This window comes from Ambystoma mexicanum, chromosome 11 (genome assembly GCF_040938575.1).
Source record: "Ambystoma mexicanum isolate Mex_15411 chromosome 11, UKY_AmexF1_1, whole genome shotgun sequence".
Classification (NCBI taxonomy): domain Eukaryota; kingdom Metazoa; phylum Chordata; class Amphibia; order Caudata; family Ambystomatidae; genus Ambystoma; species Ambystoma mexicanum.
The window spans coordinates 672601026-672673114 of record NC_090934.1 but is presented as its reverse complement, the minus strand read 5'-3'; positions in this window follow the sequence as shown (position 1 = coordinate 672673114).

Here is a 72089-nt window from a genome sequence, read left to right as displayed (position 1 = left end):
GGCGTCATCTCTTACAGGGAGCTGCTCATAGCTTCTTGATTCGCACTGATCACAGAAATCTCAGGGTACTCCAGCAGATGGAATGCACCAATGCCCGTCATGCCCGATGGGCCTATTTCTTTCTACAGTATGACTTTACGATAACTTACATTCCTGGGACGGAGAACAGGAAGGCTGATGCCTTATCCCGAAGTAAGGGGGAAGTATCAGGATTATATCAAGGACATGACTTTGTTCTCCCCAAGCTCAGGATTTTGGCTTCCACGACCACCTTTCTCAAAGAGCTTATACCCTTGTATCAGAGTTGCCCAGAACTCGCGCACATTACCACCAAAGAGAAGGATGGATTGTATTACCATGAGGAGGCGCTCTATGTACCCACCCAGAAGCTTCAAAGAATGGTTCTTTCCTGGTGCCATGACTCGCCCTTGACAGGTCATCCTGGCATCAGAAAGACATACGACTTAATAAGTAGGGGCTTCTGGTGGCCAAGACTAAGAAAGGACGTGAGTCAATACGTATCTACCTGCTCTGTTTGTGCTGCAAACAAGTATCAGACGGGTAGGCCAATAGGGTTGTTGCAACAATCTCCTCTAGCAAATCGTCCCTGGGAACATATTTCCATGGATTACATTGTGGATCTTCCGGTGTCTTCTGGTATGACTGTAATTATGGTCACTTGTGACTCCTACAGCAAGTTGGCACACTTTTCAGCCTTTCAGCGACTGCCTTCAGCTTCTGAGACAGCAGCCGTCTTTCTCCGTGACATAGTCCGCCTGCATGGTTTGCCTAGGACTATAGTCTCTGATCGTGGTTCCCAATTCACCTCGAGATTCTGGGCCGCTCTCTGTCAGGTCTTGGGAATCCATAGGGCTCTCTCCTCGGGTTATCACCCCCAAAGCAACGGCCAAACGGAAAGACTTAATGCCAGCTTGGAACAGTACCTTAGGTGCTTCTGTAGTCCACAGCAAGAAAGGTGGTTTGAATTTCTCCCCCAGGCAGAGTTTGCTTATAATAATGCAATTCACACCACCATACAGATGAGTCCGTTCTTTTGTACATACGGTTTCAACCCACAATATCTACCCTGGGTTAACACACGATCGACCAAGGTTCCGGCCTTAGATGAGGCTCTCAGAGATCTGCACGAGGTACAGGAGACAGCCAAGAAAGCTCATCTAGCCAGCCAGGATGCCCAGAAGAAGTGGGCAGACAGGAGCAGACGCTCAAACCCCGACTGGAAGGTGGGACAATTGGTATGGCTGTCAACCAGATTTCTTCCCAGATGGGTTCACAAGGGGAAGTTTTCTTCTCGATTTCTAGGACCCTTTCCCATTGTTCAACAGATCAATCCGGTGGCTTTCAAACTTAAACTCCCGGATTCCCTCAAGAGGATTCATCCTGTCTTTCACACTTCTCTTCTCAAGGTCTACAAGGAAGACCCATTTCAGAGGCCTGTTCATAAGGGACGCCCTAAGGTTGATCCTGCCCCGGACGAGTACGAGGTGGCTCGTTTGATCGATTCCAGATATCGTAAGGGCAGGTTACAGTACCTGGTACATTGGAAGGGCTATCCTAAGGAGGAGAGAACCTGGGAGCCTGACTACCACATACATGCTCCTCATCTTGTAAAGAGGTTCCATCGTTTTCAGCCAGGCAAACCGGGGGGACCCCCAAGGAAGAGGGGGTATACTGTCAGGAATCGAGGGTGGAAGCTGTGGGATCGATGGACGCTCTAGTCCTCACCCAAGATGGCTGCCTTCACTATAAATTTAGGCCCCGCCTCCAGCTCGGCGCGTTGTATCTGTGTATTGCTTACACGTCTACCAGCGCTCCGAGTAGCTCGTTACTTATTTCCGAGTATTCCTCCTAGCTCTCGTTTTCGGCGTGAGCTTGTTATTTTCTCCTGTGTCCTTCTACCCTTTCTGTCCGCTCTGTGTTCTAGTTTTATGTAGTTTTCTCGTAACCTACTATCTGTGTTCAGCCTTTCTCGCTCGCAATCCTTTCGCGTTCCGCTTCTGACTTACCTTCTGTTTACTTTTCTCCACTTACGAATCCCTTCGCACTCAGCTCCTCGCTCTGCCTTTCTGAATCCTCTTTTCTCCGCTCGCGATCCCTTTCGCGTTCCGCTTCTGACTTACCTTCTGTTTACTTTTCTCCACTTACGAATCCCTTCGCACTCAGCTCCTCGCTCTGCCTTTCTGAATCCTTTTTCTCCGCTCGCGATCCCTTTCGAGTTCCGCTTCTGACTTACCTTCTGTTTACTTTTCTCCACTTGCGAATCCCTTCGCACTCAGCTCCTCACTCTGCCTTTCTGAATCCTTTTTCTCCGCTTGCGATCCCTTTCGCGTTCCGCTGCTGACTTACCTTCTGTTTACTTTTCTCCACTTGCGAATCCCTTCGCACTCAGCTCTTCGCTCTGCCTTCCGGTACATTAAACTGCTTGCGGCCTCTATCTGCTTCGGTGTCCGAAGCATCCGACACTCCCGGCATTCTGAAGTGTCCTGACTTTGAAGAAAGCTCTCACCTTTCAATCCATCATAACTGAACCTTCTTCATCTCCGCCTGGGAGAACCTGCCTTATACCTGGCCTGGAACCACTCCTCACCTAGCCTGCAGATCTTCGTTTAAGGGTTTTTTCTGCCGTTCCGGCTTTTTCCCTTGGGCACCGAGGCTGGCCCACTGGGAGCCCCCCACGGCAGGTATCCACTTCTGCCACGGTGGCCTCCGGAGGGGCCAGACCTTACTTGCACGATAAGAAGGTTAGATCACCTAAGGATCTTATCTCTAACAAGAAGAAGGAACGACCCCGGATCCGGACTACGGTAAAGGACTCAATATCAGAAGTTTCAGGTGAGGAGAAGGGGGAGGTGGAGCCGAAGTCTGACATCAGGAAAGACTATTCATCTCCAAATTGCCAAGTGTTTTACACCTGATCTCTTTTCCATGAAACCATCTAACCACATGCGATAAAAGAATTTGAGTCTAGCATATAAGGAAGTTTCGAGAGCCACATATATAATACAGCTCAGACATTACGAGAAACACATATTATGTTTCAAAAACTACTATTCTGAACGCATTACTAATTATGTGCTACTGTGTAGAAAGTAATGTTTTCTATTTTTAAGGAGCTTTTCTCACTGGAAACATCTAATAACGGTATTCTCCCATCACAGGAATAGAGTAGTCAACCGGAAAGATTTTCATGGGCATAATTAGGGGAACTTATCATTTAATCAAAGGTCAGTGCCCTCACTGGCAACATCACCCCCCCCATACACACCCTACCCAATCCAACCCTACAAGGGGTCATAGAGTGCTTGGATCCCTTGTCATCCATTTTCCCTGATGACGTTGCCCTCTGACTTTCAACTATTTGCGGTACAAGAAATAAACTGTGTCATATTTATGGTTGTTCTTAACAAGTATAACATAACAATGCAACACCCCTATTCCCTCTCACACGCCATTATAAGGCTTAACTGTTATTCCTCTGTTTCCTTCAATGAAGTTTGATAAAACCTCTTTGTGAGTTCATCTCCTTGGTATGGTTTAATAATGTTTACTTCATTAATAACCCCAAACATTTTCATCAAAGTGTTCCATTTGCCCAGAACATTTTAGTTTGTATTAACGCTCTTCTTCCGGGAGACAGTTGAAAAAGGGAATTTGTTGCAGATTTACCAATTGCTCAAAACCATGCTTCTTAAACATAAAACACATCCAAACATATGAAGGATTACCGGAAGTTGTGCCAAATGCATTTCCACTTGAACGGCTCAGCATTTGTCATGACCCCATTACGCCAGATTCGACAACGCAGTTGCCAGAAGGAACAGATGTTCACAACCATAAAGGTTAGCCACATTCTAATTGAACATAAACAAGCGACTTTGGAATCACGAACTTCCTCAAAACATCAAAATAACTATTAAAGGTCTTGCACTCACGTGATAAAAAAGACTAAACCATTTTAATTATTATACTAAAGGTATGCAACCCTTAAGACGTTTTAAATGTGTGCAGCAGGAACAATAGTGTAGTCTAGACCCAATGAATACTGGGTAACTTAGCTCTATTTTAGGCAGGCGATGCAGGGATGTGTACACAATCTGTGGTTTGGTACTGTTCTGCCTGCATCAAAATCAGTTCAACATTATGTAAAATAAAGAGCTTGTTCGTGGTTAGTACGAATATAACACAGATCTACAAACATGCATCCTCAAGGTACCAGGACTTACATTTGAAAGGATTTGACGTATTTGCTGTAATGCACATGACTTAAACATCACCATGTTATGCTGCCAGATCACAACAAAAGACCATAGCGCTCTGATTTTGTGTGAGTTATGACATGCACATGTAGTTCACTGTTGGGTGGGGCCAGGCCTGATTTGCATATGGTCTTTCCCCATTCTGTAATGGCTTAGCAGGCTAAGGAACAATGGCTTGGAGGGTTGCCCAGAGCTGCACCTGACGTTAAGATTAAGATTAATTCAAAACCTTCCAACCATCACCTTTTGCTTTGTCTCTGCATTGCCAAATGCTGACAGAAATTAATTCCACCAATGAAAGAGTGATCCAATGTGTAGATCAATACTTATTCATTAAAAACGGATATTGTATGGAAGCTGTTACTGTCAATTTCAACTGACACGTACTATCATAGGTTTTGTGAACTTATTTATTGCAGTTCTGATAACCTAAACACTGTATTACAAGTATAAACACATATATGATCAAGTCGTAGCTGCTCATTATTTGGCCCTACAGGTGTGTTGGACTTCAGATCCCATTATCCCCTGGCAAAAAAGCCAGTGGAGGAGGTTTATGCGGGCTGTAGTCGAAAACATCCAGAGGGGTATATAATGAGTAACCATGATCTAAATGTTCATTCATGAGGCCAGAGCTCAAGCTTGTATATTGTTTTTTTTAACAACCTCCTCTTGCATAAACATGAGTTGTGAAATATTGTGATTGGCCAGAAGAAAATGGCATGCCACAGATGATTAAGAATTCTTGCATCTTATGTTGGCTAAGGCTCGATGGTTTGATCTCTGACTTATCTGGACATTTGTCCAACAGACCAATGAAGTGAAGACATTCTTAAATATTATTGGCCAATATCAGCTACTGATATTGATTTACAGACACTTTTTATACTCAAACATGTGAGAAGAGTTGGTGAAAGCTACTATGATTACCCAATTGTATAATTTAAGATCAATCAGAACGAATACCAAAGAAAGAGAACCACCTGTTTCTTATCCTGTATTATTTGAAACGATGTAATGAAAGGGGGGATTATAACACATGTATAGGCAACAGTACTGCCACTAACATTGTATGCAACATGCTTATCAGACTATGCTGTATATGCTGGAAAATGTCTGTGTGATCAAGTTTGAGTTGGAGAGACTATCAGAGGAATCCCAGGTCAAATCATTGAGCATAAGTCACACATCAGACGCAAGGGAACGTGGCTAAAGACAGCACAGGACTTCAACATGTGCCCCACTTCCCTCATTCTCATAATGCCGGATTGGGACGGGCTGGCCTCTCCATTTGTAAAGCATTCGAGGTAGGACATTCATTATAATGTAGTTGAGACAGTTAGAATTTTTCCCATATTTCGAAATTGTTCCCAACTTGCCCAAGCCTGTTGTCAAAGTTTCAACTAATGTGCCTCATCGAACCGTAAACAAATACAAACCACGGTAATGTAAAATGTTCCTTTTCCCGTCATATTGGCACATTCTCTATGTGCCCAGCCCAGCCATCTGGTGACAATGGAAGAATTTCTGACTTGTTCTCATTGTTTCTTTACCCAAAAAATTATCCAAAACATTGCATTGTCAAAATATGCAGTAGTGATGGTGGTGTCTAAATCATAAGAAAAGATAAGAGTATCATTTGTAAACATAGTTCTCTCATATTATCCTTTGATTTTCACATTCTGACAGATGCCTGTTGAGAGAGGTTCCGGTTAAGGCAAAACAGGAGAGGGGACAATGGGTAGCCCTGTTGTGGGTCTCTCTCGCGCATGTAAAACACCCAACTGTCTCTGTTAACTATTTCACATGTCTCATGTGACTGATTATACAGATGTGACCGTTTTTATAAACACAGTACTAGTGCGTAGAAGCATATGAAATGTATTAGATGTAGGTACAGATAGGATTTTAGTTGTACAATGGTAAAGGCTGATTTCTATCTTAGTTGGCACTTATTAGATTTGATTCAAGTTAAAGTGAACATTTTGCCAGGATGTGCCACAGGCTAATATTCACAGTGGTTGGATAGTTTTTATAGTGGTAGGGCTTTGGGTTTGAGAGGTTGCTCCACTCCCCCAGCCAGCCACACCTACCTTTTTTGTTGCTGCTGGTTGCCAGCTGGCCACTGGCTTCCCCTGCTGACACCTGCAGACACGATATGGAGCCACCTCTGTAGGAGTTGCCCTTTTCCTTGGGCCCTTAGCCACAGGGGCTGCACGGGCAGAGGGATGCCCTGGGAAGGTTAGTTATGACCAAAGCAACACAGTGGATTGCTCCAATCAGATCAGGAGGGTGGGCGGGCTGGGCAGCAGGAGGGATATGGAATCAGGAAGAGGATGCGGGGTGGGAGAAGCAAGGAAGATGGGAGTACAGAGGGCCTGGAACACAGTTCTTTTTTTTATAGAAGTACACAAATTAAAGGCAAAAGGAGCAACGTTCTTCAAACGCACTCACCTTGCTTCAGCAAAGCAAAAGATGAAGATGATTATGTTCAAGACTTAAAGACAAGTGAAAGAGAACACACCAGAAATCATGTGATAAGAAATGAACAGCCTGGCATGAAGTGAGCTGGAATCAGATGAGAGGTAAACAGGAAACTCAACTGTCAAGGGAAGACTGATGAAAAAAGTTCAAAGTTTCAAGGAAAGAGATCAGATGCGAATCTGGGGAACAGTACTTTCTCCAAATGGCTGGGAAGAGGGCATAGTCATATATAGAGCTGTGGCAGTAACTGGTCATCACAAGCCAGTTATTGAAGGAGTGGAAAATGGATGCAAACCTCTGTGACAGAGGCTTGCGAAACTTCTGACGTCGGTCTAAGACAAAGGAGGTCCATTGCAGATAGTGCCTTTGGCTAGTGCAGAGCTATGCTTCAGAAAAAATGGCACAAGAAGAGTTGGAGAGAATCAACAGTGCAGATGAATCTTTGATATACCAGGAATGAAAGATGGGACAGTGGTGATCATGGATCACTATTCGGCCTGTTGATCCAGAGCTTACATGAAGCTTCCCAAAGATTGGAGAGGACTATGTTCTATAGTAATTGTTCATGTTCCAGCGTTGATAATTCCTAAAAGTGACTTGAACATTGGTGAATTTCCAAAAGCAGATGCTCACCTGAGGAAGAAGAGATCCGCTGAGCTCTTGAATCGAATGAGGAGAGAGAACTATTTCTCAGCTAAACCTATAGAAGCTTTTGATGCCATTCCATATGTACATAGATTGTACCGTCAGACTTTAGCAATATTCACGACAATCTTTATGCCCAGGATCCAGGTGGTGACAAATGCCAAATGGTTACAGATAACCAGATGGGACGTCCTGCAGACAATCAACACCACCATAAAGGGATTCAATGCTATCAAGGAGGAGCTGAGAGCCATACAACCAATGACTATTCAGAATAGATATGTCTTGGATATGATTACAGCTATGGATGGAGGTGTTTGTGTCAAAATCGGAGAATCAGGATGCCTGAAAGGAGTCATATAGATTTGGATCCTAAAGAAGCATTTCATCAGATGAGGATATCTTCATGTGAAGAGTGATGAGAGAGTGGTCGATAAATCGGCCAGAGGGGGGAGTGTAGAGGAAGAGCCAAAAGCCCTTGCTAGAAGCTCTGCCCCCATGGTGCCTATATGTTGGGAACCAGAAATTGTGACACTTGCAGTACCAGTGAGGATGCATGTACTGCAAAAGTTCTTGAAACAAAGTATCCATTAAGAAAACCCTATATGCATTTATGAAGATATGATGGTCTTCTGGACAGAGTCCAGGAAGAAGTGTGAACATGAACAAGAAAGAGGATGGGTGACGTCATGCGAAGCAGAACTGATGCACTCTGAAAAGATATGTAAGATCTGAAGAGGAGGTGTCAAAGATGAGCAACATTTCAGGCTCGAGATGAAGATGCTCATGCAAAGAAACGTTGACGAAAATGCAAAGTCATTTTACATTTGTAAAGATGCAAGTAACGCACGTAGACGAAGAGATTGTGAGGCTGGCTACATAGTGAATAGATTGCGGCAATGCACCAATGTATATACATAGGAATGTATAGAACTTGGATATTCCATGATGCACTTTATCAAGGCTTGAAACCCATGAATAGAAAGGGTTTCAGTGTGGCGCAGTTGGAAAACAGTTAATGGTGAAGGAGAAATTCAGAAAGGCTTGGCTGGCCCAGCACCAAGAGTCGAGGCCACCGTGAGCCTGGTTGTCCATCAAGTAGTTCCATGAACGTGACAAAGAAACAAACTTCTGTTTGAAGTGGAATGAAAAAACACTGAAGGCATCAAGAGTTCCTCATTTAATAATATTAAATGCAGCAAAGAGCTTGAAAACGTGGTCTCCAGTCACATGGTCAGATGAGAATAGCTCTGGGTCGAGCTACACCAAAACCAGAAGATAAAACCATGCCACACTCCCTTTAATTCTCGGGCACAGAGAGCTTCTGCAAGGCCAAGTTCAAAGCCTTAATTGAATGGCAGACTGCAAGACGGATGATGGATGTCTGACTAATTGGGCGGGAAGCTATGGTCAAGACCAGCCCACAGGCACCGGGGGTACCAGCCTGCGTGCTGCTAGCGTGTGGAATATTCCAGATGGGTACAAGCGTGCCAACCAATTATTGAGGCCCATGTATTAAAGAGCCCTATAGTTTGTGTAACCAATGGATTGTCGTGTATTTTATGACAATGAAGATGAGTTGCACTAGAGGAGGGCTTAATTGTCCCCCTGATGTTAGAGGTCCAATCACTACCCCGTTAGTAAGGAACGTATACTTAGATGTTCCCTGTAAGCCTACCACTTTCCCAAGTATGTTTTTGTAGTTTGCCACGTAGTGTGACATCAATGTTGACGTTTTGAATATAAAAGTTGTGTTTTTTACGAAATTCACTGAGAGAAATCGAGCGAATGTCCGTTGATGTCCGTTGTAACTCCCTGTTTTAGATAATCGCAAATAAAACAGTACTTTGTTTTGCCAACTTTCTGAGTCGGTTTGATTATTGATGTATGAGTAAGTTCTGCATCCCCATCCATCTCTAAGTATTGCTACATCGTCTTAAAGTGTCTAGGTCTATGGGTACACAGCATACTGTTGGTGGCCAAGTATCTATTGGAACTTTCCATGTGTTACAGAATTTAGCAAAAACAGTGCTCATAAATTGCACAATTTCAAACCAGTATTAAAAGACTGAAAATCCTGTGCCAGAATTTGTACATATGCATGCAGGTTCCCCCCAGATCTCTGAATATCGTCCGTTGTGTGTACATAGCCAAAAGGGATCAACACTATTAGTTGTTTTTCCATCCCTCTCCTCAATGTTCTCTTCCTGTATTCACTGACCACATTGTTTTGTACAGTGATCTGTTACTTAGTAATTAGGTTTAAACTATATTGACCCTATACATATCAAAATATATGTACAAATCAGTGCTCACTTTTTTCACTTAATTACGTCATTCATACTCTTGTTTTGTGAAACATATGCTGAAAAAGAACTCTCAAATCATATTTTTTGAGTCCTGGCATTGATAATTCCTGTTTATTTGCTCACGAGTTTGTAGCCACTAGGTATTTAGCCCAAGGACTGGATCAATCTGGAGATACAGGTATTGTGACCAATTAAGAGTACAACATGATGAACTACATGGTAGACCACATTGAATAACATTCCTATTTGGAATAGAGCCAATTGATATACTTGAATGAAGAAACTGACGGGTATAACATACCACTATGCCGTTTTGGAAAGAGTGACATCACTTGGAAATAGAATTTCAAACCAAGTGAAATTTGACGTAACAAAGTGACAGAATACAGGAGCCAATAACGTAAATAACTTATGACAATCAATATCGGTAGGGCAACGGACTGTCTAAAAGAAGTTGCCTTGAGGATGACCAGAGAGGTCGAAACACGTGTCGGCTGTGATAGAAAATAACATTAAAATTGGATGGCAAATGTGATGATTTAGGCGTCTGTAATATGAACACGATTTCAGGAAATATAAGATCATTGTGATAGCGCTGTATGTCAGCATTCTATTTGACGTTTTTCTAATTTTGGAAGAGTGAGGGGTGCTCCCCTGTGCTGATACTACTGCAGGTAACATATTACACGGCCTGCGGTAGCAGCCGTGTAGTTATGGTTAAGTTGCTCATCTCATAGGGAGAACACTTTTTGGGCGGCTTATAACTTCGCTCCCTCTGGGTAAATCCTCACCAAACTTTGCAAAAAAAGTATATGGCCCGCTCTGAATTTTTATGGCAAGTTTGGTGAGGTTTCGCCAAGGGAGGGGCAAAGTTATAGGGGGTCCCAAATCTTTCTTTTTCCCCTAGAGTGAATGGAAAAAAACTTTGCTCACGCCTAAAGCCCAAACCGCTGTACGGATTTTCATAAAATTTGCGGCAGGAGCAGCAGCTTCACCCCAAAGGCGTGCTTTTGTAAATTCGGTGGAAATCTGTCTAGTAGTAGTAGTTTTTTTTAAAACAGGCAAACTGTAGGTCCAAAAAAATGTGTCCTATCTGTGTCCACTCCACGGACTCACTTCCCTGTTCGCTCCGCAGACAGGACTCCGATTGGCTAGGAAGGTACCGTGATGTTCATGGACATATGACGTGTTTGCTGATTGGCTGGAGAGAAGCGTGAGGTGCATCACATTTTCCTGATGCGCCCGACCATGTTGGATCTGCAGATATCCGCGGAGAGCACAGTGGCGACCAGGGCTGAACCCCAATTTTGGGGAGTGTGCTGGGGGGCAAGAGGGGCTGGAGAGGGTGGGGGAGTGAAAGATGGGTCAAATGATGTATTTGTTTAGGTGGAAGAAAGTCGTTCTGTGATTGCGGTAGTTCGCAGACAGAGGCTCAGGCGGACAGCTTATGTGGTGACTGCAAGCAGGATTCATTAGGGTGGGGGAGTGGAATGAAGATGATATGAGGAAGGTTATAGAAGTGGAGAGGGCTTCAGGCGGCTGGATTTTGTGTATAGATTGTTTGGTGCAAGGGTGTGTTATGTTGTGTTCATTGTGACTAGCTTTTACAGTCTTGGGTACATGGGTGGAGGTGATGCACTGAAGAGTCTAGTGGTGTGGCCAGTCATTACAGTACTGTAATGGTATGTGTGAAAAAGTGTGGCAGGCCTCAGTTGGCTGGCCTATTGGTGTGAAGAGTCTGCTGACTAGTTTCACGTACTTGAATGCTATGTGTACTATAATAGACAGGGCTTCAAGTGGATGCCTTATGTGTTTGTGTTGTGGCCACTGGGCAGATTGTTGGGTACTTTACTATGTTATGATGTATTGCTTTTGGGTAGTTAGTGGAGTATTGGGTGGAGAGGGCATGTATGGAAGAGTTTGTGCATTGGCTGCAAGTACTGTAATAGTATTTCAAGTGAAGTGGGCTTGAGGTGGCTATGTTATGTTTTTGGGTTGTGGTAAGTGGGCAGGTGTTTGCATGCATGGCTGTGTTATGCTGTAGCATAACACAGCCATGCATGCAAACATTTTGACAATGGCATGTGGATTGTATAGGGGGCTTGTACTGAAGAGTTTGTCCACTGGCTGCAAGTAGTGTAATAGTATTTGTACAAAAGTGGACAGGGTGTGTGGCAGTTGGTTTGTTGGACTGTGTTCAGAATGTTGGGTGTAAGATATTCTATGCCTGGCTAAAACTATTGCAGTATAATACAGCTATGCAATGAACTTTGTGATATAGGTATTGGGGTTGTACTAATATGTGTACATAATGAAATATGTACATTAAAAAGAAGTATGACACCAATCATTGTATACTTACGGTTTGCATTGTTGAGGCTGTATGCAGTTCTTTGCATGGTATGTGGACATGTAGCAGAAATTGTCTTTTCATTCTGTGTGATAAAATAAAGGATCACATGTTAGGATAGGTACTTTGTAATGTGTTATTGCATTGCATAGCAGACATGTGTACATTGTGGACCCTCATAGTTAGTAGTTCACAAGTACAATGCTTGAAACCAGTGTACTGTGCAATGTGCTCAGTTTCTGTGTTCGTTCACATAATCATTGGGTCTGTGGGAAAAAAAAATCGATGCAGGATTAAAGAAACCCTTTCTATGTTTATTTGTTGTTACATGGCACAGTCTTTTTCGGTGGTCTATAGTAGTAGGAGGAATTGAAAAGGTGTATGGTTTTTGCTTTGGAAGTGGTGGTACCATTGTTGCAGTTAGATACCAGTTGGCGTATTCTAATTGTTTACTATTTATTGTCTTTTAGCAGTATGTATTTATGCATTTGATTGTTGATCTTTGGTAAGTACTGTGGTATTGCACAGTAATGTTGCAGAATTTTGGGGGCAGTTAGACACCTTTTGGCGTATTCTAACTGTTGATAGTTTCGAAGTTGTTAAAGGTATGTTTATACGTAATAAGTGTTGCAGGGTTTCCTCAGAAAAACCTATATTGCAGTATTATGGTTGCAGTCAGATACCAGTTGGCGTATTCTAACTGTTTACACTTTCTCACTTCTGCAGGGTATGTTTTCAAGCACGTTTTTCTTTGTTGGTGGATGTACATTTTCACTGTTATGAAGTGTCTTTGCAGCAGTATATGTGTAGTTGCAGTAGATGTGTATTAGTTGCATTGGTTTGGGCATTGTTAGATAGCTGTTGCCTTATTCTACCAGTTTGTGGTTTTGAAGGTTATTGAGGACAGTTTGTAGATGCTCATACTCAGATTACTGAATACATTTTGGTTTCAAGAATACTAAGTAACCGTTTGCAAGATTTGCTGGTAATCTCTGTTTCAGAGTAATGGAATTATCATTGTATTCAAACCATCCACATTTCTTTTTTAACGTACGCAGTATACTGACCTGCATTGGTTGTGGCTCCTGTGTGGTAGATTATGCCTACTGTTGTGAAGGTTTTCTTGCCAAGTGATACTTGTCCATGTGTGTAGCCAGTCAGCTTGCAGTTGTTTTTGGTACCATCTGCATTGTAACGGAAAAGCATTACTATTACATATTGGCTATGTGACTGTATCTGTAAGGTGGAAAGATTATCGGAAATTGCAAGTAGTACATAATATGCCATGGTTTGCATTTTGTACGAGCTGCTGAAATGGAATGGATTCACAGTTAGGTATAGATAGATACACAAAGCGCTCGTTAGGGACTTGTTCGTGCATTACAGAGCGTGCATGTATGTTTCCACATGTATGAAATCTGGAAGATGTCATTTATAGTTATGTTTTTATTTTCAAGTACTTGTAGTAAGTACATTAGAAATTCTTGTGGATCTTCTTGTGTGTTTATAGTGAATCTCACCATTCCTGCACAGTAGTCCAATTCCTCTCTTATTCCAGAAACACTGTAAATGTTGTCAGGATTGTTTGTTGCATTTCTGTGAAGGACTAACATTTACAAACACAATTGGTCTGTGCCGTTTAAGTAAATGTTTTCAACAATTGGTGGCAATTGGAATACAATATTGATTGCTACATTTGCATAGCAAATCTACACCAGTTATATTGGAAAATTTGAATGGACCAGACAGTTCTGTGTCTGAGTCATTTGATGGAAGTGCAAGTACTTTCTTTGAAGAGGTAGTTGGCTTTGCTTGTGCAGTTGGGTATGCATTTTTTTCCAGTAGATCCTTCTATGGTTTTGGTAATTGATGAAGTAGCAGCTGCTTTTAATTTCTTTGGAGGTACTGTTGTGAGATCATGTATAAATTGAGTCTGCACTAGTTTTGTCTTACAAAGTTTCCCTTTTTGAGGAACAGGGTACATTTTGAGATGGGGTGTGTAGAGTGCACGTAGTCTATTGTACTCTTCAATGCAAGGAATGTCAGCGTTGACTTCAGTTGCATCAAATTTGACTAGAAATAGTCCTTCAAGTGTACGTAGGCATGACAGTGCTATGAAACTCATGCCTTCTTTAAAGACTGTGCTGCCAATATCAATCAATGCTTGATCTATGATTAGACCTTGTGATTTATGAATGGTGACTGCGTATGCTAGAGACAGAGAAAACTGTTCTCTGTGTACATACATGTATTTGAATGGAAGGAATCCGGCTATTGAGCGTCCTATCCTTTTAACTTCTGGCAGTTTGTCAAAGTGAACATTGACAAACTGAATGTTGTTGTCATGTGGGTATGTTTGGAAGCCAACAACTGTACCAAGTGCTCCACTAACTAATCCTTGCTCCACGTCAAGGTTACGCTTTAACATTACTCTACAATTTCAAGACAAAATTTTCTCTAAACCAGCTGTGTTAAGAGATAGAGTTTTCTAAGGTATTTAGTTGTACAGTGGCTTGTTGACACATGGGTAGAGTTATACCGTGCACGTCCAGTTTGTCTGTGGAGTAAATTTGCACTAGTGGTTGCATTTCTTTTTTCAGCACTGTTTCATTGAATTGAGCGCAGCTTGCAAGAGTTGGCATTAAGGACATACAGTTTACATTTTCGTGTGCTAATTGTTCCATGACATCATTGGCACATGTGTTATGGCCGTATAGCTCATGGATGCGTCTGTTATTTAATATAGACTGTGCTTCCTTAGATAGTACACCAACCTGAATACTTTTCAAAATGTTGGCGTTGGTGAGGTCTGCAGACTGACGTATGTTTTCAATTAGTTCTTTGTACTGGAAATGTTGCAAAACATTTACATTTCGTATGCTGCCAAGAGTTTTACAGCAGAGTTTGTGCCCTAATGTTTTAAAAATAGGTCCCCCTTTCACTGGTGTTAATTGAAGAAGATCTCTGAAAACAATAACGTGTTTTCCTCCAAAGAGTTCCTCATAGTCTGTTTTAAGGAAGGCTTGCAATATGAGGTGAATCAAAGCCAACATTAGGTTGGAAACCATGCTCACTCTATTAGCAGCATTTTCATTTGTTTCAACACTCTGCGTAGCTCCATAGCAGCTTCTGCTGAAAGTTTGTAGTAGTCTAATTTGTTTTGGTGTCTACTGGAAGAAGTAGCAATCGGTGTAAAGTGACACCACCTATGTGTAGGCAGCTAAACCTGTGGGGGCAGTTACAACAGCTGAAGGTTTGTTGTTTGTCAATTGTTGCAGGAACTTGCTGATGATTTTTATAAAGAATGTTTTGCCTGAACCAGCTTGACCACTTACATACAGCAGTATAGGTTTATAGTCTTGACAGGTACAAGTTTTACTTTCGTGCTGCACACCATGTTCAATTTCTTTAGTTACTTCTAGGAACACGCTACGCTGTTCATTGTTTAATTGTGATTTGAGTATAGCAAAGTCTTCTGTACATTGCTCTTACTGACACATATGGGGTAATTCATGGAATAAATGTGCGCCGAAAAGGGGAGCGCATGCGTGAAAATCACAGCACATCTGTGCTAAAGCCACGCACGCAGCCGTTCATCGATTCATGGAATGCGCTGCACGTGTAAAACCTGGGATGTGCGCTAAATACGTGGGTGGCGCATGCGGGCGAACACATCACTAATCGCTGTGCGCGACGCGCACAGGGAAAGCACACATCGTGTAGCGCACACAGGAAAAGTGGGCGTAACACAGGGCGTAACACGAGGAATGGGGAACAACATGTGAAAATGTGGGAGTTACGGGGGAAATACGGGAGGTAAATGCTCACAGCGCCCACACGCGCGCTAACAACACGTATTCATGGAATTGAACAGGGGAAACCCGTGCGCCAAAAAAGACGCGCTAATCCGGAAACACGTACGCGAACAGGAAGCAGGCGTAAGCAGCCTGCGCAGCATAAAAGTGCGTGCAAACAACAAACAAGCTCATACGCTACGATGAATATACAGTTCCTTGCAGCAGTGGGCGTGGAACAACGCAGGAGGAGGAGGATAGACAGGCCCCGCATTTTTTTTACCCAGGACCAGCCTTTTTGGGATGCCTGATGACCAGGTGTATGGGAGGTACAGGTTTCCACCACTAATAATCATAGAACTGGTCAGGGAGTGGGAGGATGACCTCACATCACCCACCCTGTGCTCCCAAGCACTGAGTCCCTTGGAAAAGGTGCTCAATGTACTGCACTTCTTGGCTACTGGGTCATTCCAGTGGACAAGTGCCATAGTTGGGGGTGTCTCACAGGCCACGCAGTCACGCTGCCTACACCAGGTGTTGGCGATCATGACTGCACGCCCCTTAGTCCATAGGCACATGTTCATGCCCAGAACACCTGCAGAAAGGCAGGCTGTGGTCCAGGACTTTTATGGGGTGGCACACTTCCCAAAAGTGCTAGATGCCATTGATTGCACCCATGTGGCTCTACGTCCTCCCAGGGCCACTGAGCACATCTATCGAAGCCACAAGCACTGGCATTCCATCAACGTGCAGGTTGTATGTGATGCCAAGGGAATCATCACCTCAGTATATGCCAACTATCCGGGGTCCAGCCATGATAGTTTCATATTCCGAATGTCACCCCTAAACCGGGGCCTGGAAACTGGGCGGCATGGTGACACATGGCTAATTGGTGAGTATAAATGCCTCTGCACATGCATGCATGTCAGACACTGAGAAATGGGAAAACCCCACTAATGACAACCATTATCACCCCCCAGGGGACAGTGCCTACCCTCTGAGCACCAACATGATGACGCCAATACGGAACCCCACCACACCACCCGAGGTAAAATACAACACAGCCCATATTGCAACCCGGGGCATAGTGGAGCGCACATTTGCAGTGCTGAAGTCACGCTTTCGCTCCCTTGACTGCTCTGGTGGGCAACTGCTACATGCGCCCCCAGGAGTGTGCAGGATCATTGTGGCAGCATGTACCCTGCACAACGTTGCAACCCGGCTGCGCATGGCAGGTGAAAGGGCACGTGGTGAGGCAGCCCTTACCCAGCTTGTGGCAAATTTCTTCACCTAAAATCCCACCCCTGCGGAGTGCACACAGGCCTGGCACATACCAGCTGACAATTTATGATGATGACAAAAGGGACAGTCAACTGTCACAACCATACCACCCTGAGATTGTTTACCTGGAAGTGCTACATTGTGTGCATCCCTAGCTACTTAAACACACACAATGCTGTGTCAGTAAAAGGCACACATTCATGCAGCATGAAGGACTACTGCCTTGCAAAACACTACAAACAAATAGTGGCATGTCACCCAACCCCTCCCTAACCCCATCTCAGTTTGCATGCAATGTGAAAGCAACCAAATGAATGCACATCACATGACACAAGTGCACCGTCCCAAATGGAAACAGGCCACAGACAATTGCCTCTCACCAATGAAAAAAAACAGCACACATTAACAAAAACCAGCAAGACAAAACATCAGTACAGGATCCAACAGTGGCAACATATGACAGTAAAATATTCAGGTAGTGCAAGTGTCACAACCTGACCAAGGCAGCACATCGACCCCTTCCAACTGCAGAGTGTTGCTGGTAGTCAGGGAGACAGGCTCGTTAAGACATGAAGAAGCTATATGTATATATGCAAAAAGTCCTGTATGTAAAACCATATACAAATCCACCATGCAGTGGAGAAATGAACAACAATCTCCACTAGGGATGTGTACACAGTTTGGACTACAGACTGCCCACACAACCTATGGGAGCCCAATGCCTCTGTGTAAGTTACTGTCACTTGGTCACACCCTTTGCAGAAAGGGGAAGCAGGAGGGGGGTGTGTGTCAGGAACCCAAGTTTCTAACCCAAAGACAGGACAAGCCTGCATGTGCCCAGCTGGAATAACAGTGGATGCCTACGGGAGCCACACAAAGCAACACACTGTAACATTAATTCACAATCTGAAAGAAAATGGTTATGAACAAAAAAGTAAATGCAAATTAAATATAGAAAAAGAAAAAGTAAATGTAAAGTAAAAGAAACAAATTAAATAATAAAGTAAAAATCAGATGCATAACCAAATAAAGATAAATGTATGAAAATCAAAATAACAAATCAAAAATAGAAAAAAGAAGAAGAAATTAAGATAACAAATTAATTGAATACTAATTTCATTTAGCAAATTGGAAAGCAATGTGAAAAAACAAAAACAAAAAAAATAAAAAATGGCCATGTGTCGCCGGGGGGGGGGGGGGGGGTCATGGCGGTGTTTGGTTTGAAGGTGCAGGCCCACCAGGAGGGACGAGGTACAGGGTGCACCCCAACACCCACATGCATGGATGTTGAAAAAAAAAACTCCATGGGCTCATGGCCTGCACGGCTACCCTACAGTGGGAGAACTGCCGTCGCTGTCATCACCCTCTGGTGGTACATCAGAAGGTGGGTGTGATATGGGAGGCAGACCACGCAAAGCCCTGGCATGCTCCTCCTTGGCAGCAAGCATGCAGGTCTGAAAGGTTTGGTTCTGCAGGATGATGGTACGGAGATCCCCATGCAGCACCTCACGGGTAGCACGCATTTCTGCCTGCAAGTCCTCGCATGATGCCCGGATCTCCTCACAGGTTGCCTGGAGCTCAGCTGAGAGTGTGCGTGTTAGCTGCTCCAGCTGCTGTTCTGACCTTGTACTCCGGGACACTTCAAGTGCACCCTGAGTATCTCTGAGGGACATGTGTTCTAACCTCAGGGCAACCCTGTGGGCCTGTGACTCTGCAGATATGGCTGTGCGCAGAGTCTCCAGTCCAGCCCGTCGGTCCCTGTTGGACGCCAAAATGTCCTCCCTGTGTGAGTGGCAAATGGACTCTGTTGCCTGCTGCTGGAGCTCCACCTCCCTTTCAGGGGGGAGAATGGAAGTGGCCACCCTATCCACGGCCTGAGCCATCATCTCACACAATGCCCCCTGTTGTGCTGCTATAGTGTACATGGAGTTCTCCCACACAGTATTGCCTGGTGGCGCATGGTCACTGCGTTGGCGGGCTCCACACCTGTTTGGGGCAAGGTGATGTGCACCTTGCTGTGCTGGCACTGCCTGAGGCTGCAGGACTGCATTCCTCCTTTGATCTGCTGGCCCAGGAACAGGAGCAAATATTGTGGAGTGTGACCCTGCATCCGTAACCGCCACAGGTGGACTTTTCAACACTGAATGTCCCATAGAGGGGTCTACCCCCAGTGCAGGTGGGTTGAACAGAACAGCATCCCTGCCAGAAAACTCACCTGCGACAGGACATATGTCTCAATGTCAGATTCAGCACCTGATTCATAGAGGTCTCCAGAGGTGTACCCAGAGACACCGTGGACAGTATGGTCTGTAGGAGTAATGGGTTTTCACCCACCACCACTCCACATCCTCCACTAGTGCCTGGTTGTGTCAGTGAGTACTTTTGCCTCTGCACCATCTCCTCCTCCTCAACAGCATCTATTGCCTCATCACCTGCAAAATCATAAAAGAAAACTAATGAAAACAGGCATGAGCACCATAGCCCACACACATAGGCATGACGAGGTAGACATCGAGTACATAAATGACACATGTCACACATGACAATAACTCTGGCATGCATGCACTGGAAATGCGTTGGAAGGGGAGGCAAAAAGCAGACACTGAGGACTCCAAGATGGAAAAGCAACACATGTGCTGCATGCTGGATAGCACCGGCATCACACATTAGCCTGTGAGTGGCATGGACAATCCACATACATGACACATGCCAGCACACAGATGGCATGTAGCATAGCCATGGCATATTTGTCAAGGACTCCCAGATAGTAGCAAATCTGTACTATCACCCATCCATGTGAGATGGACATCATGAAATAGAAAATGCAAAATAGTGTGACAAAACACACATGTGCCACACGCTGCAACAAAGCCAGTGTTCACTAATGCAGTGATGGCAGGCACATGGATACATCAATGGTTGGTCACTTCGACATGACAAAAGACAATTGTCATGTTGAACATTCAAAGAGGGCCCCGAAGTGATTGTGTGCAGGCCATGTGTAGGTGCACATTACTCAATCAGCCTGATTGATGAAATAATTCCCATAATAAGGAAACATATGTGGGCCATTGTGGGGTGTGATCTATGTCTGAAGTATGTTACATTTGGGGCAGAAGGGCACAAAAATGTGTGGTAAACATGCAAAGGATTTCATCAATCAGGCAGAATGAACAGGAAAACAGTATGAACAATGCTGTGGCAAGATGGTAGTTGAAGGGCAAGTGCAGTAATCAGGTGCAAATTGTCAACTGCGGTCAGAAGGGATACTTGAAAACCCAAACCCAAGGCTGGGGTATGGTTTGGAGGCACCACATGGGTGACCCATAGCAGTCATGACTACACAGCCTCACCTGGCACTCAATCAGAACACATCACCCAAGCAACATACACATGGTTTGCGCACACATACATGGCCACTCACCGGACATTGCCTCAAGATCTGGTAGGTCTCCCATGCCTTGGATCTGATCCTCTGTGATGAAGCCTCCAGCGATAGACTCATGTTCTGTGAGTACTTCCTCCTCTGGTGGAGACCAACTGCCAGTCACCAGAGTAGAGGCATGATTGGAAGCCAGCTTTTTCTTTGCTCTGCGTTTGAGGTCATTCCACCGCTTAGAGCAATCATCACCTGTGTGCCTGACAAATCCAAGGGCACTAATCTGGTCTGCGATGCACTGCCAGTGGGCCCTACGTTGAGCAGTCCTAGTCTTGCACCCTGCAGTCACCAGCATTTCGCGGCCATGGGCCGACACGTAGCCCACAAGTGTGTCTAGTTCCACATCATTGAAACTATGCTTCCTTGACGTGCCAGAGGGGGGAGCCGTGTCTGGAGTCCCAGCCTGTACCGCAAGAGCACCCTTCTTCCTCTTGGGAGGTGGTGCGGACCCTGAGTGGCTTACGCCGCTCTGGTTGGTAGGGGCTGTATCGCAGGTGGACTAGGCACTGGAAGTAGCCAAAGGCACGATGACCAAAGGTCTCACTGCAGGCATTGGCTGCTGGGTGTTGTTGGCAGGACCAACCTTGGTGTGATGGACTTGGACCAACACTGTCCCGGCTGGGAGACTTGGAGCTGGGGTGGACTGAGCTGCAGCTGCCCCTGCAGCCTCCTCACCCTGGCTACTTGGTGCAGCAGATGACATTGCTGCCCCAGATCCACAGGGCCTGGTGACAGCAACTTTCACCGCCACACGTGGCTTTGACTTGGTGACACGGAAGTCAGCCTGGGAGTCATCCTGTGCCGGTTAGGTTGACAATATGGGCTGGGTTAACAAGGCCTGAGCTGGGATGGTGTCAGCTGCATCTCCCTGACCCACTGGAGGGGGGCATAGGTGTCCCTGATTGTTCCTCCACACACTGCCTCTTAGGCCACCCTGCACATCCTGGCCACATCCCCTACCGCACCCACCTCTTGGAGGTCGGCCACCTTTGCCTCCCTTACCACTTGGTCGCCTCCCAACCATGGCACTGATGTTCTTGTGCAAATGGGAGGTGCAGTAAACAATTGTCCTGGGCAATTGGGGTGAAAGGGGCAGGGTACTAGATGGAATACGTACCCTAGTGCTCTAGCAAGGCTGTCTGTGACCCCTGGGGGAAGATGACAGGTCACGCAATGCTCAGGCACCCGAAAACAAAATTTAACATGCACGCGACCCCTGGTAGCCCACGTGCATGGAATAAAGAACCTGCACTACCCTGTGGCACCCAGAAACACAAAAACAAGCATACACGTGGTACACACTGGCTACAATGACCTCTGAATAGGTACGCGACACACGGGGGCAACCACAGTTGAAAAATATGTGCGCGACTCACCGTCTGCTTGGAAAAAGAACATGAAAAAGACGCAAGTGTGTGCGTTGGCAACACCCCCGCCAAAAGAAGAATTGGACGCTGTCTGAGTATACAAAGAGTACGAACTGGAACCGTTGTGAAGTAATTGCGTGTGAACCGACAAGAAGTACAAGAATCACCCGCTCGCTCTCCACAAAAAGCACGTACAAGGAAATGGCGTCCTATGCGTACCTTTTAACCCAGCCCACACGTGCGACGTCACTTACGCACGTACGTGCTAAGGGCCTTTCCTCCAATTACACGCAGTGACACCCGGACGTGCAGTTTTTGCACGTGTACAATCAACATGCACCCGTGTGGAGGGAAACGCCCGTGCGCGTTACGTCACAGATGCGCTTACACGCTAAGGGCCTTTCCTCAAATTACATGCTGACGTGAAGTCTTTTCACAGGCCAAATCACTCCGTATCAAGCTGGCCACACAGGGGCATATGGAGGAAGATGGCACTGAGTCATCCAGCTTGGTGGAGGGTTTGGTTGAGGAGGAGGTCGTGGAAGGGCCACACACGGGGTCTGGAGGGGGGATTCCACAGGTGCTAGTGGTGCAGTTCAGGGGCAGGGACAGGAGGCAGCACAAGAGGACGCGGAGGTGCCTGTGTGTAATCAAGTCCCCGATCCTGTGACTGCTTCATTCCGCACCAGCAGGGATGCCTTCGTCCAGACCCGTTTTCAGGGAGGGGATCCGCTAACAACAACTGGCCTTCCTCTCCCTGCGGACGTGGCAATCTGGGACTGTGTTGAGCCTGTCCTGGCTGGGGTGGCGTTGCATCAACTTGGCATCCGGCATAACGTGCAGGGTTCTCGTGAGGATGTTGCACGTTACTTCAGATGCCTCGTTGACCGTTTCGACTGGCTAGGAGGGATCCCTGGTGCTGGGTTCCTCCGTGTGCTGGGCCTTATGCCTCAACTGAACCCCCTATGCGCCAGTCATCCTCCGTGCCATCTTCCGGCCCAAGTATCACCTGGGCACCCTGTGGAGCTGCCTCTGACCCAGCGGCCAGGCTGGTGGGGGACACATCCCTGCCACAGTCGGGAGTCGGAGGTCCAGCAGGGGTGGCCACCCCAAGAACTGGACCCCAGAAGGAAGAGGACGTGCAGGCATCAACAGGCAGGGCACATGCACGGCAGCAGCATGCTCAAGGTGGGAGCGATGATGGCTCGGGGCCATCAACATCAGAGGGGCAGGCATCGGCCGGAGCGCAGGAGGACTCTGGATTGGGAGTGTCTTCTGTGTGGCAGCAGTTGGGCCAGCAAATAGATGCGGAGTGGCGGCGGGGGGAAGAGGCATGGCTCACTATGGTCAGGGCGGAGAACTCCATGCGCAGGGCGCTGAGGCGGGCTGAGTGCCTCGAGGAAATTCGCAGGGAGTTGGAGGTGGACATGGCATTATCCCTGCGAGACCTCGGGCCATGGAACAGGCCTGCCTCCAGGACGTTGAACTGGAGTTCGATGATGCCTTGGCCCGGGAAATCAACAAGTGAGCCGTAGGACTTGCCCACCGCCATTGTATATAGTTCATTAGTGTTAGGTTTCCTTTCTATTTTACTTTCATTTGGGGCGCATGGACTATGCCCCACCTTTTTGTATGTAGTTATTTATTAGGTAGGGTTTTTTGTAGGTTTAGTTTGGATTGTTGGGCTCATGGACCCTGGATATTTACATTGTATATAGTTCAGGACTGGATTTGACTTAATTGATTTTTTTTCCCCATGGAGCAATGGTTTTCTATTTTTTTTACCTTTGGATTTGGTTTGATGGACAAACCCTTTGGAGCCATTTTCATTTGGATTTATTTGGATTCAACATTCATATATTTTTCATTCATTTTGGACATCCAGCCTTTTGTTTATTATTTTTTTTCTTGTGTGATTTTCTTTCATTACGTTGATTTTGTATTTAATACATTTTGATTTCATATTTAATTTGTGTGGTATTCTCTCATTGGTTTTGTGTATGTCACAATGTGGGTTTTCTCATTCACTTGCCCCCATTGTGTGTGTCTCATGGACATGTATTGATGTGCATACTTGTCATTTGGGATCTATCATGACATGGGGATTTCAATGTGGAGTGGATGGAATACTTGGTTGGGTTTTTGGACTGGGGTGGCGTGGGGTGGGATTTGGGTGGCCAAAAGGGCCATGAGTGTGGATTGTGATGATGTGTTGGGGGGACATTAGTCAGTGCCTGCTGGCAGGTGCCTGTCACTGCTGGGTGGGTGAGGGTGCAGGGGGACATGAGATGGGGCCTGCTGGCAGGTGCTTGTCACTGCTGGGTGGGTGAGGGTGCAGGGGGACATGAGTCAGGGACTGCTGGCAGGTGCCTGTCACTGCTGGGTGGGTGGGGGTACAGGGGGACATGAGTCAGGGACCGCTGGCAGGTGCCCGTCAATGGTGGGTGGGTGAGTGGGTGGGGGACATGAGTCGGGGCCTGCTGCCAGGTGCCCGTCATTGCTGGGTGGGTGGGGGTGCAGGGGGACATGAGTCGGGGCCTGCCGGCAGGTGCCTGTCACTGCTGGGTGGGTGGGGGTGCAGGGGGACATGAGTCGGGGCCTGCTGGCAGGCACCTGTCACTGCTGGGTGGGTGCGGGTGCAGGGGGACATGAGTCGGGGCCTGCTGGCAGGCGCCTGTCACTGCTGGGTGGGTGGGGTGCAGGGGGACATGAGTCGGGGCCTGCTGGCAGGTGCCTGTCACTGCTGGGTGGGTGGGGGTGCAGGGGGACATGAGTCGGGGCCTGCTGGCAGGTGCCCGTCAATGGTGGCTGGGTGAGTGGGTGGGGGGACATGAGTCGGGGCATGCTGGCAGGTGCCCGTCACTGCTGGGTGGGTGGGGGTGCAGGGGGACATGAGTCAGGGACTGCTGGCAGGTGCCTGTCACTGCTGGGTGGGTGGGGGTGCAGGGGGACATGAGTCAGGGACTGCTGGCAGGTGCCTGTCACTGCTGGGTGGGTGGGGATGCAGGGGGACATGATTCGGGGCCTGCTGGCAGGTGCCTGTCACTGCTGGGTGGGTGGGGGCGCAGGGGGACATGAGTCAGGGACTGCTGGCAGGTGCCCGTCAATGGTGGGTGGGCGAGTGGGTGGTGGGACATGAGTCCGGGCCTGCTGCCAGGTGCCCGTCACTGCTGGGTGTGTGGGGGTGCAGGGGGACATGAGTCGGGGCCTGCTGGCAGGTGCCTGTTACTGCTGGGTGGGTGGGGGTGCAGGGGAACATAAGTCAGGGCCTGCTGGCAGGTGCCTGTCACTTCTGGGTGGGTGGGGGTGCAGGGGGACATGAGTCGGGGCCTGCTGGCAGGTGCCCGTCAATGGTGGGTGGGTGAGTGGGTGGGGAGGACTTGAGTCAGGGCCTGCTGGCAGGTGCCTGTCACTGCTGGGTGGGTGGGGGTGCAGGGGGACATGAGTCAGGGCCTGCTGGCAGGTGCCTGTCACTGCTGGGTGGGTGGGGGTGCAGGGGGACATGAGTCGGGGCCTGCTTGCAGGTGCCTGTCACTGCTGGGTGGGTGGGTGAGTGGGTGGGGGGACATGAGTCGGGGCCTGCTGGCAGGTGCCCGTCACTGCTGTGTGGGTGGAGGTGCAGGGGGACATGAGTCGGGGCCTGCTGGCAGGTGCCTGTCACTGCTGGGTGGGTGGGGGTACAGGGGGACATGAGTCGGGGCCTGCTGGCAGGTGCCTGTCACTGCTGGGTGGGTGGGTGAGTGGGTGGGGGGACATGAGTCGGGGCCTGCTGGCAGGTGCCCGTCACTGCTGTGTGGGTGAGGTGCAGGGGGGCATGAGTCGGGGCCTGCTGGCAGGTGCCCGTCAATGGTGGGTGGGTGAGTGGGTGGGGGGACATGAGTCGGGGCCTGCTGGCAGGTGCCCGTCAATGCTGGATGGGTGGGGTTGCAGGGGGACATGAGTCGGGCCCTGCTGGCAGGTGCCCGTTGATGGTGGGTGGGTGGGTGGCTGAGTGGGTGGGGGACATGAGTCGGGGCTCACAAGTGTGCTCACAAGTGCATGGTGCCATGTGGGCTGCCTGCAGGGCATGGTGAGGGTTGTAGGGTAGTCCCCTGTGGTGTGGGCTGCCTGCAGGACATGGGGAGGGGGGAAACCGCACACCCGGGAGGCCCCACGATGCCAAATCGCATGTGAAACTTTCCGCGCACCCCCCAAATACATGTACCCCGCTCGCACAAGGCCTATCGCGAGTGAAACTTCGTGCGCACCCCCCGAATACACGTATCCCGCTCGCACAGGGCCTCTCGTATCTGAAACTTCCCACGCACCCCCCAAATACACGTACCGCACTCCCACAAGGCCTATCACATGTGACACTCCCCGTGTACCCCCGAAATACACGCAGGCACCCCATCCACCCTCCCCATGGCCCACAGGCAGGCTTTCCACCCTGGGCATGTCCCACAGGCAGCCCACGCCACAGGGGGGTGCTTTTTGTACGCAATTTACCTGGCGCGAGCAGGGTATGCGTATTCTGAGAGGTGCGTCAGTACATTTTCACGCTTTTGACTGCCATGAGTGGGTACGCGTAGTATTTTCACGCCATTACAGTGTACCAGCCCTGTAAGCTAGTGCAGGTTTAGGGCGGTCCTTTGCGCTGCATTGGAGATTTCAATGCCTTTTCCTTGCGCAAGGGGCGTTCTTGGGGGCGTAACTGGCGCTGCAGGATGTTCTCTGCACCAGCGATCAAAATGGCTTGGAAACTCCATGAATATGCGGTGCGCCAGAATGCTGTTTAGCGCACACGGCTGGCGCACGCTGGCGCACACTCCCTCTCTGCGCTGCTCGCGTGCGCTGGCTCTGTGCTGAAATCTATGAATTACCCCCATGGTGTTTTCTACTTCAGTTGTGGCTAATTCCGCCTCCTTTGCTATGAGTTGCTGTCCAAGTGGTTCTTGGCTTCCTGTTAGAGAAGGTTGACTGCTGTCAGGAGTGTCTATATTTAGTTGTGCCTGGAGTTCTTCTTCTTGTTGGCGTTCATTGTCCAACATGGTTTTGTACTGCCTAAAATGTATATCTGTTTAGTGCTTTCAGTTACATTGAAATCATCTTCATAGGAGGCATGGCTGTCTAATAAATCTTCTTCTTTTCGCCATGGTTTAAAAAGTTGCAGTAGGGTCATGTAATACAGTTCTTTATTTTGAGGAGTTTTTAATGATTGTTTCATATGTTTAATCAGGCTGCGTTTTGTAAGTTTAACCAGGCTGCCCTGACAACCTTTGACTAAGTATTTTTTTTCTCATCTGGTTTAATATTATTTTTGTATGTGAAGTTTTGGACTATGTGATATAGACACATGGTTTCCAAAGCAGTACTCCTGTTTGGGTAGTATGTGTCCAGCAAGTTGTTTTTCAAAAGGCCATGGCTGTTGGGATCATTTTTGACTATTTTTTCAATGTCTTGGTATAATTTGTGAACTCTTTTCCTGGTTGCAGCAGGACCAAGGCTTATCCACACTATGTTTTCAGATTTCCCATACAAGGCGGTGCCGGTTAAGCGGTCTGCGACACATTCTCTATGGGAGAGTATTTTTATGCCAAAGCTGTACAATTTCTGTGACAGTGTTTTGTTCGATGATATATCATCCCAGTGGTCGTTTAGCTCGGTTTTCTCTGCTTTGGTTAAGTAGGCTGTGACATATCGTGCAACTGCAGTGGAAATGTGTGCAATGTACTGCAAATCTGTATTTGCAGTCCATAGGAGGGCAATGATTGCATTGTAATCATTGATGTACTTTGATCCTTCTGTTCTTTTTATGCAGTATGTGTTCTAAGGTGAATTGCCTTTCACACTGTGCCTAACCAAAGACATGAAGCTCTTAACTTGCCCTGTTGCTGAAACTGGTCTAGGGAACCCAAAGCCGCATATGGTGTAGTATTTTCCTTTTTTTTTTATTTGCTCCGATAATACTTGCCACACTTGAGTCTTTGAAACTGCAAAATGTGTGCATGTAGGTGTCTATGTGTAGTTTCTGAAGGGATTTCACAAGTGATATGTTTGTGAATGAACTGTAAAAAAGTTGCATCACTGTCTTGACCAAATTTAGGAGCATCTTTAATTCACAAAAGCATGTGGATGTGTGGTGCTCCTCTGGCTTGATATTCTTTTCTCCAAAAGAAGTGTTCCACTTCTCTGATGGGAGGAACTGTTTTATTACAAATGAAGTGCAGCGTGGCAATAAAGCGAAGATGGAAGTATATTGATACATTTACAGGATCAAGAGAACAGAGTTCTCCTGGTGTTTTTATGTCTATGTTTGCTTTGTTTTCATTTTCTATGCGTAGGAAATCGTGCAAGTCTTGCCATGCATAATCTGCACAACTTAAAGTCACAAACCATGTGGACGGGCTAAGGTTGCGTATCATATAGCGTACATCTGTGTGACGTCGGAACCAGTATTGTTTTGTACCACGCATGTTTGCTAAAAATTTTGTAATACTTGACTTGATTTCTTTCACCTTTTGAAGTAGCTGTGTAGCAGACATATTTTGAAAAATGTAACCTGTTTTCAATGTGTGTGCAACTCCATAACATAGAGTTGCTAGTTCACTTTCAAAGAGGAGGTTGATTATGTATTCAACGTTTTGTGTGAATATGGGGTCTTCAGAATACATTCGTAAAGAGTGGGATTCTGATTACTGTTATTTGTGTGGATCTTTCATCGTACCTTCCACCTTTTCCAGTAGGAAAAAGTAGAGGAAAGGCTTGTGCTTCTCCACTTTTTTCCCATATGCTGATTGGAGATCCTTTGGCTTGCTGCATTTGATATGTTTCCATTGCATCGTCTATGGCGTCATTGGAGTGCAGTGAGTGAATTATATAGTGGTCTAAAATATTGAAGGCTGTAGTAGGATCTAGAAGTTCAAATTGGCCAGTTCCTGAGGAATCTTGAATTATTTTGGTGGCTTCCCTCAGGTTTTCTTCAATGTTTATTTCTTTGAAGTATTGATTGTTGTCCTTTAGATATTGCAGGGCTTCCCTAACTTTATGTAAGTCCACTAGTTGCTGCCAATTATTTTTGTTTTTTTTAGGTGTGTCATTCACTAGCATAATCAAAGATTGATATATTGGCCGTTGCACTCCCAAAGTCTCTACACTTTCTTTGAGATCTAATGGCAAATAAACTACTTTGCCACAAATGCCTTTCAGAGGGAGGCAGTTTTGCTGTTTTTTGATGAAGGCCTATTATTGCTTGAAATGGGTACACTGTTTGGATTTTAATGCCCTCATACAAGTTAAGTTGTTGGAGTGGTTTTGGAAGTGGGAATATTTCCAAGTTATTAGTTATAGCCCGTGAAGGTATTTGGTTGTTGTCAAGTTTTGCAGTGCAGTATCTGCAAAGTATTGAGGGGTTAGTAACTTCGTATTTGTTTTCTGCTATAAGATAGAGAGCTAATTGGAACCACTGGGATTCCTCATTGTCATCTATTTTGTACATTATGTCTACAGTTTTGGTGCTCTTTTTATAAAAATGTGTGCGGCAACACACACATACTTGGTTTAGTACTTCAGCAGATGTGCTTTTAAACTTTACTATTTGTTTTTTGTATGTGTGTAATAGTGGGTTGACATCTGCAAGGTTGTAGCTACTCTTTTCTAAAGGAACTGGATTTTCTAAGTGGGTTTCACTTCCAAAATATATGCATTGGATGAGCTCTATTTCTTTGAGTAGTTCTTTGGCTGTACCATGTAGAAACATGTTATTTACATGGCCCTGTGCTAAAGCAGGACTTTTTGCACACTACAGTTTATGAACGAGATTTCGTACAGTTGAATGGTGTGTTGCCAACATTTTGATATGGTGGAAGGTGCTTTTGCAAGTTTGTCCAGCAGTGCAGGCTAATGAATGTCCTCGTAGTCCTGTGTATTCGCGCACTGGACAGGAATCTATAGTTTGTAATATTTTAATTTTGTATTTGTCTTTGCCTTTCACATACTGATTGAGGAATTGGCGTAAAGATGTGAAAGTTGTTTTGCGCACGTTACACATTGATGTGCAAGGCCATTTGTAGACTGGACATATTGGTTCGTTGGAATGGAGAATTGATTGTTATTTTCCTGGCGATATTTTTGTGAGCAGCGTTTCTTTTTCCATAAAGGTATTGTTAACTTTTTAATACCCTCGTCCACTGCTATGTATGACAATTGGGTTTGTTTGCTTTTGTTTGTATACGTCTTCATTGAAATATGGCTCTGTGCTGGTGGTGTGACTACACTCGCCTGCACAAATGTTTGCAAAGCTATCTTTGTCAATATTCCATCTTTTGCATAGACCTTGTTGTAGTTTAGTAAGTCGTTTTGTTAGTGGTTTCATTCTGTTTAAAACTAATATAAATAATTTCCTATTGAGAAGGATTGCACTGTCAATGAGAACAAAACAACAATCTTACTAGGCCTAGTGACATTAAGATTGTGCAAGTGCATGGGAAAGGGAAAAAAGGGGAAAGTGCATGGAAGGGGGGAGTGTAAAGTGTAGAACAGAGATGTGACAGAATAAATAAGTGAAATAAATAAGTAAAGGTGATAAAAAGTGGTAGTTTAGCTAGTAAGTGGCAAGTGCTTGGTTAAGTGGATATGGTAAAATTTGATAAGTTCAGAAGAAAAGTGGGTGAGGGGACTGTATGGGTACAGATACAGATGCCAGGGCAAAGTGTGGCCCAGAGGCTGTGTAGGAGGGTGGGAAGGTAATCAGGTACCTGGGTCCGAAGTACAGAGGGTGGCTAGGTGCACGGTACCTGAGAAGAGAATACAGATTAGCAGGGAAGAAGAGGGGCAAAGGCAGAAACGAAGAGGAAGGTCTTGAGTTGCTTCCGAAACCGAAGATGGATCTCCTAAAGTTTCAAGGTGGCAGAAAGGCTGTTCTAAAGGGAGGCCCTAGCCGAAGACAGAGATCTGCCTCAAGCTTGTTTCTTTGAGAAATGTTTGACCCTGAGGGAGTTAGACTTAGAGGAGCAAATGGGCTGTTACTTCAGGTCGGGAAGGCTGTAGTGGTATTTGTATGTTAATATACTGGTATTAAGATGACAATACAAAGTGTGCACCCGCTGAGGGGAAATGAGTAAGAGTGGAGAAAATTCTGTTGGGTTGATACAATTGTGTAGCCTAGAATACAGGAGCACTGTGCTGTCTGAGTAATAGGTAGAACACTATGACAGTATTGCACTTACTTGTTGCATGTGAACAACAGTAGGTTTCTTCTGGGTTATATTTTCCACTTTAGACGCCACTGGCTTTCAGGAGAGTGCTCTTCACTGTAATTGTGAAAGAAGGAAGTTAGTATATATGTGTGTTAATGGCACAGTAATTGCACTTGGAGAACACATTATTTAAAGTTAGTGAAGGATTTCTTGGTAGGAAGAGTTAGTGTGTGTGTGAAATTGCACAGCTTTGTATATGAATGCTCTATTTACTTTGAAAATGGATTAGTGCAAGTTGTAGTAGGGTGAGAAAAAGGCTCAGAAAGATGTACAGATTGAAAAGTATTATGTTTCTGTGTGTGGAATTCCATTAACATGCAGTTTTCTTTTTATGTGTGCATTGTAGGCATTTTATAGTGGGTGTGTTAATGGGGAAGTGTTTGTAAAAATGGCAGTAGGAATTAAGAGAATAACAGTTTGCACATTACAATGGGTGATATGGGTAAAAGAAAACATTTAAAGCACACAGCATTGTAAGTGCCACTTGATGGTAGGAGATGGGACAAATGACAGTAGGTTATGCAGGGTAAGTGGCAGGTGTCCTGTTCACTGGCATTTATAAAAGAGTTGCAAATGTACTCTACAAAATATATGCATACCTGTAGTTTGTGTTGATGGATGCAGATGTGGATACATCTGGAAGCAGATATGTTGGGGAGTTGTACAGTACTTTGTCCTGGAGATGCTTTGCAATCACAGGAGACTTGTAGCCAGAGTGTTCAACAGTAGATCTAAAGTGCTGAAGTGTGATCATAGAGGTAGATGTAGAGGTCTTGGATGTGACTGGTGGATGGTTGTGTGACTGCTTATGTGTAGCCAATGAGGGAGTGGTGGAGAGAGTGATGTGTAAAGGGAAGCAGGTCTGCCCCTGTGTTACAGGGTCTGGGGACACCGCGGTAGTCCACGGACAGGGCGTGCCACATCCGGGGCTTCACAGCATGCCTGGCATGGAAATGGGACTGGGGGGATTAGCCAATAAGGTGTTGAGGGTGTGATTCATAGGGAGAGAGGGTAATCATATGTTTCATTGCTGTGTGTAGTGAAGATGGCCGTGGTGGGAGAGATGGAGAGATTGAGTGTGTGGATGGTGGGAGATTGTTTTATGAGTGACCTGGAGAGGTATGCAGAGATATGTGGCATTTCTGCCAACCTTGGATTGGAGGGAGTGGAGGCTTTGTGGTGTGGTGTGCCAGGGAGAAATGTGCAAGGTGTACTTACACTTTCAAAAAATATGGCTGTTTTTAACAGTCCAGATGTCTTGGTGATTAATTGTGGAGGAATGTATTTGGGGTATGTGAGTGCAATAACTTTGCAGGGTGACCTGAAGCATTTCCTGAAGGCACTAATGCAGCTCTTTCTATCTACAAAGGCAATCTTTTCCCAAATACCACCTAGCGCTGCATGGATGTGTCGTAGTGTCTTTAATCCTCAACAAGACATAGAAAGGTGACTTGTTAATCAAGGGGATGGTGCAAGTTATTTTTTTTGTGATGCCATTACTTTGACGGATTGTGCGAATAAAAACTTTCTTAGTAATATTCAAAATGCAATGAGAAGGTTGTTGTAAAGTCATGTAGAGTGCATTTAGTAGGTGTAGCAGAAAAGATCTGAAAAGTCTCACCCCACCCCAAATAAAGGCTCTTTTCAGAGCCACCATCAAAGACGAAATGGACTACCCTGGTTGCAATTTCTGTCCCCACCCTCACAAATTGCACGATATGTCCGCGGACACCGTGGTAGTCCGCAGAGCACACATGCCACATCCAGGGCTTTTGAGGCTGACAGGCATGGAAATGGGACTGTGGAGACCAGGGGATTGGTCAATGTGTTTTCCTGGGTGTGGTCTGCAAGGAAAGACTGGCAGAAATTCTGTTTGCTGAGAGGAGTGCAGTTGGCTATGGCTATGGTTGTGTCTTTCAGGAGGCAGAGTGTCTGGATTTTGGGAGACGCTTGGAAACGTCGCTTGCAGTGTAAGCAAAGCATTGTGGAGTGGCTGCACATTTTGGATTCCATCATGTGGATGTGCAGTGGTTTGGAGTGCTTGTAAAGAAGTGGCTGGATTTGGTTCCTCTTTGTGCTACTTTGGTGACACATCATCATCCAGATATTATTATTATTCATTGTGGAGGGAACAGTTTAGAATATGTTACCGGCATCTCACTGCAGTTTGCGATAAAGGAGGTACTTGGGAAAGTTATGGACACGTTTCCAAACTCCCGAGTAATTTTATCTCGCATTGCGCAGAGACAGACGTGGGTGCACTCTACTTTATTTGGTCCGCAAATGGAGAAAGCGAGGCACAATGTTAACAAGGCTGTTTGCGCCTTTTTGAGAGATGTTGGTATGTCATCCTTCCACAATGAAAATATTACATTTCGTAGACCGATCATTTTTCACAGAGATGGAATCCATCTTACTGATGCTGGTAATCAGCTTTTTCTGCAAAATACTCAAAATACACTGCAGCCCTTTTTTCAAGTATAGGAAGCATTTTTCCAGTAGGTGTTGGCCTGTTCCACCCTTACAAAAACAAACACACACCTCACTTTTCAGAGCCACCACTTTCCCCTGGAAAAGAGTGTAATGTATTTGAAAGTGGCATTCCTTCATTTTTTTTGGGAGTCCGTGGACTGTCCGTGGACCTCTCTGACCTCTCTGAATGCCCAGGGCCCTGTACCATTTCATTGGCACTTCTATTTTTAAACTGTGAAAGGTGGCTCTGAAAAGAGCCTTTTTTTGGTTTTTGTTGTTTTGTATTTTCTTGTTTTTTTTAGACATGACAGGAAGGGAAGGAAGGGCAGGGAAGGGGCACCAACCACAGGGAGATGAAAGGGCAAGTGGAGAGAGGAAGATGTTGGGTGGGCCTCACTCGGGTAGGAGGCACTCTTTCTCATGCTCCCGGACCGAAGCCTCGAAAGCACTCTGAAATTGTTCCCCCCTGCAGAGTACTGCATCGCAGTACATGCACAATACAGTAACCCTCAAAAGGTAAGGGTCTGCTGCGTTGCTGGGTCAAGGATGCACTGGCCCACAGGAGTGTCTCTTGTGGTGGCAGGAGCAGATACTGAGGATGTTGTAGAGGAACTCAACCTACTACTTTGTTCAAAGGGGACAACCCTCCGAACTGCCGCCTTGTGGTTTGACCTCAGGTGTCGCCACATGGAGGTGGTCCCGTAGCTGTACAAACCTGGTTTGCCACGACTGAGCACTGTTTTGCACTCAGTGCAGTGCACCTTGTCTGCACGTGCCTTGGGTACCCCTCCAACGGTGGTAAAGAGCCTCTGCACCCAAGACTCATGCTGGCTGGCAGTAGTAAGGACTTCCACTACCTCATCCTAGTCTTCCTCTTCATCCCTCTCTACATCTCCACGCCTGTTCCCCTCGCCAGGCGCTTGGAAAGGTGGAGGTGGGCATGGTACTGAAGCAGAGGCAGCAGGAGTAGACATGGTTGCCATCTGATGCACAGTAGACCTGCAAAAGTAGCTCAGCACAGCAGGAAAAGCAGTGTGAGGAAAGCAGCTATATGCAACAATGCTCTGTCCTGGTATCCAAAAACAGAATGAGGATCGGCACTGGGTTGTGGCCTTTTATAGGGGTTCTGGGGAGTGTTCCACACACAGCTGCACGCTCCGTGGACACTTCAAACACCAAAGAGAGTTCAAAAAGATCCAAAAAGTGTCCAGATAGCCAGGGGCAGGGTCTGGCACATGTGCAAGGGTGAAGTTGTACAGTAAAACATCTTGGATTGCTCAACAAAGTAATTTTTGGGTGTCCGGAGGCCCAACACTGCCCGCAGACAAGGAACTGTGCTGAGCGTGGGTGCGGTCACATGCTGATGTCACGGAAATCCGTGAATGGGATGGGTGTCCATAGGACACCTATTGCACGGGATTGATTGTACGCATGCACATCGGTGTTCTACAGACAGAGTTGGGCTCTCCGGACTAATTAAAAGTGCGACACATGTGGGCAGACAGTTCTAGACAGGCACGATGTTCGTAGGACCCCAAAAGTGGGATGCGCATGCACCCTGGTGTCCTCCGGACAGGGCTAGGGTCCCTGAACTAATCAAAGGTGCATCACAACTTTGCGGACAGGCTCAGGGTTCTAGGGACACCTCAATTTTAATTGCAGACAGCCAGGACAGGTTAAGTGTCCATAGGACACCTCCATTTTGGTTAATTACAGACATTCTGGACAGCTTTTCTGTCCATGGACTCTGAACCAGGCTTTTAAAATAAATAATAAAACGCAGACACACACAGCAACAGTATACTTTTAACTTTATTTACAGAAATATATATACAAATTATGAAAGAGAGGGGGAAGCAGAAATGGACACATATATAGGGGAATTGGGGTTTTCTAAAGGTTGGGTGTTAGGTGTGGAAGGGATTGAGGTTTCATCGTAACATTTTTGGTGATGGGGAATTTGTGGGGATGGTTGGCTGGGACAAGGAGAAGGGGTAGAGGTGCAGGTGGGGCAGTGATATTTAACTTTCTCCATGATCTGTCTTTGTACAAAGTCTTTTAAATCAGCAAAAGTGTTCAATAATTGATCCATTTTTTCTTCCAAGTGCACTAGATGATTTTGCACAGTGTCACTTTATTGTTCCATATGCTCTTGGAGTTGTACATGATGTATTGTTTCTGGGGCATTTCTGTTATTTTCTGTATGTACCGTTAAAGAAAAGAAAATATGTCCGGTACATGTGAAAGAATGTGTATGAATTGGCTTACTTTGGAAACTGCAGTATGTACCACCAGTATCACTTTCTTCACTCATTTCATCCCGAGGAACATTTTCTTCAAGCCATTCCAGGGTGCTAGCCATTTCTGTGTAAAAGAAGAGAAATTATTTTTTAGTGTAGCATACTGAACAAATTGCGTTGCTGTAAGAATCAATGTAGTGCACTTACCAGTTTGTTGTTCAGTTGTGCTGTTAGTGCTTTGCAGGTGTGATGTTGATAGTTTGTTTGCAGTTTCTGTATAAAGCAGCAGTGAGGTAATTCTGCTGGAGGCTTAGATTATTTTTGTTTTTGGTGTGTTTCATTATGTTGCATATTTTATGGAATTGCACTGTTGGTTTCTTACGTATAGAGATTATAGATCTAGTTTATTTTTGTTTGTAATTCAGCTACGTGCTGATCTTTCAACATGTTCAGTTTTGATTACATCACATGTGCATTTAGTTTTCATGAAAAGCCTACACAAGGGATTGTCATTATAACATTGGCAGAAAACTATCAGAGGTCATTGGGAGAACTATCATGAGATACATAGTTCATTAAGCAATGCATTGCTATAAACACCATTGCATTACAGAGTTCTTTCCAGTACATGGAGAAGAGCAGGCTTGCTTCTTCGCCTATGTGTATGCATTGTATGATGTGATTGAAACCTAAGAAAAGTAGTGTAAGAACACATTTGAAGGGTGAGTCTATAAATATACTACCTTTTGAATTCTTTTTGTTTTTAGTGAGTGTTACTGAAGAAAACCACGTGGCCTAGATATGTCAGTAAAGAAAAAATGAGGGAGCCAGACGTGATGTCATCAATGACATTTGTGATGTCATCTTTGATGTCATGGGTGTTAGTCTTAGTAGTGCACAGTGGTGGCGGGAGTTATGGTTGCTTAGCTGACCATAACTGTCGAATTTCTGGGGGTTTTCGGTTTTAGCTTGTTATTAGTGCAAATTAACTGTATAGTCCCTTTAAAAAAGTTTATGCACTGAATTTGATGGATTTTTCTTAAAACAACTGAACCATAACGTCCCTTTAACAAAGTTTTTTCACTGAATTTGAGTTTTATTAGCGCAACTTAACCATAATGTCTCTTTAACAACGTTTTTTCACAGAATATATATATTTCAGGAGAATTAGCACACTCTCTATTGGTTACACCCCATTTCTACTTTACTAATGTCTGATAAGTAACTTGTCAGCTGAAAATAAGGAACAACAGGAAAATACTTGGTGCAACAACAAGAATCAAGCACCCACTTAAAGGAATGGTTTGGTCAACATTTTTTATTGCCCCTACGGGTCGGCCATGTGTTTATAAGCCTAAGTCGCTTGATTTTAGAAAAATTTCCTATGGACCTTACCCGAGTTTTCGTCCATTAAAGTCATGCGAAAACAGGCATCAGGGAGCTGCCATTTTGTGATAATCCTATCATTTCCCCCATCATCCTGGCTGACCTGCTTTTGCGGCACTAAATCATATCCCCCGCCCCTTAGCCTGACATTATCAAAACATTCATATTCCCCGCCTCTCTCCGTGACCTTTCTGTGCTGTGTAGGCAAACGCGCCCAGTCGTCTTCTACGCGACTTCACACAGAACCCGGAAACCAACACAGATCAACTCACAACACAGCGCGCCACAATTCGGAATATGAAACTGTACTTTAAAATCAAACAGCAACACGGTACATTTGGTAAAGTACATTTATTTGACATTAAATGTTTATAGAATATTCAGCAATTGCCATATGAACTTGGAATGCCATTTATTTTCTTTTATCTCTATCCGCAAATCCGTAAAAGTTTATCGTGAGTCACGCGCTGTTCCTTTATGGTACACAGGGTGTTGGTTTTCGTTAGCACTTTGGTCGCACGTTGAACCGCAACGCTGTTCCATCAAGTAGGCACTAGGCCAGCGTAAAGGTTGATATGTTGCTTCTAGCCGCTAGTACCGCGTAAAGGCATATGGACCCTTGGCGATCGTCCCATAAAATCATCAAAGTGGTGCAGTTGTTTACAAGAAGCTGCAGCTGGCGGTCGAAAAAACCATCTGCCGGGGTCTGAAACTGGTGGCAGTAGCAGTAGGGAAGGATATACCTGTTTTGAAAACATAAAATGTATAATTAGTGTCGCCAGCCGATCTTTATTAATATTATTCATTTTATTTACTATGGCCGAGCTGAAACTATTTGCTTTCAAGGATAGTGCAATGGAGTATGTTCGACTCTAAAATCAATGCGAAAAGTAACAAAATAAATCGAGGTTAGCACACAATGAGAAACGACTGTTTGTCTACATGCGTGTGAAATGTGGACCTGCATGCCCATGTGGCTGCTACAAGGACGATCCCACAAACGTTTTCCTAGCTTTTCATTCATTCATTTATTCATGCATCCATTCATTAATTCTTCATTCCGGTATAAAAGCGTCTAAAGAGTTACTTACATTATATTTGCAATTTCCATTGTGTCTCTGCGTAATGCAGTCCGTAAATCCCACTGTGCTCTTGACAACGATTTTTCATATACTGAACTAACATGAAACTCGGTCTACTTGCAGAATTTTCTGCCTTATCGTCTCTTACGTTATTGCACCCCCCCCTTTAAATGAAGTTCTTTCGGCATGGTCCCTGTCTCTCAAGGTCAAAAAACAATAGAACCTTATACTGCCAGTGCGAGTTGTGGGCCTCTTCAGGGCGCAAGCTGAAAATCAAAGCCACTGACCTTCACTAGAAATGAGCATACATTCTTTCTTTGCAACATCCCGTAGTAAAGCCATCTGTGAGAACTTGAAGTTTCGAATCCATCTATGTACTGCGCCTCAATCTGCAAATGCGAACTGGCTTCGCTCCCATCTGCAACGGCTCGCTTGGCGCATTCTAAGGTCCCCAATTTTGTCCTCGTTGTCTGCGAGCTTTGAAGCCCCAAAGAACCATAACTATTGAGACTTTTAATTTTTTGGGGAAGGTCAGGGAAAGTATAAAGCCCGAGGAGTTGAGTTGAAAGTGAGATTTATTGGTTTTTTTTTAATATTATTTGCAATACGCAAGCCTCCCCTCGGTTAACAGTGCGCAGCATTTACATGAGATTGCGAAAATTAGTTACATCAACAAAAATATATACATACACATATAGAAAAGGTCAGCAATATGAGGGGAATAGAGAGAGAATTCAAAGATGACACCCAGGTTCTTCGCCACCCAGGATGGTGAAGGTAGGGGGTAGGGTTAGCGTACTTTGTATGTACACTGTACAATAACATTTATTTACAAAAAGACAATCGTATTACAATTATTTAAACCGGGATTTGTACTTCACAACCAGCTCTCCTTTGGGTGGACATGGCACAGTGGCAATGTTGGGTGGCAATGGATCAGTGCTCTGCACAGAAACGTTCACAATTCCATATCTGTGCTTCTCTCATACAGCAACAATAAGGCTTTTAACAAAGTCGAATCTCCATTTCCTCATAGACTGGTTTGATCACCCATTGCTTACTTCTTTTTGAAAAGGCCTTAGTGTAGCGAGGCATCCTTACATTACCCGTAGTCCTAAATTGTTCACGGCCAAGATTCTTGTTATGGGCCAAGACGGCAAGTAGAGTCCTATGTCTCATTCCCTGTATGCTGAAATGCAAGCGCTTTTGCCTGTACTTTAGGCACATATTGTGGAACACCTCCAAACCTCCTGTGTGACAGAATTCTGTCAGTCCCCTCAAATCTCTTGAAACAATCTTCTCAATGGCTTTGTGTGTCAGTGAAGATGGATTCAACCACTTCTTCTTCCGTGCCTCCACTGGGGACAAAGTGCCATGTTCACATTGGTGGAAATGTAGGTGTTCTGACCAGCGGTGCACGTTGGTACAGTGTTGCATCAGTGACCGCCCTTTTTCAAGTAGTATTTCCACTGACACTTCACAAGTTTTGGAGCTCCACCAAAGATGCTTGCTGATAGACTGGGACCACTCTGAAATACTTTCCAAACCTTTTTTTTTCCCTGCAGCCGAAATTTTCTTATTGATTGATTTAGCAAGATGCCATACGACAAATTGATGTTTAATATGTGGGAACTGCTCTCTCATTGTCTTGGCAATTGAAACATGTCTGTCCGTGGCTATGAGGTCGATGTGCATTCCCCTTGATTGTAGATATTCCACTGATTTTACAAATCCTAGTTTCTCCATGGCCACTGAGGATGTACATTGTGTTACCTGTACAACCACCGAACTCACAATTTTCTTACTATCCATGTCCTGAAAGTGGTAGGTGCAGTACTTGGCAGAAAATCCAGGGCTGTCGCACTGTCCATCGCTGGCTAGCCTGAATCGTTTGCCTTCGAATGTACTTGCTAGAGACAATTGTTCAATTTTCCAAGCATCACTAATGGCCGGAAACAGATAATCATGTTGGTATTTGTAGTACTGCCCTTTTTAAATGAAATGGAGTCCCACAAACTGAAAGAAAGACTCTAACTTTCTAAAACTGGAGCCACTAAAAAGTGATGCAGCTACACACAGTAGATTGCCTGCTAGCAGTTTCCCCAGCATCGGTTGTGCAGACCATGAGAAAGTATGATTTAATCTACAGGCGGCATGTATTGTGACGTTACTGCCTTGTTTTTGATGAGTCACATGAATCAATGGCTTCCCACATACTTTCCCTCTGACGGAATGCCCACATTTCAGCATACTTATAATATCCATCAAACAACTGTCGAATACTATGTATTTGCCCTCTTTCATTAGACGGTCATCCTGCGTCAAAGTTGTTTCGGCCTGTGACGTTGAGGACATATCACCACATTTGAAAGAAATATCGCTGCTATCAAGTACTGATGCATCGGTGAATGCTGCTGCTGGTTCATTCTCTGTCATTTCAACATCTGCTACCTCAACATTGATGGGAGAACACAACAATGTCGACAGCTTTTTTGGTGGCAATTTTTTGGCGGGTGTAGATCGTGTGAATTGATCTGCGACTACTTCAGAGCTATCTTCAATGCATCCACTATCATGTTGTTGTGGTGGTGCGGTCGCACTGTAGCAATGGTCCTTTACAACTTTACTGGATTCTCCGGACACATTAATTTCATGTTCTGGCCATTGGACATGAGCATCTCTAGTCTCAACACGCGGCGTCTGAATTAATAGTTCCTCCATAGTGTAAATGGTCTGGCAAGCAACATCTCTCATTCACTTCACTGTCTGTGTATGTATAGTTCGGACACCCACGGGTAACTAGAGGACAGATTGGAAAAGGGATGTTCAGTTTAAACACAAGATAAAGTATAGTACAATTGACTGGAAAAAACATAAAATAGTCCCCAGCACAAAAAATGTCTAAAGTTATGAACTGTTTGTAACTAACCTTATTTTTGTTTCTTTTCTTTGCAACTTTTTTGACTCGACCTTCAACATCTGCACGCTGTTGCTCCGATTCGTATCCGCATGTCTCCCCTTCCTCTTGCGCTGCAACGACTATATTTTCTGTATCCGCATAGACAGCACGGAATGAGGCTCCATCGACTCCCTGAAACATAGTATTTTCATTACTGTGTATCAAAATATTGTTAGCATAAAACACACGTGAGGACGAACACACAGGTACATCTCAATAGCCAAACACGATTTAAACATTGTGTCGAACAATCAAACGACAAGTATTCGAGCTCTGATGACCTAGTTCGATGGAGCTGTCAGTATCCATACCTCTGGCTCTGCATGGACTGCCACAAATGATTGTATTGAAGAGGAGGCATCAGCAACTCCCTGAAGCACAGTACTTGTGTTAGTATGGTTTTCAATATTGTAAACATAACACACACTTGGGGTCGACGGCACAGGTACATATAAAGAGATAACCACAAATGTTGCATTGTCTAAAAGAATCAAGGAATATTTAAATATGATCAGATTTAATCGACTTATTTCTCCGATTTCTTTACATCTGCATCATCTAAATGGGATCTTGTGATTGTAGTGGAAGCTCCATCGTCTCCCTGAAACACAGTACTTGCGTTAATAGGGAAGAAAGTATAGCAAATGGAATCACGTTATATGATCACCCTTGATGGAGCTGTCAGTATCCATACCTCGTGCTGCTGAAGAATATCTAGGGATGTTGTAAATATAGTGCGCACTTCCGAAAGCTGTTGCGCTGATTCGTATCCACATGGTCCCGCTTCCACTTCCCCTGGAATTACTTGAATGTCAGGCTCCGCATCAAGTGCGTGGGTTGACGCTTCAACAACTGCCTGAAACATAGTATTTGCATTAGTAAGGATTACAATATTGAAAACACAACACACACTTGGGGTCGACCGCACAGGTCATATCAATGGCTAACCACGAATGAAACATGGTGTACAACAATCAAACGATAAGTGTTCCAGTCCTGATGATCTCGGTCGATGGAGCTGTCAGTACTCTTGCTGCTGAAGAACATCTAGGGCTGTTGTCAATGTGGTGGACGCTTCAGCATCTCCCTGAAAGACAGTACTTGCATTAGTATGGATAACACTAATCATAACTTAAAACAAACACCAGGGGACGACAACTAAGGTGTATATCAATTGGAAAGCACTAACCAAACAATTGGTAAAATAATCACACGATACATAAAAACTATTACTTGACAAGCATAAAACAAGTCTGTAGCGGAATAGCCAAGTATGATTACTTGATACGCGCTAGAAGTGGTTGATAACTGCGGGCACGTCACTGATGTAGAATGTTCTTGCTTCAGATTCAGTGGATAGTCAAGCAGTTGTAAAGGTAAATTATTGTTTGATGATGAAATGCAAATATTAAAAAATTGCCATGTAAACCGACAGAATAATGCTATTGAAAATGCACAATATAGTACAGTTCCCTGTGCCCATAAATAGATTTCCTTTGGGGGTTATAAAATCGAAAAATAATTTATTGATAAATGTCATTATTCAAAAAGCTATACACTCATATCAATATTGAAAGTATTACAAGGGAGTATTACAAGGGACACAACACCTAAAATATCAATTAATCCATTCGGCTACCTACACACTACCGCAAGGCCTAAAGATAAATCCGGACACTTGACTCACCAGTGGCGGAATGTGGACGAATAGAGTTTGCGACCAATTTTCGTGTCGTTCGTCGTTTATTCTTCTTTGTTACCCAAGATGTGGCGTACATGTTCGAGGAAAAGTGCCGGCTGCAGATGCGGTATCGATCACCCTTCTTGTCCTCTAAGACTTGTTGGACTCTACTTTCCAGCTCATCCAGTGGATACCCGCAATGTCTGACCCATTCTCTTATTCGATCAACAGTTTTCGGAATACATGCATTGTAGTGCCTTCAGATTTAGCATGGGTCTTCGAAGGGCAACCACTAATCGAACAGGCAGGCATTGTTGAAAAATCTGAAAAGTAAATATCAAGATTATTATAAAACCTTGATGAATAAAAATGTCATAAAAAAGTAAATGAACCATACCATGCTCAATGCAAGGTTTGTTTTTGTCGCCGGAACTATACCAGTTCATCATGTGCGGCTTAGTATTTGTATAAGTTACAGAAATGTTTTAAATTATGTGACTAAACTCTGAACATGTGACTCGTCCCTTGGATGTTCTGTCTTGCACGAAAAGGAAACATGCTTACATTATAGACTGGACCCCCGAAGGATGCAATTTGATGACAATTGACACAGATGAAAATAAATAGATCTATTGATAGCATAACAATTGAAACTCAAGTCAATAGCAATGAGACCAATGACCATAGCTCTATTGGGTACTGTAATCGCAAATAGATAGAAATGTAAAAATGACCGAAATATGACTAGGATACATGGCCTTACCTTGACCAACAAACAGTTGGATTCAGCAGGCCGAGCAGTATGTTGCAGGAGAACAGGTAGATGGCCACAGGTAGCACACTGACGAGTTTGCTCGAAGCGGTCACAGATAGCACGATGATGAGCAGATTAGCATAGATCTCAGTGCTTCTCAGGTAGAAGGTTCAGGAGTTGACTTGCAAAGCACAAAGATATTCTCATGAGACATATCGGGCCTCATTACAACCCTGGCGCTAATTGTTTAACAGCGCCGTAAAGAGCGTCAGCGCCGTTAAACCATTAGCGCCTGATTACAAGGTCCCTTAGCGGGTTGGAGGCTTTAACGCCTGCTTTTTGCAGGCGTTGAAATCCAACCCGCTAAGGGACCTTGGAGCTAATTACGGCAACCGTAATTTACGGTTCCATAATTAGCACCTTCCCCATCCCCATTATGCCCTATGGGGCAAAATGGGAATGGGGAAGGGCAAATGGTGAATGGGGAATTACCGCCCCCGCCAACCTTGTGATGGGGGCGGTAATTCCGCCATCCACCATGCCGGAGACCGGCATGGATCATGGTGCTAATAGCACCATGGTCCAGCGCCTGGGTCGTAATGAGGCCCATCAAGTGGTTTATAAAGTATTAGAAACAGGGGTGTGTTTGTGAATGAATGACGTGTGTATGTCGTGGTATTATGATGGGCCTGGGGCGTGCAGATAAGGCACAGGAAGACTGCTGAATGGAGACACACTTATGTGGATTGCAGGGGGGCGGCCTGCCTCAGGGGAGGCCTGCCTGGAGACACGGGGTCTGAGGAGGCCATGTGAGCGATGGCCCCTGGGCGTGGGATACCTTTTGAAGTGTACGTGCTGTTTGGCACCTTGGCCGTTTGCGCCCGTGACAGCCCCCCATGCCAGCGCTCATCCCCAGGTGCGAACTGACCGCCTTTGATAGAGGGGGTGGGATGGATGGGCCTGGGGCGTGCAGATAAGGCACAGGAAGACTGCTGAATGGAGACACACTTATGTGGATTGCAGGGGGGCGGCCTGCCTCAGGGGAGGCCTGCCTGGAGACACGGGTCTGAGGAGGCCATGTGAGCGATGGCCCCTGGGCTTGGGATACCTTTTGAAGTGTACATGCTGTTTGGCACTTTGGCCGTTTGCGCCCGTGACAGCCCTCCATGCCAGCGCTCATCCCCGGGTGTGAACCGATTGCCTTTGATAGAGGGGGTGGGATGGATGGGCCGGTGGGCATGCAGGCAAGTGTGTGTGAGCGAGGGGCCATCAGGCCCCTTAAATCCTTTACTTCTCAGTAGAAACTCGGACCAAGTGCCTCCAGTGGTGGGTTCGCCCCTTGCCCTTATGTGATGTTAACTTTGGTTGACATTCGCATAGATGGGACCACTGAGCAGGACACGGGGCATCCTTTTTTGTACCCCCTTTCCACTCCATCTTGGTGACCAGGCCTCACTGCGCAGAGCACATGGCCCCCACCCTCGTTCCCACTCTGACTGGAAAACTCCAGAGGTATTTGCAACAGCTAATAAATGTAACACATCACTCTTCCTCTGAGATCACTGTCCTGCATGTGAACCAGCCTGAACTAAGCACATAGCTCGTTCATCTCCACAAACGTGTCCTTGCCCACGCACCCTCGCCAGTGGAAACTTACTGCCATTCTGACCCTGTGTCCCTGCAAGGTATTCTCTTCATGTGCCAAACCACTGACCACGCCATGATGCCCACCTAGCAGATCCCCAACTAACATTAGACCCCTACTGCAGTATATCGTTGCCTATCAATAACAAATGCCACATACCGGAGATTCTTGTGAGCACAGACCCACACATCAAACAGTGTATTATAGTGGTCAAGACCCTTAACCTAAGGCCTGTATTATCCAATGTTAATTGATAGTATAGATGTATGTGTGACTTTTATAGAGACATAACTGACTGAAAGACTTTGAACAAGTGTTATTTAGTGCATGCATTATTGAGAATATATTATGTTAGCTTAGATAGTGACCACACTGCTTCACAGCGACCTGACCTTCACCCATTCGGAGCACAGATGTCTGACGTACATCCTTGAATGGAGACACACTTGATTCATTTAAAAAATCGAAACAATCGTTGTTAAAATATATGTGGTGTTTTATTTTGTATCTTATTTTGATGACACAAAAATACAAGACTTTAAACATTATACAGTTCAGGTTGCAGCACAGCGAGAGAAAATCCCCTGTACTGACCGCTGTCACTCGGGAACGTTTCTCTTATGGCACGAACGGCACAGGCGGGTATTACTCTTCGAACGCGGTGTCCAAGCCTCCCGTGAAGCCACCATGTAAAGGAACGATAGGCCACCAGCCTGTACCACCTGGGAAAAGGAATGAAACAAACTGTTTTTAAATGACCAAGGTAAGTTTAATAAACGTTTGTTGTCAATAACAATTCTTATGACTAATGGCATTCTGCTCGGACAAAAGCTATCTAGACACTGCACACTATTGAACGACTTTCATGCGTTACAATGATATCTATATGTAATTTTGGATATAGTAGAAGACCATGAAATAGGAGTGGCATGACAAGCAGAGTATACTTACTTGTTACTCGGTTGCGCGAAGTTCGTGCATAAGCACCATCATTATCCTCAACACGGACTGTGAGAGGCAGGCTGCCCTGAAGTCTGGCAGCTCAGTGATGCATTGCGGTCGTGGCTCGCCTTCCGAAATGTAGGCCACGCATCCCGAGTTTTCACAGCAGCAGCAGTTCTCGTCCTCGGTTGGCATTAGCTTGCACCGATTGCATGTGCACCAGGTGGAAACACCTTCCATGCGACTAGGTCCACGCTCTTCAGCTGTTGAATCGTCCTTCCAACTGCTGTCCGAAGACCCATCGTTTTCGCGTGTTTCCCTTTCCAGTAGTTCCTCCTCGGTATACTCAGGCTTGTACATGTAGGGCATTATTGTAGCCATTTTGTGTTAAACAAACTAAAATAATTTATAGCGGTGGTACTGGTGGTACTGGTATCTGTTCACACGGGCTACAAGCAATGAAGGTAGCTGACCAGAGCACAGAAAGGAGTCACAGAATACTCAAAGTAACACAGAGAGAGGAATGGAATCGATGTGTGTTGTGAAACATATTGCGGAAAGAGGAGTCCTGCCATTTCCACAGCGACACGTCATTAGCTGAAGCGCAGCGAATGTTGACACGAGACGTGCTTTGGCGTTGTGAAATGGGCGGTACGCGTCTGCTGATGACAGGCTTAGGGGCGGGGGATATGATTTAGTGCCGCAAAAGCAGGTCAGCCAGAGCGATGGGGGAAATGATAGGATTATCACAAAATGGCAGCTCCTTGATGCCTGTTTTCGCATGCGTTTAATGGACGAAAACTCGGGTAAGGTCCATAGGAAATTTTTCTAAAATCGAGCGACTTAGGCTTAAAAACACATGGCCGACCCGTAGGGGCAATAAAAAATGTTGACCAAACCATTCCTTTAAGGCCTTCACTTTCCAACATAGTATGTCCCTACCTGCATCTACTCAATAGGCCCTGCCACCTCAGTCATTCACAAGACGAGCGCCTTCTCATGGCAAGCAGAACATACTCTTTCAAATGCCTACAGTCACCACAAATCAGGACTAAAACTGTGTGAGGCAGGGCCCCAGAAATTCTACCATTCAAATAGGGTTTAATGCTGTCAAAGATTCATGAGCAGTCCATATAATGACCAGTGTAAGTAACCCCCTATCCGACCTTGCAGTTCTCAGCCCATGAAATAGCATGATTTCCCTATTTGAGCTACACAGTCCCGCACCTTTAAACAGGAGTGACATAATTCGGCAGCCCCCTGAACAACTCTCTGCAAGAGTTTGACAGCTTCAAAGTCAGATGGTTCATTCAATAAATCATGCACTGCATGCCACACAGTATAATTCGCAGCTCCATCTCCCATTCGCGGTCCCTTATTCCAGACATCCATTCCAGCCCTGACCAATTTTTTTACATCAGCCAACTATACCACAAATCTCAGTACAGTTGTAGATTTCCAAGCCATGGCAATACGCCTTTTAGCTAAGAGTAACCCCAGCCCCACAAGTTTGGCTGCAGGAACACCTCTTTTTTTCCTAACAGGGCCTAGACCCAAAAGACAGTGGGACTCATTACAAGTATGGTGGACTGGGAAAAAATTAGTGGTAAAGGAATTAGCGCTAATGTTCTAGCTCCGCCATACCATGAGTATGGCCCGGGAGTTGAGTAAAGCTCCAATTTAGAATAATTGGCAAAATTGGTGGAATTACTGCAGCAGAATTACTGCAGCAGTACTTCCACCAAAAAAACCCCATAGAGTCCTATGGACTCATAGAAAATGGGGATTTACACCACCACTGTCACTTGTAATCTAGCAGTAATTCTGCCTGTCAAAGTGGCAGTAACAGTAATTCAGTTGGGTGGTATTCCTGCATATTTATTGCTGGGATACCACCCAACTCATAATGAGGCCATGTGTCTAACGGATAACTGAACATTTATGTCTGACAGGCCACACATTTTTTCCACCACCTTTTTCAAGAAACAAAATACTTTGATGCAAACCCACCACATATGTATATAGGATCAATCATCTAACCCGCATCTCCAACATGAAGGGTCAGCAACCCCCGTCACCTTCGCCACCACCATGGCGTAGCCTCATTACACATTTATACTGTATTCAATTAAATCTTAAGTTCCTGGAGACCTCCTTCACAATGGCGTTGCTAGGGTAGGGCCAGGGGTGGCACCGGCCCCCATACAAAATTATGTGCCCTCTCTTGTGCCCCCCTACAATTCCAAATGCATCTGCATATTCTACCCTGCCAGCAGCTGCCCAAAAATAGCATTTTACAATGCTGTTCCAGACAGCGCAGGCCTAACATCCTCATGACATCATGAGGACGTTTGGCCTGATCTACCCGGAAGCGTGACCAACGTTCCTGTTAGGCAGAATTATATGCAGATCCCTTTGGGAACACCACCCACAATGAAGACTACAAGTGACAGTACAAATTCACCTTTGGTACAAGCCTGTACTACACAGTAAAGTGGTAGCGATGGCTGAGCAGACAGACTTATCTGAAGAGCAAGTGAGCAGTATCAATAGTTACACAAAGGACAGCAATTACTATGATTCAAACAAACACTGACTCAAGGTTTCTGAGTAAAAGAATATACATTTATTTGCACATCAGTTGTAAAACATTTCACTAAAGTAAAGCAGTTGAGAAATCACACTCTTAATACAATACACCACTCCCAATAGATTCTGGACAAATTAGACTCAAAACGAAGTGTAAGCAAAATGGCTTTCCAGCAATTTAAAAAGGGAGGGAAAAACAAAGTTAGACTAAAATTGAGCAGCACCAACAGGTAAGTAAGCAGGGCAATCTAGAAAGAGGAACTACAGTGATGGAATCAAATCAAAAAGGCTTAGGGCCAAAGTCAATAGGACAAAAGTATTTTGCTCAAGATCACACGGTTCAGGGTAGTTTGAGGTTAAGTCTTTGCCAAGAGTTCTGAATGAAGTTGGTTGATAGAGAAGTTAGTTTGAAGAGTAGAGAAGGACGAGTCCTCGGATTGGCGAAAGGTTTCACACACCTTCACCGCGGCTGGATGAAATGAACAACCGGATTTGCACAGTACCTTTAAATGGAGAAGAAGCTGTAGCTGAGGCGGACGTTCCTGGCAGGTCCTGTAGGCTCACGGTTCCTGAAGCGACTGTCGGACTGACATGAAGTAGGAAGACTGGAAGCAGAGCAAAGCAAGAAATAAAAGGTGCGCTCCTTAAAACCCAAGCAGGGTCTGACCTTCCTGGCTATCCGGTTCACTGTAGCTCTGTACAGAAAATTCGACCAGAGGAGGGAGTCCTGGCTTGCACTTTGGGCAAACTGGTTGGTCCCACTAGCTCAGGGGAAGAAGATTCCTGGTAGATCTTCTCTGTCGTTGGAGTCTGAAGATTCAGACCTGCAGCAGGGCTTCACCGAGCAGTTCAGTCGTCATAGGGGTCCTCTCCCGTCAGCTCCTCGTCGGTTCTTTCGTTCCAGTGGTGACGATGCCATGGCAGGGGTCTTAAAACCCCTCCCCCACATCCTGCCTACAGGGTCGGACTGGGACAAGAAATAGGCCCTGTCACCCAAGAAAAAAGTGGCCCACCCCTCGCCTCATGACCCTTGACCTCTGATGACATCACCAGAAGTGATGTCATTTGACCCCACCCCAAAGTGACATCCTGGGAAGCGATGAAACACCACCGTTCACCACCTTGACAAAACAGTTAGTGGCATCAAATAGCATTGTGCCTAAGTACACTAAATTACTGAGAATCTAAGCAGACGTCCAAGACCAAATTATAATGTTGTTGTATAGCACTTATGCTTAAGCTCTTTGTTTATGGAACAAATATGCATACAATATCATCCAACCTGTATTGGTACTCATTTATCGGCCTAAGAAGGATGAAAGGCTTTTTGAAAAAAAAAATGTGAACAACAAAAATAAATTGTTTTCGATTTTATTTATTTTTTTCAAATCGGCCCAGGCATGGCCAGAAACCAGCCCTCACTACCCAGGGATGATTTTGGCCTGGCCACGGGCCAAAAGGCTGAGGCGCCAATCCAACCGTGCATGCCTACCCAGACTTTCAGGCGCCTAAGGAGGGCTTCTGTGTAGAAGCCCGTGAAAGGACAGTGAACAAAGGAACCAAACCTGGTTTGGCGCACAGAGTAAAACACAAGAAAGATTTTTTAAAAAAAAGAAATGGCGACTAAACCCAGCTGGAACCGTATAAAAACGTATAATGTCTAGCGGGTTTAAGTTTGAGGCTACCAAGATAGCCTAAAACAATACCAGGGTTATTTAAGATAACAGCAGTAGGAAAAATAGGGTAGTTACCACTGCCACCAGCCAAGTCTTGATGAATAGGGAGTGAAACAGTGCTCCAAGAGAAACAGACAAAAAGGGATAAGTATTAAGCCTTTCCAGTACTCCATGTAAGATAGTTTGTACTGGGTCTGTGGATTAAAGAGACTAATAAAGTCCATGGCAACTTTACATGTTCTGGGAGACAGTAGTCAGTCCCAGAAAATGAAGTCGGAGTTGGGAAGTCTAAAAGACAACTCTGTGTCACTGCACTAAAGGTGCTGTGTAACACACAGTAAATAGATGATGCCTGTGGAGTAGGTGAGGCTCCACAGTCTATGAACACAACACAAAAATGTTACACACACACAGCAAAACACATGTAAGAGTGGGAAAAAAGGCTCACACTCTTACCAGGTGAAAAAAATAAATCCTAGAAATCCAGCAAAGCTGCTGAGGGACTCAGTAGGTAAGGGAAATTAGCCATTCTGGAGAATTCTCCCTAACAGTTCCCCATTTACCAGGCAGTTCATTATGGCAAGTACTTTTTCAAACTTCTCCCCCTACTGGAGAATAACACCGAAGCTCTGTTGATGACAAGCCAGTGTAAGATTGCACTGTGCTATCCTGAAGGGGCTTGAATGAAGTTGTTTTATTTCAATAGACTGGGAATTGGCATATAAAACTTTGGGACTGGGTTTTATATCCTAATTCCTACCTTGTCCAAGAATCTGCAATCTGAGCAGTTATTGCATGTTTATTTCAAATATTGTGAGAAACCTGAAGGTGTCTTTCCCGCTAGTCCCGGGGATCTGTCATCCAGGTGGCTAGGACATGGCCATCACTATTGGAACCAGTTTCTGGGGGTGGACCAGTGCAGGAGGATCACCTGGATGGGGGGTCTTCAGGGAGTGGAGGTTGGACGCAGAAGGGCGAGACGCGGTATCCCCTTCCTTATAACACCCTTTCCCCATCCTGCCAGGTAGGATACCTGGAAACTCAACCCCTCCCCCCTTTTGCAACACAAGCACTTTCTCACAGGCAGTTCATCGTGAGTAACAACGGACTAACACCAGAGCCATATACCTGACATGTCCCAACACAAGGGTCAGGCAGAGTCAGGCAATTACTCATAAGTACACACACCTGACGTCCAACACACTTCCCCACATGGATAAAAGTCAGAGCACGAAAGCACACTCTGTGCATGGCCAAACGCGTGTGGAAGTAGCTATTCCGAGACGGCAGTTTAAACCGAGGAGAAAGGCAGAGAGATCAGAGAGGACGACAAGGAGGGACTTACTCTTGCCCTTTTCAACCCAGAACCGTGACTTTCAAGAAGCATCAAGGAAAAGAAACATAAGACTGGGAATTGCAGCTGATGAACGGTGTAGCATGTTTCAAAGGTACACGGGCCCTCCCACACTGATAGCTAAGGCGGGGAGAAGGCATTGCCACTGTGGTACTGTCCTTGACTCCGTCAGCAAAGCAACGCCAATGAGTTCAGCACAGCCGGTGAGTTGGAGAAACTGATAGCAGACCGGACTGTGCTGTGCTCAAGGTTGCAAGTGGCAACCTTGTATGAAGAAAGCGAACTGGTATACAATTGTCCTTTGTGAAACCAAAACAGGTACCAGATACAGAGTGGTCCGGCACCATGTGGGTGCTCATTCGAAGGGTGTCTGTTTGGTGCCCACCTCCCCCTGAACAGGGAGGAATTATTGAACTGTAAAATTGAAGTGGTCCTGCAGCGGTTACATTGAATCTTGTGCACATTCGAAAGTCTTCAATTGTCTGTAAACTGAGGTTGGTCTGAGCCCAGACGAGGGGAACTAATTGTAAAGAAAGGGTCTGAGCCCAGAAGAGGGGGATCCTGGGTAAACACACCAGAGAAGATTGTTGTGGCAAGTGTGAATCCGACTGAGGGGTGCTAAGGGTGAAAGAAGGATCGGAGCCTGGCTGGGGTAGATCCAGGGTGAAAAGTAAATCACCCTACGTGAATATTGAGAAAGGAACTTTTCTTTATTGTTAATGGGACATCAGGTCTTCTAGGTCAGGAGACTTTGCACTAAAGAGAATTGGCTACAGAAGGCCCTGATGTTGGTGAAAGGAACTGTGACCTTGTGCCGGTGAAGCCGAGGAGTGTTCTGTGCTCAAGTGACACGCCCTGTCCCATGCTAAAAACATGGGGAAGGGAGGCCCCGGCCTAAACATCTTGACTTATCATTTTACGAACACTTTTCTTTTTGTGAACATTTTCCACACTCTTTTGTAGTATAGTGGTAAGGATTGACAATAGTTTTTATTAGTATAGGCCTTTTATATTTGACTAGACTCCACTAGGGCTGTATTATTATTATTTGATGGTAGTAGCTTGTGCCCATCGTAGATTTTGTGTTAGATAGGTGTTTTTCACACCCGTGATAAAAGTTCAATAAACACCCTTGAACTATGATCACTTGTGTTCGTCTTACTTTGATACCGTGCCTTCCTCACAATACCCCAACGCTAAAATCGCCATTCAATATTTGTTAATGGACTTTTTTTCAGAAGAGAAACCCCTTTCATCTAAAGATATTGACAACAAATCACATTTTTACTATAAAAAGCAACATTAATCATGAACACAAGATGAAAATATCTTGCAGTTAGTTTAATGTTTCAGAAAACGTAAAGAAGTGCTTATCAATATTCAAAGTTCACACGAGATCACCCAGGGAGCGGTCGCGCTCACTCACAGTGGCGAAGGTGCGAGTACATGCAGGTGCAAGATCTACATGCTAGTTGTCAGCCGGGGGCACACGAGCCATGATAAACCCTGCGCCAGGAGTACCTTCTTAGCCTTTGGCAGCAATTTGACACCGGGAACTCACGATGCATGGGAACTCTACAGAGAAGTGGGGTTTTCCAATGAGTTACTACAAACTTGACTAAAGTGAAAAAGGAGCCTGCCACTGGTCTACACTGTGGAATCAGGGTCGGTTTGTCAGCATTACTTACTTTGGTGGGCCTTAGAATTCTCATATTCAGCAATTATTTTTCTGTTTGAAGGTGGGTGAGCAACTTACTCATGCCAATTAAGTGGGTTCCTCCTATTCAAGGCTCAAGTCGAGGGTACACGCTGGGGGACGGAGTTCCCCCACTTTATTCAGAGGGTGGACTCAGTCTCCCCCAGCTAAAATGAGAAACATTGAATGTGCTCTTTGAATTTAAGCCAACCTAGGTGATCGAACAGCAGTAATTGGGTTTGTAGACCAGACACTTCACCACTGCACTATGTAACCTGATGAAGAATAACAAACAAATAAAGGTAAATGTCCCATTTCGGAAGTGCAAATGCCAGGAAAAACATTTGTATTGGTTCTTGAAGTTTAAAAAATGCCCACCTTTTAACGTTTTCAAAAACAATATTAGAAGAAAATATCCTCTATTGGTTTTTATGAAAGGCAAATGCCATTCGTCCTTTGTAATTTGGGTGGTTATGCAATCCCAATTTAATGGAATGTGCATAGTTTACTATGATATGATAATGTCTGGCTACGTCACATCCAATTCATTTGTTGATGAGTCCCCCCACTTTAATTTTTAGGACTTGACTCTTGCTCCTATTGTGTGAGGGACACCTATAGATCTCCTGAGAGCTTTGTGCAACTGAAACGTATACAATGGAATTCTGGAAGGACTGGTCTTTCAACAGTACGCACTTAATACAATAATCACCATTCTGTGGGGGTAATAGTAACTTATGATAATTGCAATGCCATGAAGTTACTGGCACTCACTGTGATGCTGTAAACGGTACTCATTATCATGTACACTATAACAAATATTATTATAATTCACGGCAGCCTGCAATATCTGTATAAAAGCATGGAAATAATTTCTTTATTACAGGCTAATTGGGACATCACTGTAATAAGAAAATGACATGACAACTGCTCTGTAATCGGTATTACGCTTCAGTTGTGAGGTCACAATGCCTCCTGCTTGAGCCAGCAGAGGTATTTTCGGCTGTCAGTGTAGCACTTAAAGCATTGAAAAGCATTTCAAATGCCTTGCCTGAAGAGTCGTTTTCTGTGACAGATTGCAGCAGTGATTGACCAGCAACCGTGTAAGGTAGAGGGTTTAATGTGTGCACTCTTGGAGAAGAATTCATGCGAGCAAGAATCTGCATGTTATTGATTGTTTTACAGCACAAAACGAAAGTTTTTTTTCAACTCAATATATTAAACTTCTTTAGCTATTATTCTGCAACACACTGGGAGCTGCGTTCAAAAAAATCCAAACAGATTCTATATTGATTATATGGATTAGCAAATGGAAGATCTCTTACATTATATTAAGCAAGACACTAGGTATTAAAAGAAATGTCAGTATGTGGCCATGCATCATAAGAAATAAAATACCCACTTACCATACATAAGAAGGAGTCACCTTGGAGTTCCATGACCTTATATAGGAACTCAGCCTTTGACCTTGTTCCTCTATTTGGTCATGAAACTTCTCAGTGACTTGCGATATCGTTATGTACGCTAGGGGGTATATTCTCCCAGTTATTATAATTCTTAGAGCAACCTGCTTAGTCTATTAAATAATGTTTCTGAAGCTTTTTGTATAGGCAACCCTTCTCAGAATCACTTTTTTTTATCCCAGATTTGGCAGAAAAAGATAAAGTGATCCATTTAGTTCGTATTTTAAGTTTTATTTTGCCATTCTCATGTACAGTTACAAGGTGTGTGACTTTCTCAAACAGAGACTAGTAGCAGTTAGCTATATTGCAAAACACTTCTGGGGCGTGCCTAAACCTTGAAACTAGTTCTACCCATAGAGCAATGTATAACATCTCAGGTTATTCTACTGGTGGGAAATAATTATTTAGTCCTGGCTGTGTTTAAGAATGACAACGCTGGCATGTATTGTTGAGCACTATCATCATTAAACTGTGTTTTAAACTGACAGTAATGTTTATTTTAGACAGACCTCATGATCTGCTTTCGAGCAATACAGCATGCTAGGGAGATAGACCTAGCATATTGTGTTGAGTTCTGGTTCAAAATAGAAACAATCAAAAGACCTAACTTAAAAATAGTGCCCTACAACAGATACAGATCAAAAATATTGTTGAGGGAAACCTCAAGAAGCCCTCTTTCTTTCTTCAACATGACTGTATTTTTCTTTTAATCAGGGTAGACCTGGGTAAACCCATTTTAACTGCTGATCCCAAACAATCTATTGAAATAATACGACACCAATCTAAGCAGTATATTGAAATAAAACACACCAATCCAAGATTAGCAAGCCAGTGTAACAACTGTGAAGGCATCATGAAGCAAGACACAGTCAACAGTCTCAAACAAAAGATATTTATTAGCTTAAATGTAAGAATGGTTAAAGGCCTAACTTAAAAGTCTGTCTGTGTCCAAAACCTATGCTTGCCCTCACAACTAAAGCTAAGCAGGGTGTAAGGATGTTAATAATCAAAGAAATGGTGATCAACACAAGGTTCTGAGCTGCTTCCAGCTCCCAGCTTCTTCTTCAGCTTCCCTTCCCCAAGATCAAAACAGTTCCACACAAGTCTCAAAATTACCTCTCTGCCAATCAAGGTAATATAGCTCCATACAATTCTCAGTGTTCCCTTCCCCAAGTTACAAATACCACAGTTTAAAAGAAATATGGTCTCAAGGCCTCGTTCTCAAGACCACAAATGTAGCTCTGTTAAATCTGGGATTGTGGGTAGAGTGAGATGTTCGAGTCTGTGAAGTAGTTAAAATGCTTTAATAGGACTTGCGAATAATAACAGGAAAAGTGATAGCATACACAAGATTAGGTATACAGGCGAGCAGGAAGACATCCACCGGTCTAACTCACAGCAATGCTGGCCCCAACTGAAATCAGTGGAATGCCCCCTTCACAACAACCATAAACATTCCATCCTAACATTCCACTCAGAGCCACGCACTCACCCAATGCAGTAAGAAAGAACCTAACACATATCCCACCTTATAATATTCATAACACTAACCACAGTAGACGAGTGAATGTAAAAATAACAATACTACCAAAGAGGGCAACTACCCAAACTCCAACCAATTTGCCAATCACCAACAGGCCAAATCGGACTGTTACCACACTGAAACCAGCAACCTCACTGTGGCAGGCCAATACCACCAAACCTCAAAACAGGGAACCAGCCCCCCCACCTAATGTCAACCCCAAAATCAACCAACATCACAACCACATCACTCCACCACAAATCCACTTGCATAAAGAGAATAGCACCTAGCCTAACACACTCACTGAAAACAAATTACAGTAAGTTCTAGTCAGATTGGCACCACTGGAACCACACAAACTTGACACCAATTTGTCAAACAACTTGACTTAAACCATGAAGAGATCACATCAAATTGCACCCTTTGGTCCAACACAATGCTGTGCTATCACTGTCAGGCTTTCTCAAATCTGATGTTGTCCCCGGAAGCTGCTGAACCCCCGCAGTCCCCTTTGGATGCTAACCTCTTAACTGGTATCAAACAGTTCAGTTGAGAGCACCCCCAAGGGAAAGGGGGAAAATGGGACAAAATAATAAACTTCAGGTTTTGCTCCGCTTCTTTATCTGTCAACCTGTTGGTGAAAATAACAACAAATTCACTTTAGTCACTAACCTTTGAATTCCTTGGCTCTGACTTCTCGTTATAATATTAAGTAAATAAACACGCCACCATACCTGATTATCCTCTGTGAATAACTTAGAGGACGTGTGTGTGAATTCAAATGAAGAAAACAGAAAAATAGAGTCTCAGATGCTCTTACTAATTTCTTCAATTCGGTTGTGAAAAAGCTGCTAATCTCTCTCAGTTTAATGAGTTAATCTTCAAGCAGATCCAATGTCATTTACCCAAACAACCCGCTGGAAATATTATACATGTAGTTTGTATTGATGATTTCTAGCTGCTTCAATACCAATTCCAAAAATGACACTCTGGCTATTCAAGTTAAAATTGTTTGTTTCCTGAATATATAAAAGTGTTCATTAATTGGATCTTTTGCTGGCACAGATGATCGCTCATAAAAGAAGCGTTCTTTTAACCAGAATATGCGCATGCGTGAAGATATTGTTTACTCCTTCTAAAATGGAAGCGCACAAAAACAAGGAAATGAGTTCACAAATGAAACTGGCATGGGCGCATGCGTAAATGAATAGTATTCCACTCTTCTTAATATGAAGTGTTCAAACAGGAAGGAGAAAGTCCTCAGTTCCGGACACTAATCCTTGAAGAGGCAGCCCAGTGATGATCACGCGCCAGGTTAGAATGTTAGTAAATTACACATAACGCTTCAGAGTCGCGTGGCTACCACACTGTCACTTGCGCAGACAGTGTAAGATTTCTAACGCTAGTCCGACGCTAATAAAAGCACTGTTACCGAAAAAGGGTACAATACTCAATATTTTATACGGCCGAAAAAACACACGACGCTACAATGATAAACAGACCTCCACACTCCAACTAGCCAGTTGCAAAAAATGTGACGCAGTTCAGTAAATTTAAATACAGTTCTAGAAGTTAAAAAATAGATTCATGAAAGAACGGAATGAACTACTATTTTAACAAAAACTAATAAAAACAGGAACAAGTTAATTAATGGTATTAATATTTAACTCCTGCTTGAAAATCACAAAGATCCATAAAAGATAATGAATTCACTTAGCTTGCTTCTTTCTTTCACCGGAACGTTATCTAAGTTTCTTCTTAAATCTCCAACACTTTCCAGAACCAAAATAACTAATTTTAGGCACAAGGGCCTAACTAAAGTTTTCTAAATCTTAAGAGCTTCAAACATAGGACCTTCCAGCTGGGCTTCTGACAATGAAAGGCGGTTTAGAATGTTCCAACAATGCCTTTCTGTTACTTCTGACCAATCACTGATCCTTTTGGAAGTCTCCATTTTGACTTGGGAAGCTCTCCACACTCTGCACAGAAAGTTAAGGCCCAAACCATACTTTATGTTAATCATATCCTCATTCTACCACATTCAACCAAATCCCACGAAACCTGACAGTACCCCCCCCTTAATGCCCTGTCCCAGGGCCAACTTTAGAAGGATACTTTCTATGAAATTTTGAGACTAATTGTGGTGCATGCACATTCACCTCATCTTCCCATGTACGTTCCTCAGGTCCGAAACCTTCCCAGTCTATTAAATATTGTAGTTTCCCTCTTAACCTCCTGGAATCTACAATTCTTTTCACCACAAACTCTTCGGATGAATTCTCTAACTGAACTGGTGAAGGTGGATGTACAACTCTAGTCCCCGGAATCACAGGTTTTAATAGACTAATGTGAAAAGTTGGATGTATTTTCAAGGAAGTAGGTAGTTTTAACCGTACTGACACTGGATTGATTATCTTTTCTACTTTAAATGGACCTACAAAACGTGGAGTAAATTTGTTTTTGCCCTTAATTCTCAAATGTCTCGTCGAAAGCCAAACCAAGTCACCAACCTTATATTTAGGACCCAACCTCCTTTTTTGATCTGCAAATCTTTTGTACTTCTGTTTACTATCGAAAAGTACCCTTTTTGCTCTTTCCAAATTTTTTCTCATAGTTTTTAATCGAACCTCAACTCCAGGATTTTCTGACTCTTCAGTAATTTCAAAACTTAAAAACCGTGGGTGAAAACCTCTTCCAAGATAAAATGGAGACATGTTAGTTGAATCTTTAGCACAATTATTATAAGCAAATTCGGCAAGCCAAATCAAATCCACCCATTCTTCCCCTGCCTGTAGATAACACCTCAAATACTTCTCCAGCTCTTGATTTACTCTTTCTACTTGTCCATTGGTCTCGGGATGATAACCTGATGATAAACTGACTTCCACACCCAAATCCTTACAAAAAACCCTCCAAAATCTAGAAATAAATTGAGGACCTCTATCTGAGATAATTTGATTAGGCAGACCATGCAGTCTAACTATTTCTCGCAAAAAGACTTTGGCCAAATTGTCTGCAGTAACCTCTCCCTCCATTGGAACAAAGTGAGCCTCTTTTGACAAGAGGTCCACCACAACTAGAATAGATGTACAACCCTTGTCACAAGGAAGATCTGTAATGAAGTCCAGGGAAATTGTATGCCAAGGACGAGGTGGAATAGGCAACGGCTCCAACAACCCGACTGGTTTTCCGGTTTGACTCTTCATTTGAGCGCAAATAGCACAAGTTTTTACAAAATTTAAGATGTCCTGACGCATTTTTTCCCACCAGAAGCTCCTCCTGACCAATTCTAGCGTCTTTCTAAAACCTGGGTGTCCGGACAGCATAGATTCATGACAGTCTCTTATTACTCTCTCTCTCAATTCCAAAATAGGTAAGTAAAGTTTATTTTCAAAGAACGGCAATCCTTTCTCAATTTTTCGAACCGGATCCTTTCGGACCCATTCCTCCATTTGTGCAATTGACATGGACTTTCGAACTTCTTCCTCAACATCCTCAATTTTCTGTATTCCGGCAGAAATAAAACAGCATGGATCGATAATGGATATCATCTCCTTTTCTGATTCCATCTCACTTCCAGGAAATTGACGTGATAAAGCATCAGCCTTTCCATTAAGCCTACCTGGCTTAAATGTCACTACAAAATCGTAATCAGCAAAGAACAATGACCATCTTAACTGCCTTGGTGTGAGAGTCTTGGCTGATTTCAGAAAAAGCAAATTTCTATGGTCTGTTAACACAGTCACTGTATGTCTTGCTCCTTTTAAAAAATGCCTCCACTCTTCAAAAGCAAACTTGATTGCCAATAATTCTCGATCTGAGATCGTATAATTTTGTTCTGCCATAGAGAATTTTTTAGAATAGTAAGCCACTGGATGAAGTTGTCCGGTCTCTCGATGTCTCTGAGAAAGAACAGCCCCCATGGCAAGATTCGATGCATCCGCTTCTACATAAAAAGGCTGAGATGGATCTGGATGAATTAAAATAGGGGCCGAACTGAACCTTTTCTTTAATTCTTGAAATGCCTCCTCTGCCTCTGTCGACCACACAAATTTGGCACCTTTCTTTAAAAGTTTTGTTATGGGAGTAATCAGTCGAGAAAATCCTTCAATAAATCTTCTATAAAAATTCGCAAAACCTAAAAAGCTTTGAATTTCTTTTACTTTCGTTGGTGTTGGCCAATCCGTGATGGCTTGAACTTTGTTCGGATTCATCTCCAATCCCTTGGGAGAAACAATGTATCCTAAAAATTCCACTGAATTAGTATGAAACTGAGATTTTTCTAATTTAGCAAACAAATGATTCTCTTTGAGTCTTTGTAGAACCTTTCCCACATGAATTTTATGAGACTCTAAATCCTGAGAATAAATCAAAATATCATCAATATATACTACTACGAATATATCTAAAAAATCTCTTAAAATTTCATCCATAAAGAATTGAAAGGCAGCTGGAGCATTGCATAAACCAAAAGGCATCACCAAGTACTCATAAAGCCCAAATCGGGTTTTGAATGCCGTCTTCCACTCATCACCCTCCTGGACTCTCACCAGATGATAGGCACCACGTAAATCTAGTTTGGAAAAAATTGTGGCTCCCTGGACCTGATTCAAGATTTCCGAAATTAGAGGGAGAGGATACTTGTTTTTGATTGTAATTCTATTCACAGCTCTATAATCAATGCATGTTCTGAGAGACCCATCTGGCTTTGGTACAAAAAATAATGGAGATGCGGCTGGAGATTGAGAATGACGAATAAAACCTTTAGCCAAATTTTCTGCAAGGTACTCTTTAAGATAATCATTCTCCTTTTCAGTTAATGCATACACTCGACTACTTGGTAAAACCGCCCCGGGCTCCAAATCAATTTTACAGTCAAAACTCCTATGTGGAGGTAATTCTCCTGCCTCCTTTTCATCAAACACCTCCTTGTACCCTTGATAACACTCCGGAAGATGTCCTAACACCGCTCCTATATTATGTCCTGTAATACCTGCATCAGTCAGAAAAGAGGAAACTAAACCTTGTGTTTCTTCCCTCCCAGGATTACCTTTCAAAAGGCAATTTTCTAAACAGAAACTAGACTGTAATTCTACCACTCGTCTACTCCAATCAATGTGAGGATTATGCAAGGTTAGCCATGGCATGCCTAAAATTATTTTCAAAATTGGTGTATCAATTAAATCAAATGAGATTTCTTCTCTATGACCTCCAAGTAATTCCATAACCAAGACACCAGTTTCATGAGTTATAGGACCTGATGAAAGAGAAGTTCCATCTACAGCCCGAACCTGTTCCACAACTTCCTTCCTCACTAGTGGTATTCCCAATGCCTTAGCTACTCCCCAATCCATAAAGTTCCCGGTGGCTCCTGAATCAATCACTACCGGTCCATACCCTTTCTTTTCCTCCTTCAAATACAAGGATACATTTACAGTTATGTGTGGAACCGCTGACTGAACTGTATTTGCAACCTGCTGTGCTTTTCCTCCGGCTGATGAAAATTTTTTGGGTGTAAAGGGACAATTTCCTAAAAAATGACCGCCCCTACCACAATATAAACACAAATTATTCTCACGCCTCCTAGTTTTTTCCTCTTTTGATAAAGGACCTTTTATTCTAATTTGTTGATCATTCACCCTTGGTTTCACTTCTTTACTACCCACCTCAAGCTTTGAACGCTCTCCTCTAATGACTGACCTCACCTCCCCCTGAGTACAACGACGCCTTTCTGCTTTCCTTTCACTTATACGATAGTCCAACTGAACTACTAAATCAATCAATTCCTCACAAGAAGAAGGGCGTTGGACTACACTGGACAAGGCATCCTTCAACTCCTCCTTGAGGCCTCTATAAAAAAGAGAAGACCTCTTCTCTGCTGGCCACTGGGATTCTAAAACCAAAGACCTAAACTGTGTGATATATGTAACCAAGTCTCTGTTTCCTTGACGCAAATCTAATAATTCACCATCAATTTCTAAGGACATTTGTCTTTTATCAAACATTTTCTTAAATTCTTCCATAAAAAGAGAAACATTTTTTAAAGATAAACTCTTCTGCCTGACCAATAAACCTGCCCAAGTAGAAGCCTCTCCAGATAAATAAGACATCATAAAAGTAACTTGGGAAGCATCAGAAGGAAATAGTTCGGGCCTACTAAGAAAGTGCAACTCACATTGGGTTACAAATGTCTGAAATTTACTTGAATCTCCGTAGTAACGCTCTGGAGATGCCAAAGGTACTGGCATAACTAATGCCCTAAAACCCCCCTCTGCCCCATCACCTCTACCCACACCTCTCTCCTCACCAACCCTTACCAATTCCGGGGGAAATTCTTCTCTCCCAATTCCCTGCGTCTGTGCCATCTTTTCACTTAACTCATCTACTCGTTGTCCTAATTTTTTATTCTCTTGATATGCCACCTTTAATTCTTCCTGTAATTCCCTCACTAAAACACTTAACGCTTCCATTGAGAACTCGGGGTTCATGACAGCTTAGGAGGACTATTTTTTCAGGCCTTTCATACTGTCAGGCTTTCTCAAATCTGATGTTGTCCCCGGAAGCTGCTGAACCCCCGCAGTCCCCTTTGGATGCTAACCTCTTAACTGGTATCAAACAGTTCAGTTGAGAGCACCCCCAAGGGAAAGGGGGAAAATGGGACAAAATAATAAACTTCAGGTTTTGCTCCGCTTCTTTATCTGTCAACCTGTTGGTGAAAATAACAACAAATTCACTTTAGTCACTAACCTTTGAATTCCTTGGCTCTGACTTCTCGTTATAATATTAAGTAAATAAACACGCCACCATACCTGATTATCCTCTGTGAATAACTTAGAGGACGTGTGTGTGAATTCAAATGAAGAAAACAGAAAAATAGAGTCTCAGATGCTCTTACTAATTTCTTCAATTCGGTTGTGAAAAAGCTGCTAATCTCTCTCAGTTTAATGAGTTAATCTTCAAGCAGATCCAATGTCATTTACCCAAACAACCCGCTGGAAATATTATACATGTAGTTTGTATTGATGATTTCTAGCTGCTTCAATACCAATTCCAAAAATGACACTCTGGCTATTCAAGTTAAAATTGTTTGTTTCCTGAATATATAAAAGTGTTCATTAATTGGATCTTTTGCTGGCACAGATGATCGCTCATAAAAGAAGCGTTCTTTTAACCAGAATATGCGCATGCGTGAAGATATTGTTTACTCCTTCTAAAATGGAAGCGCACAAAAACAAGGAAATGAGTTCACAAATGAAACTGGCATGGGCGCATGCGTAAATGAATAGTATTCCACTCTTCTTAATATGAAGTGTTCAAACAGGAAGGAGAAAGTCCTCAGTTCCGGACACTAATCCTTGAAGAGGCAGCCCAGTGATGATCACGCGCCAGGTTAGAATGTTAGTAAATTACACATAACGCTTCAGAGTCGCGTGGCTACCACACTGTCACTTGCGCAGACAGTGTAAGATTTCTAACGCTAGTCCGACGCTAATAAAAGCACTGTTACCGAAAAAGGGTACAATACTCAATATTTTATACGGCCGAAAAAACACACGACGCTACAATGATAAACAGACCTCCACACTCCAACTAGCCAGTTGCAAAAAATGTGACGCAGTTCAGTAAATTTAAATACAGTTCTAGAAGTTAAAAAATAGATTCATGAAAGAACGGAATGAACTACTATTTTAACAAAAACTAATAAAAACAGGAACAAGTTAATTAATGGTATTAATATTTAACTCCTGCTTGAAAATCACAAAGATCCATAAAAGATAATGAATTCACTTAGCTTGCTTCTTTCTTTCACCGGAACGTTATCTAAGTTTCTTCTTAAATCTCCAACACTTTCCAGAACCAAAATAACTAATTTTAGGCACAAGGGCCTAACTAAAGTTTTCTAAATCTTAAGAGCTTCAAACATAGGACCTTCCAGCTGGGCTTCTGACAATGAAAGGCGGTTTAGAATGTTCCAACAATGCCTTTCTGTTACTTCTGACCAATCACTGATCCTTTTGGAAGTCTCCATTTTGACTTGGGAAGCTCTCCACACTCTGCACAGAAAGTTAAGGCCCAAACCATACTTTATGTTAATCATATCCTCATTCTACCACATTCAACCAAATCCCACGAAACCTGACAGCTATCCACTCAGACTTGCACACTGAACCCACACAAAATTCTACTCCACAACACCCGGAGCAAAGAATTGAGCATAAATATGGTTAACAATAAAAACAAGAAACGCCAGATAAAGCCCTTAGTTGAAACTTGCAGAGTTGATATCAGAGTGTACCTGTGGACAGACATGTTAGGTTAGGATACAAAGTCATACGTATCTATTTTGAACATTGGATCATGCAACATCAAACAACAAACCAGCCAGACTCACACAAATGTCTGCACACTTGTCTGACCACATATGCTAGATACAAAGGCACCACATAACCAGGAACTACCCAGTTCACCACAAAACTGTGTACTACCACAGCCAGCTACTCTGGGACCCCGTCCCACCAAATGTGTCTCATAGCACAATTCACACAGCCAGACTCACACAAATGTCTGCACACATGTCTGACCACTTATGCCAAAGTAATGGTGCCACAATACGGGAACCTCCAGTTCCCCTACAAACAGTGTACTACATAGCCACATCTTCCAGGACAACAGACCCATAACAGTTTGTGACAGCACACAACTACACCAAAGTTCACAAGTTCCTAACCCTAGACACTGCATGTCAAAACACCAAACTTGCACTAAGAGTTCAGAACCATACTATACCACGCACACATACCAGAATGACGAATTGAGCTTTAAAAATGGCTTAACAGTATATAGCCACAACATCATGATACCATGTTTTAAGCCTGCTGAGTCCTAATGGTAGAATTCTTGTGGAAAAAATTATAGGTACGTTACTCAAACAATTTATATTTGATTTGTTTATTTGATAATGCGCACAAAACCCAAGGGTAGCCGGGCGCAGCAGGTACAAGGTTACTTAAGCTTAGGTTACATACAAAGTATAAAAAAACATAACAATGCGGTAAGTACATGTCAATACACACCGTGTGGAAGAAAAAACTATTGAACTTGTGAAGCTAATTTCCCCATAAGACCACATTAATAATGCACCAAAGGTGAAATTTGAACTGTGGCCCAAACAACATAAACACTAGAATCTTCCACCAAATGGTGATGAACCATACATCACCCTCCTGGACGTCTCCATGAAATCACCAAAACAGTCATCTATCCATGCCAGATTGGAACCTAAACTGTCCAAACTCCTTGCAGGAGGTTCCGTAAAACCACCGAAAACATTGTCCAACCAGATCAAATTCATTGGACCATTGTCCAGCCTCCTCCCTGCTGGCTCTTCATTATCACTGGACCCAACACCAACAACGGCAAAATTGGGACAAACCCTGTCCGGCCCATCTGAACAAAACATTGGCTGTTTTAACTTGGCTGCAGTACTTGGAGGATGATCAGTTGACTTATCCCTCAAAGCTTCTCCACCTTCTGAACTCCATTTGTAATCATTGATATCACCTTTATTGCCATCCGATCTTGTTACAACCGTGAGAGAACACCCACATGAGTGGTCAAAATAGTTCCTGATGTTTACTTCCTCGCATGTCACAGCTGAGCAAAAACTTGAGTTTCCTTGAGAACAAGCACAATCTGCCTTAGAAACAGACTGCTGCAGCCAACCAGCATGCGTATCCGTGATGGCTACTTCCCTGAAGCAACCGTCGTTTTCTCTGCTGAAAGACAATGCCCCTTTCAGCAGTGACATCATCACAGGCCAGCCATTGCTCGGCTGGTGCGAACCTCCTACCAGCTCTGGCAAGTCATCGGGCCAACTGCTAAATTACACCGACCGTGTCACCCAGACTTGTCTGATAACTCCCCAGCCTCAGCTCATGCTCTTGGGACACATCTGTCCACCAGTCGGGAGACGGAATACCAGCACCTCCGCCTCCATAATCCATGTGAGCCCATATTCACCAATGTCAGCACAGCACTCGAACATACCTGTGCTTGTGTGGGGAGAGGCACGGTCTACTCCCTTCAGAGCGTACCTTTCAGCTGGGACCACCATACAGACCCGGTGGATCTCTCCCTGCAGCTCCGCCAAAATGGATCGGGCACCCGATGCCATCGGCAGCGTCTCCTCTGCTGCATCACTGCCGCCATCGCAACGCCCACAATCCTGGTCACCACTGTTAGCTCCAAGGCTCTTCCTGATGCGAGCTAACTTTCTCTGGCACAACTCTAAGGTGTAGTCCAACTCCCGAAGTAAATCCTGATTAGCCATTCTCGTCGCCAATGTTAAATCTGGGGTTGTGGGTAGAATAAGAGGTTCAAGTCTGTGAAGTAGTTACAATGCTTTAATAGGACTTGCGAATAACAACAGGAAAGGTGGTAGTATACACAAGATTAGGTATACAGGTGAGCAGGAATACATCCACCGGTCTAACTCACAGCAAAGCTGGCCCCAACTAAATCAGTGGAATGCCCCCTTCACAACAACCATAAACATTCCATCCTAACATTTTTATTTTTTTTATTTTATTTATTTGTATATGGTTTACAATGATACCAAATATTTCATAAAACATTACAATTAATGAACTTTTACAAAGGTGAAAACAAAAGACAATAACAACACACATTAAAATGCAGAATCCCAGAATTCAGTTCCAATTCTTTTTAAAAAAAACACTGTATCTACCTTGTCACCAGCTATTTTACATAAGTTCATATACAGGTGTGATTTAAAATCTTATTTTTTAAGAACAAAACCTTTTTATCAATTCATCAAGTCAATATACAACTGAGTTTCAGAAAGCGAACCACCGCCAATTGCAATGGAATTTTGTTGTCAAAAAGCATACGTTGAAACAACAGTTCCAAGTCTACATTTGAAGGATCGGGCACAAATCGTTTAAAACTACAATATCTCCCCTGGACCAGTGCAGGGCAATCAATTAAAAGATGTCTTAAGTTCTCAATAGTCTGACTACTCTTACAAGGTCTGCACATTGGTGCTGATTCATTCAGAATAGCTCTAGCTGACAAAATCCCTCCAGTAAGGAGTACATTAAAGCAGAATCGCATAAATGAATTCAGTGTCTTAAGTGGCACTACAAAATGAGCCGGGGCTCATCAAGGGGGCGTGGCCTAACGGTGGGGGTCCTGCTGGCCCATCAGGCCACGCCCCCTTGAGGAGCCCCGGCTCAATGGGCTACTGGCACCCCTGCCAGGCAGCCGTTTGTAGAGATCAGCACCCTCTCCCCATGCGGAGAGGGTGCTGATCTCTGCATTTATGTTCCAACGGCTTGCCTGGCAGGGGGCAGCCCTCGCCTATTCAGCCCTAATGGTGGCGCCGGCCCTAGCCAGCTGGGCAGGGGCAGCGTCACCATTAAGGCTGAAAGGGTGAGGCCACTGGAAGCTGAGGCCGTTTTCCCGAGGACTGAAACTCTCGCGAATGCGCGGGAGTTTCAGAATTAGGAAAACAAGATCTCTGCTTCCAGTGGCCTCATGTTTTCTCCATAATGGTAGTGCCGGCTTACCGGCATCTCTTGCTTAAAGAGATGCCTCGCAGGTGCGGCACCACCATTATGGCTAAAAGGCATTTTTTTCTTAAGTCTGAAGCTCTCGCACACGAGCGAGAGCTTCAGGCTGTAGAAAAAAATGCCTTTTCGTGTAGTGGCCGGGGCTGCCAGGGGAGATTAGTGGGCCCGGCAGGGCCCCGCCTCAAAACGAAATTTCTGAGCATGCCGGGGCCCAGCCCCGACTGGCCCCAGCCCACTTAAAGCCCTGAATGAATTCCTCCACCCTTTCTGAGGAAATGAATTAAGATATGGTTCTGGAGTACCCAAACACTTATAATAAGAAACCATTTGACCATACAACTTGTATTGTGTAAGTTTCTGCATTGTTCTGGCCCAATCCCAATTCTGTAACAATAAATTTACTTTTTTGGGGTTGAGTATAAGAGTACTGACTTGTGCCCCTACGCTGTTCAGTGAATTTTTACATATATCCACCAGTTTTCTCATAAATACTGATTTAGAGGTACCCAGTGAAAGCAAAGTAGACAAATCATTGTACAGAGTATTCCCGTTATTACTAACAATATTCCGCAGAAGCAACAAACATTTCCATTCAATAATACTATTTAGTGACTGCAAGCCTAATTCGTAATGAATGGCCACTAAAGGAATGCATTTCGGTAAACAATAAAACATTTTCCGCAGAATCTGGGCTTCCAATTTAATTAAATCAATTTTGCCATGATTGAAGGGAAATTCCATGCCATAAGCGATTTTGGGAATAATTTTTAACTTGTAATATCTCAACAGCGGAAGACAAGAAAAGGCCCCAAACTTACGGTCCACTATTCGCATTTGGGTAATGCATGTTTTAATTTTCATCCTATAATGGTTAATATTTAAGCTACAGTTTGGAATATCACTAACAAGCAGACCAAGATAGATGAAGCTATGTCTAATGTCCAGCTTCGTCTTATCCATGAACCAGTTTTTCTTACAATGCTTTTTCTTCTGTTTAAAGCAAAGAACATTTGCTTTAAGGGCATTGACAGCTAGACCATTTTCTGTCATGTACACAAGGAAAGCATTTAGCAAACGCTGAAGCCCCAATGGTGTTCGATCGGAAAGAAGATAGTCGACTCGTCGGCATAAGAGCACCAACTCATTTTTTTGCCTTCCAAAGATGGCTGGACAAAAGCAGCTTTTTGCAAGCATGGACCAATGTCTACCGTATACAGATTGTAAAGGGTTGGGGCAAAAATACAACCCTGTCTTAAACCGTTATAGGTTTTAATCAGTGAAGAAAGCAAACCATCTTTATTTAGGCGAATCTGTACACTAGAACCTTAGTGGATATCTATAAGAACGGCCAGCAACTCTAATGGCATACCCATTTTGGCTAATTTAGCCAAAAGATTCTCACGAATAACAAGACCGAATGCCAGAGAAAGATCCATGCTTGCAAGGTAAACCGGCACCGCACCCTTTTTCCAGCCAATCTCTTGTAAAAGAGTTATCAGTAAACCTCCCGCTATTGTGCCAACTTTTTTCCTGAAACCAAACTGTGCCGAGGACAAGATGGAATTATCAGAGGACCATTTTTTGATTTGAAGGAGAACAGGACTCGCAAGAATTTTAGAATCAGAATCTAAGAGCGCGATCGGCCTATAATTAGATGGTAGAGTTCGATCACCCTTCTTATATATGGGTACAATAAAGCACAAATTCCAGGTCTGAGGAATCAATTTTGTACGATCATTGTCTTTAAATAAGATTGATAGCGCTTTGGCCCAAGTATCTGGATCCCCTTTCATTAAAATGTTCGATAGACCATTGGGTCCCGCTGCCCTCGAAGAACTAGCAAGTACAATTGTCTCCCTTATTTCTGCAAAAGAGAAGTCACAATTTAATTTAACATTGCCTAGAGATTTTAATGGAAATGGACCTAATACACTTGAGGAATAGAGATTAGAAATGTGTTTGCCCACACCTGTTCACTAATTGAATTGAGACCATAATCGATGTTAGCAACAGGCGTTCTGTTGACCAATCGCCAAAATCGGCGTGCTGAATTATGAGTCAATGATTGCAACATTTCCTCATTATCTGCCTGATAGATCTTACCTCTATGGCCCCTCAACCAGTTTTTATACAGTTGTTTCAAATATCTCGCCCCATCATTCTTAGCTGTTACAGAAATTTGAAGCGTTTTCAGACCTCTTAACAGTCTGCGAAGAATGTTCTTAACTTGCCTCACAAGGGAATCGTAATTATGTGTATGTACTTTAATAACTTTTGTCTTGCGTGTCATAATCACAGATTTATCAAGGAGTTTTTTGAAATAGCAACCTACATTTACTTGGGAGAATCTCTCCTGTTTTTCCTCCTGTGTAGTTAAAAAATAATCATTTCGAAAAAGCAAATTACAAGCGACCACATTGTCCTCATGCCAAATGATCCTGTTCCTGCCCTGATTGATAGATCTATCGGCAAATAGTCAGGAATCTTAAAATCTCTCATTGTCTGCAGTTCAAGCTCCAACATTCCATGATCACTCATCCAAGTTCTACAAATTTCAAATTTTTTGACTAGATGAAATACCACTTCCGAAACAAAAATGTAATCAATAGCAGATACCCTCTCGCCAGAATACCAGGTTATATAGTCTAACTCAACCCTTGACTGCAGATGCACAGATCTTAAACCCCAGGATTTAAAAAACAAATTCCACAGTTTTGCATCAAATTTCTTGTCGGGTAAATGGAAGTAAAGTTCATTTCTAACGGGCCTATCCAGGATTATGTTTGCAGGCACTACATGGGGATCTTCTGTGTTATCTATTAGGGATTTCATATTAGTGTTGCGGTCACCGAGCACCATTAATTGCACCACAGGATAGAGTAAAACACAATTTTCCATGATTGATTCCATTTTTACCAGAAGGGTGTGCAAATCATGCCCTGCGGTCCAGTATACATTCCATAGTAGGATATACGACAGATTCAAAAAATCTTTCATCCCCAATAAAGTGACCAGCGCAAAAGGGGGTTCTCTATAGATTTCTATTACCTGTTGGCCACAATTGATTTTAATGGCTGTGAAAATGCCCCAGGATGGACGGCCTACAGGGCCCTTTGTAGCTAGCAAGTGAACACACTCATATCATTCTAAATGTGCTGCACTAGACATCCAGGGTTCCTGTATGCAAATTAAATGTTTCGACTTGAGTTTGCAGCATAACTCAGAGGAGGTAGACAGATATGAATGCCCCCTCGAATTCCAGCTAATTAAAGAAAGTGTGTTCTCTGAAACCTAAAAGTGCTGATTGAGTGTTTGTAATTTTGAAATCGAGTCTCGGAGACTCTGTGCCAGCCATCGCCAACTTGTTTCTTGCTCTGATACATTTTCTGTGGTCTTTATTTGGAATGACCCCCCTGGATATAGGGGCCTGGAAGCATCATTTATGGCGCAATCAGCCAGTTGTTGTGACCCGTCACCAACAATTAGTACATCAAAACCTCTTCTATTAAATTGGTCTAATTCAGATAATAGTTTCTGAAACACCAGGTGTGAATGAAAGACAGCCCTCAGATGGTCAAAACATCGGGATGAATGAAATCCACCCTCTTGATATCAGAGCAGGCCATTCCCGCCAGAGATGGTATATTGTTTATGAGGGTGAGAATTCTATTTCTATTCAATGCTGGTTGCCTGCCACAATCAAAAAGTGGATAAAGGAGAATGCTAGGGAAATCCAGGTGACATGGCTTCCTCCACATTACATCCCTCAAATCGGTATCCAAAAAGTTTTTCGGTTGCCTTGCATCAGCAACACCCATCATTGAGGGGTGATTTGGCAGAGGGACCCCCAATACT